This window comes from Rhinoderma darwinii, chromosome 13 (assembly GCF_050947455.1).
Source record: "Rhinoderma darwinii isolate aRhiDar2 chromosome 13, aRhiDar2.hap1, whole genome shotgun sequence".
Lineage (NCBI taxonomy): Eukaryota > Metazoa > Chordata > Amphibia > Anura > Rhinodermatidae > Rhinoderma > Rhinoderma darwinii.
This window is the reverse complement of record NC_134699.1, coordinates 35309095-35381183: the sequence shown is the minus strand read 5'-3', so window position 1 is coordinate 35381183 and position 72089 is coordinate 35309095. Positions and strand designations below refer to the sequence as shown.

The following is a 72089-nucleotide window of genomic DNA, read 5'->3' as shown; positions in this document are numbered from 1 at the left end:
TTCTCTCCTTTCGGGAGAGTTGTAGGCTCTACTTTCGTTTAAAGCCTCACTCCTCAGGTTCTGAGAGCCAGGGGGTGGGTATTATTATGTCCCGGCTCCAGGAAGGGCCCCAAGAGTGGGCCTTCTCCTTGGCTCCTGACCCCCCTGAACTTTCCTCCGTTGATCGTTTCTTTTCTGCTCTCGGACTCATTTATGACGAGACTGACAGGACTGCCTTTGCTGAGAGTCAGCTGGTGACCTTACGTCAGGGTAAGAGACCTATTGAGGAGTATTGTTCTAACTTTAGGAAGTGGTGCGTAGCTTCTCAATGGAATGACCCTGCCTTAAGGTGCCAGTTTAGGTTGGGTCTGTCGAACGCCCTGAAAGACCTGCTAGTTAGCTATCCCTCTTCTGACTCCCTTGACCAGGCTATGGCTTTAGTGGTACGACTTGACCGACGTCTCAGGGAACGACAACTTGAACGTTTTTGTGTTTTCCCCTCTGACTCCCCCATGATGCCTCCCGAGGTCCCGTTGCTTTGCTCTTCCACGGAAGACTCGGAGGTACCCATGCAACTCAGGGCCTCCGTGTCCCCCCAACAACGTAGAGAGTTCCGTAGGAAGAATGGTCTCTGCTTCTATTGTGGGGATGACAAGCTTCAAGTGAACACCTGCCCTAGGCATAAGAATAAAGCAGCCGGAAGACTTCCGCGCCTAAGTGATCATCGGGGAGGTCACTTGGGCGCACAGGTATTTCCCGTAAATATGAAACGTAATAAAATCTTGCTTCCCTTTCAGGTCTCTTTTGGGGGTAGGTCTGCTACCGGCAGTGCCTTCGTGGATTCAGGGTCTTCTACTAATATCATGTCTGTGGAATTTGCCATGTCTCTAGCTATGCCTTTAATTGATTTGCCTAAACCTGTCCCGGTAGTGGGTATCGACTCCACTCCTCTTGCTAATGGTTATTTTACACAGCATACCCCTGTTTTTGAACTCCTTGTTGGCTCCATGCATTTGGAGCAGTGCTCTGTACTGTTGATGCAGGGATTATCGTCCAATTTGGTTTTAGGCCTTCCCTGGTTGCAGTTGCATAATCCCACGTTTGACTGGAATACTGGGGAGCTTACCAAATGGGGTAATGAATGCTTGACGTCATGTTTTTCTGTTAATTCTATTTCTCCCCCTGAGGAGGTGAACACGCTACCTGAGTTTGTTCAGGACTTCGTTGATGTTTTCTCTAAGGAGGCCTCCGAAGTGTTACCTCCTCATAGAGAATACGATTGCGCTATCGAATTGGTACCAGGGGCTAAGCTCCCTAAGGGTAGGATATTTAATCTTGCTTGTCCCGAACGTGAAGCCATGAGAGAGTTTATCCAGGGATGCCTGGCCAAGGGTTACATTCGCCCCTCTACTTCTCCGGTAGGTGCTGGCTTCTTCTTCGTAGGGAAGAAGAATGGTGGTCTTAGGCCATGCATTGACTACCGTAACTTGAATAAGGTCACTGTAAGGAACCAGTATCCCCTTCCTTTGATTCCTGATCTCTTTAATCAGGTTCAGGGGGCCCAATGGTTCTCTAAGTTTGATCTACGGGGGGCGTATAACCTTATCCGCATCAAAGAGGGGGATGAGTGGAAGACTGCGTTTAACACGCCCGAAGGTCATTTCGAATACCTCGTCATGCCCTTTGGGTTGTGTAATGCTCCTGCGGTCTTCCAGAATTTCATAAATGAGATTTTAAGAGATTACCTGGGGGTATTTCTTGTAGTGTACCTTGATGACATACTGGTGTTTTCCAAGGACTGGTCCTCCCACATTGAGCATGTCAGGAAGGTGCTCCAGGTCCTTCGGGAAAACAAACTGTTTGCGAAAACCGAAAAATGTGTGTTTGGGGTACAGGAGATACCATTTTTGGGTCAAATCCTCACTCCTCATGAATTCCGCATGGACCCCGCCAAGTTCCTGGCTGTGGCGGAATGGGTCCAACCTGCCTCCCTGAAGGCGTTACAGTGTTTCTTGGGGTTCGTTAATTATTACAGGAGATTTATTGCTAACTTCTCGGTCATCGCTAAGCCTCTTACGGACCTCACTCGCAAAGGTGCTGATCTCCTCCACTGGCCCCCTGAGGCTGTCCAGGCTTTTGAGGTCCTTAAGAAGTGCTTTATCTCGGCCCTGGTGCTGGTTCAGCCCAACCAAATGGAGCCATTTATCGTGGAAGTTGACGCATCCGAGGTGGGAGTGGGGGCTGTCTTGTCCCAGGGTACCAGGTCCCTCACCCATCTCCGTCCCTGTGCCTACTTCTCCAGGAAGTTTTCGCCCACTGAGAGTAACTATGATATTGGCAACCGCGAACTCTTAGCCATTAAATGGGCATTTGAAGAGTGGCGCCACTTCCTGGAGGGGGCTAGGAACCAGGTAACGGTCCTTACCGACCACAAGAATCTGGTTTTCCTAGAATCTGCCCGGAGGCTAAACCCGAGACAGGCTCGATGGGCGCTATTATTTACCAGATTCAACTTTTTGGTTACCTATAGGGCTGGGTCTAAAAATATTAAGGCCGATGCGCTGTCGCGTAGCTTCATGGCCAGCCCTCCTTCGGAGGAAGATCCTGCTTGTATTTTGCCTCCTGGTATAATCATTTCTTCTATTGATTCTGATTTAGTCTCTGAAATTGCGGCTGATCAAGGTTCAGCTCCCGGGAACCTTCCTGAGGACAAGCTGTTTGTTCCCCTGCAATACCGGCTAAGGGTACTTAGGGAAGATCATGACTCCGCACTATCTGGTCATCCAGGCATCCTGGGTACCAAACACCTCATTGCCAGAAACTATTGGTGGCCTGGGTTGCCTAAAGACGTTAAGGCCTACGTCGCCGCTTGTGAGGTTTGTGCTAGGTCCAAGACTCCCAGGTCCCGACCAGCGGGCTTACTACGTTCTTTGCCCATTCCCCAGAGACCTTGGACCCATATCTCCATGGATTTTATCACCGATTTGCATCCATCTCAAGGCAAGTCGGTGGTGTGGGTGGTAGTAGACCGCTTCAGTAAGATGTGCCACTTTGTGCCCCTCAAGAAACTACCTAATGCCAAGACGTTAGCTACCTTGTTTGTCAAACACATCCTGCGTCTCCATGGGGTCCCTGTCAATATTGTTTCTGACAGAGGGGTACAATTTGTTTCATTGTTTTGGAGAGCCTTCTGTAAAAAGTTGGAGATTGATCTGTCCTTCTCCTCTGCCTTCCATCCTGAAACTAATGGTCAAACTGAGAGGACTAATCAATCTCTAGAACAATATTTAAGGTGTTTTATCTCTGACTGTCAATATGATTGGGTCTCATTCATTCCCCTCGCCGAATTTTCCCTTAATAACCGGGTCAGTAACTCGTCTGGGGTCTCCCCCTTTTTCTGTAATTTTGGGTTTAATCCACGGTTCTCCTCCGTTTCACCTGGTAGTTCCAAGAATCCCGAGGTAGAGGTCGTACATCGGGAACTGTGCACAGTCTGGGCCCAGGTTCAGAAGAACCTAGAGGCATCCCAGAGCATACAAAAAACTCAGGCTGATAGAAGACGTTCTGCTAACCCCTTGTTTATGGTCGGGGATCTGGTGTGGTTATCGTCTAGGAACTTGCGCCTTAAGGTCCCGTCCAAGAAGTTTGCTCCCCGGTTTATTGGGCCGTACAAGGTCATTGAAGTCCTCAATCCTGTCTCCTTCCCAATGGAGTTGCCCCCATCTTTTCGAATACACGACGTGTTTCATGCCTCCCTCCTTAAACGCTGCTCCCCGTCCTTGGCTCCCTCGAGGAAACCTCCTGTTCCCGTTCTCACCCCTGAGGGGGTGGAATTCGAGGTGGCCAAGATTGTGGACAGCAAGATGGTCCAAGGCTCCCTCCAGTACCTGGTCCATTGGAGGGGATACGGGCCTGAGGAGAGGACTTGGGTACCCGCCCGGGATGTTCACGCTGGGGTATTGGTCAGGAGGTTCCACCTTCGTTTCCCCAATAAACCAGGTCCACTTAGAAAGGGTCCGGTGGCCCCTCATAAAAGGGGGGGTACTGTAAAGGATCTGCCAGGCACAGCTTCGGGGTTAACTTCCATAGGTAATCAGTCTTCACCTGAGTCTATGTCTCTGAGTCGGACTCCAGCTTCCACCATTCAGGCTGGCAGGCTTAGGAGTGGGAGAGCCTATCGCAGCCTGGCCAGACTCAGCTAGCTCCCGCCCTCTGTCTATTTATACCTGCCTTTCCTGTTCCTCCTTGCTTGTGATTCTTCCCGTGTGGTTTTCTGGCCCAGCTACAGCTTCTGACTATTTGATCCTGCTCCATACTGACCCTGGCTTACTGACTACTCTCCTGCTCTGCGTTTGGTACCTCGTGCACTCCTGGTTTGACTCGGCTCGTTCACCACTCTTGTTGCTCACGGTGTTGCCGTGGGCAACTGCCCCATTTCCCTTAGCTTTGTGTACCCTTGTCTGTTTGTCTCGTGCACTTACTGAGCGTAGGGACCGCCGCCCAGTTGTACCCCGTCGCCTAGGGCGGGTCGTTGCAAGTAGGCAGGGACAGAGTGGCGGGTAGATTAGGGCTCACTTGTCCGTTTCCCTTCCCCTATCATTACACTATTTCTATTTTTGCAGATGACACCAAACTATGTAGTAATGTTCAGTCCATGGAAGATGTTCATAAATTACAAACTGAGTGTTTAGGCATCCACTTTCAAATGACGTTTAATGTGGATAAATGTAACGTTATTCATCTGGTTACTAATAATCTGCAGTTTTAAAGTACATTCCAGTTTTGTCCTCTTTTTTTTTTGCGACTCGCTGCAGAAACTGTGAAAAAATGCATTGTGTATGTCCTGCCGAAGGACCTGCAGACATAAGGTCAGATGACCTTATGTTTGTAGTTCTTGTTACTGTTGAGAGACCTGCATGTCACATGACCATGTAGGCAGGTCCTAGTACAGCAGCAAGACTCAATAGACAAGATTGTGAGCTACTATGTAAGTATAAGGGGCATGGATTAGTTCAAGGGGTCTGGATTTAGGGGGTCTGGTCTGGGGCCTGTATTTAGGAGTCTGGGGTCTGTATTAGTTTAGGGGGTCAGGTCTGGGGTCTATATTTAGGAGTCTGATCTGATGTCTGCATTTAGGGGGTCTGAATTTATTTAGGGTGCTTGTTCTGTATTTGTTTAGGGGGGCTTGGTCTGGGTACTGAAATAGTTTAGAAGGTCTGGGGTCTGTATGTATTCTAGAATTTGGTCTGGGGTCCGAATTTATTAGTCTGAGTTAAAGGGGTTGTCCGGTCACAGTATTGCGGCTGTGCTGCAGTACTGCAGCTTTGCTCCTATTCAAGTGAATAGGAGCAGAGTTGCAGTTCTGCTGCAAGGCCGCTATGCAGTGTTCGGAGTCTTCTGTTTCCTGTCATGAACACTGCATAACATCCAGTGACTGGAGGCAGCCAGAACAGCTGATTGGTGGGGGTCCCGGTGTCGGACCCCTGACTAATCATATACTGATGACCAATCCTGTATATAGGTCATCAGTATAAAAGAAATCGGTCCCTGCCCGAACAACTTCTTTAAAGAGGCTCTGTCACCAGATTTTGCAACCCCTATCTGCTATTGCAGCAGATCGGCGCTGCAATGTAGATTACAGTAACGTTTTTATTTTTAAAAAACGAGCATTTTTGGCCAGGTTATGGCCATTTTTGTATTTATGCAAATGAGGCTTGCAAAAGTACAACTGGGCGTGTTGAAAAGTAAAAGTACAACTGGGCGTGTATTATGTGCGTACATCGGGGCGTGTTTACTACTTTTACTAGCTGGGCGTTCTGATGAGAAGTATCATCCACTTCTCTTCAGAACGCCCAGCTTCTGGCAGTGCAGTTCTGTGACGTCACTCACAGGTCCTGCATCGTGTCGGCACCAGAGGCTACAGTTGATTCTGCAGCAGCATCAGCGTTTGCAGGTAAGTAGCTACATCGATTTACCTGCAAACACCGATGCTGCTGCAGAATCATCTGTAGCCTCTGGTGCCGATGTGTCCTCGCTCGTCTGACACGATGCAGGACCTGTGAGTGACGTCACAGCGTGATCTCTCGAGAACACGGCTGTGTCTGCACTGCCAGAAGCTGTGCGTTCTGAAGAGAAGTGGATGATACTTCTTGTCAGAACGCCCAGCTAGTAAAAGTAGTAAACACGCCCCGATGTAACACACATAATACACGCCCAGTTGTACTTTTACTTTTCAACACGCCCAGTTGTACTTTTGCAAGCCTCATTTGCATAAATACAAAAATGGTCATAATTTGGCCAAAAATGCTCGTTTTTTAAAAATAAAAACGTTACTGTAATCTACATTGCAGCGCCGATCTGCTGCAATAGCAGATAGGGGTTGCAAAATCTGGTGACAGAGCCTCTTTAATGTATGGGCCTGGGGTCGGAATATGTCTAGGGATCTGGTCTGGGGTATGAAACAATTTAGGGGGTTTGGTGTCTAAATTTTTGTGTTTCTATAGAGGCTGGAAATGGCTGCAGAAGCGCGGGGCAAAGATGTCTCATCGGAACACTCTGCAGTCATCAGGAGAAGTCGTGATAACGGTCTGTGTCAGATGGGGAAGAAAAGAGAACGACTCCCATCAGAGAAGACGTCAATTGTCACTGGATTTAGAGAGTATAGTATCTGTCCCCTCTCCTGACATGTCTGTTATAGGAAATCCTTGTATTCCACATAAATTCTTTGTTTAGTCCAGGACTAATAGACAAAATGCTTTTACCTTTCCCATTGTCAGGAGGATGTGTCCCTACACAGAGTGATGCTGTCACCGATGGTTGGCGACTGTCAGTATCTAGAGACACAGCCCTTTGACAAGGGGAATCGTAACACCAATTTGTCAATGCTCACATAGAAAGGTGGTGTTCACTATAGACATGGCATGGCAGAGCGGCGGTGGAGAAGAGACGCCCAAGTTTTGGGAACAGCCCAGAGTCTATGGTCTACTTAATCCGCCACTGCTCATAGGCTCCCATTGTATAAAAACCGCACACTGCACAGTATACGTTTTATTTACAATCTGCATACAGCCGTGAGAGGGGACATGATAAGAAGAGGGGTGACAAATCTTTAAAATGGGCAGCACGGTGGCTTGGTGGTTAGCACTGTTTCCTTGCACCATCGGGGTCCTGGGTTCAAATCCAACCAAGGACACCATCCGCATGAACTTTACATGTTCTCTCTATGTTTGTGTGGGGTTCCTCCCACACCACCAAAACATACTGATAAGGAAAATTGATTATGAGCCCCAATGGGGACACCTTGCACAGTGCCCCAAAGTGTGGAACCTTGCACAGCACTGCAGAATATGTTGGTGCTATATAGGTAACAGAAATAAATGATAAATAAAATCTGTAGGGAGGGTGAGAATGACAGTGTGATGGGGAAGCATTGATATTATGCAATTCTGAGCAGAGGGGAAATTACTAAAGTCCTCCTAAATAAAGCAATTGCTATGATCAGACCATACAATACTTCTAGTCTCTAGTGACTTGGTTGATCTGCAATTTTGCTGATGGCTTATGACAATCCAGATTTGGATTGCCTGGCAGTAACTGTATCAGGTAAGTCAACCACTGATCACACCCTGCAGGTTCCTCTTGTCTTTTGCTGCTGTCTGTGATGCTGGTGAAGTCTGTCTGCAGTGTCCAGACAGTATATGTGGGCACTGTTCAGTGAGTGGCAAGGACAAAAATACAGGGGAAATTTTAGAATACATCCTGACACATAATTTTTTCGTCTTTAAGGATTTGTTCTATCTACAAAAACAAGGCACTGCCATGGGGGCGGCGTGTGCGCCGTCATATGCAAACCTGTTTCTCTGTCTCTGGGAGAGGCAGGTTTTTCTTGGTGGCGGCGCTCTCGCCGTCTACCATGTGCAGTGCTGGATGACATACATTGATGACGTTTTGTTTATTTGGCAGGGGAGAGAAATGCAACTTACAGATTTCATGCAAGGTCTAAATATTAACGACTTTGACATAAAATTGATCTATGTGTTTGATAAGCACAATGTAATGATGGGGGTAGGGAAACGGACAAGTGAGCCCTAATCTACCCGCCACTCTGTCCCTGCCTACTTGCAACGACCCGCCCTAGGCGACGGGGTACAACTGGGCGGCGGTCCCTACGCTCAGTAAGTGCACGAGACAAACAGACAAGGGTACACAAAGCTAAGGGAAATGGGGCAGTTGCCCACGGCAACACCGTGAGCAACAAGAGTGGTGAACGAGCCGAGTCAAACCAGGAGTGCACGAGGTACCAAACGCAGAGCAGTGACGGATTCAGCTGTGACCGCAAAGCTGTATCTCGAAAAGCAAACATTGTTTTTAAAGTAAAACACAATTCAAAACTTGTTTCAAATTTAAGAAAACATAGTTTGATGGAAAAAAATTACTTCAAAGGTTTACATAGCCTTTAAAAGGATTTTTTTGGCCATAATTCAGTAGACTGCTATGATATTCATTCCTGAAAATAAAGAGACCTGATGATTAGTGGTGAATGGGATCAATCAGGATTCATTACACAATGGATACATGACAGTCATGGCTCCATTATTAAGGATAGCTATGGCGATACTGTGAACTGAAACTTCAATTTATGCTGTATGTCCCAAATTTGCCCCCAGTTCCCAGAGCTCATGTGCAATGTGGTCATACGATGACATGTCACTGAAGCCGTATTGTTACATAAAATAAAAAAATAATAATTACTATCACTAGACAAAATTTCTTAATTTGTACCCTAGACCTAACTGAAGTCATGGGTAAGAGGGGTGCTATAGGTGAATTGCTGTCTGGTTGATTCTTTCCCTGGGTATCGCATTGACCAGACTGTTACATTAGCAGACCAGGTGGAAGAACATGGTGTTGAAAAACAGAAGAATAATTTCCATGGTAAGTGTATTGCAGAGCTTTATTTTTTTACTTTTACAGGTTAAACTTTTTAACAAATGTTTGGATCCTGGAAATCATTTTAACCTACTGGCAACATGTTCCATTTATTATTACAACCAGGCTTATTGTGCCCCCTTCTGTCTATGAGTAGAAATTACAGCCAGAAAAATACGCTGCCTCTTTGTAACACATTATATTTGACATTGTTAGAATGTGAACGGAGTAATATCTTTCACATCAGTCAATGAATTCATTAATTTTCATTTTCCTAATGCCATGGTTTTCTCATCTGAAAAATATAATTCAATTTATGCATTCATGTAATATTTGGTGAGACAAGCAATGTTAGAAAGGAGCTGATCACAATGGTCCGTCTCCCACCACTTCAAGGATCCCGGGCCTTATCTGGCCAGACATTGTGAGGGTATGTTCACACGTAGTGACCAAAAACGTCTGAAAATACGGAGCTGTTTTCAGGCGAAAACAGCTCCTGATTTTCAGACGTTTTTGTAGCAACTCGCGTTTTTCACGGCCGTTTTTGGAGCTGTTTTTCAATGGAGTCAATGAAAAACGCCTCCAAAAATGTCCCAAGAAGTGTCCTGCAGTTCTTTTGACGAACCATCATTTTCCGTGTCGTATTTTGACAGCGACGCGTAAAATAAAGGCTCGTGGGAACAGAACATTGTAAATCCCATTGCAAGCAATAGGCAGACATTTGTAGGCGTAATGGAGCCATTTTTTCAGGCGTAATTAGAGGCGTAAAATGCCCGAATTACGCCTGAAAACACTGCATGTGAACATACCCTTACTATGTAATACATTGATGGCTCGAGACTGTCAGATTGGGAGCTGCTCTTACAGAGTGGATCTCCGTTCTGGCTCATACCGAGGGCTCCCAAATGAGACAGATACCAATGGCGCACTGCCGTTTTATTTTATTTTGATTTTGCTATTATCTATAAGAATAGATTTGCAATGATGTCAATTATATCTAATAGATAACGGCTGGCATCACTTACCACGCCTTGCTCCCAGAACCTCTTCAGTTCCAGGCCCTCATCAGCTCTGGGCTCTGCCGCATTGGGTCCTGGTGCCGGCCAGCTGAGGAAGACTAGAAGCTGAAGAGGACCTGGAAGTAAGGAACAGTAAGTAAATAGATTGGTCTGGTCTGGGGTCTAAATATTTAAAAAGCATTTTTTAGTTCTGGTCTAGGGTTTGAATTTTGGGGTTTGGTCTCGGGTCTGAGTCAATTTAGGACTCTGGTTTGAGGTCTGGATTAACTTTGGAGTCTGGTGTCTGGATAAATATTGTCGTTTGGTCTGAGGTCTGAATTCATAAAAGGGTCTGGTCTGAAATTTGGATTTATTTAAAGAGGCTCTGTCACCAGATTTTGCAACCCCTATCTGCTATTGCAGCAGATAGGCGCTGCAATGTAGATTACAGTAACGTTTTTATTTTTTAAAAACGAGCATTTTTGGCTAAGTTATGACCATTTTCGTATTTATGCAAATGAGGCTTGCAAAAGTACAACTGGGCGTGTTGAAAAGTAAAAGTACAACTGGGCGTGTATTATGTGCGTACATCGGGGAGTGTTTACTACTTTTACTAGCTGGGCGTTCTGATGAGAAGTATCATCCACTTCTCTTCAGAACGCCCAGCTTCTGGCAGTGCAGATCTGTGACGTCACTCACAGGTCCTGCATCGTGTCGGCACCAGAGGCTACAGTTGATTCTGCAGCAGCATCAGCGTTTGCAGGTAAGTAGCTACATCGATTTACCTGCAAACACCGATGCTGCTGCAGAATCATCTGTAGCCTCTGGTGCCGATGTGTCCTCGCTCGTCTGACACGATGCAGGACCTGTGAGTGACGTCACAGCGTGATCTCTCGAGAACACGGCTGTGTCTGCACTGCCAGAAGCTGTGCGTTCTGAAGAGAAGTGGATGATACTTCTTGTCAGAACGCCCAGCTAGTAAAAGTAGTAAACACGCCCCGATGTAACACACATAATACACGCCCAGTTGTACTTTTACTTTTCAACACGCCCAGTTGTACTTTTGCAAGCCTCATTTGCATAAATACAAAAATGGTCATAATTTGGCCAAAAATGCTCGTTTTTTAAAAATAAAAACGTTACTGTAATCTACATTGCAGCGCCGATCTGCTGCAATAGCAGATAGGGGTTGCAAAATCTGGTGACAGAGCCTCTTTAATGTATGGGCCTGGGGTCGGAATATGTCTAGGGATCTGGTCTGGGGTATGAAACAATTTAGGGGGTTTGGTGTCTAAATTTTTGTGTTTCTATAGAGGCTGGAAATGGCTGCAGAAGCGCGGGGCAAAGATGTCTCATCGGAACACTCTGCAGTCATCAGGAGAAGTCGTGATAACGGTCTGTGTCAGATGGGGAAGAAAAGAGAACGACTCCCATCAGAGAAGACGTCAATTGTCACTGGATTTAGAGAGTATAGTATCTGTCCCCTCTCCTGACATGTCTGTTATAGGAAATCCTTGTATTCCACATAAATTCTTTGTTTAGTCCAGGACTAATAGACAAAATGCTTTTACCTTTCCCATTGTCAGGAGGATGTGTCCCTACACAGAGTGATGCTGTCACCGATGGTTGGCGACTGTCAGTATCTAGAGACACAGCCCTTTGACAAGGGGAATCGTAACACCAATTTGTCAATGCTCACATAGAAAGGTGGTGTTCACTATAGACATGGCATGGCAGAGCGGCGGTGGAGAAGAGACGCCCAAGTTTTGGGAACAGCCCAGAGTCTATGGTCTACTTAATCCGCCACTGCTCATAGGCTCCCATTGTATAAAAACCGCACACTGCACAGTATACGTTTTATTTACAATCTGCATACAGCCGTGAGAGGGGACATGATAAGAAGAGGGGTGACAAATCTTTAAAATGGGCAGCACGGTGGCTTGGTGGTTAGCACTGTTTCCTTGCACCATCGGGGTCCTGGGTTCAAATCCAACCAAGGACACCATCCGCATGAACTTTACATGTTCTCTCTATGTTTGTGTGGGGTTCCTCCCACACCACCAAAACATACTGATAAGGAAAATTGATTATGAGCCCCAATGGGGACACCTTGCACAGTGCCCCAAAGTGTGGAACCTTGCACAGCACTGCAGAATATGTTGGTGCTATATAGGTAACAGAAATAAATGATAAATAAAATCTGTAGGGAGGGTGAGAATGACAGTGTGATGGGGAAGCATTGATATTATGCAATTCTGAGCAGAGGGGAAATTACTAAAGTCCTCCTAAATAAAGCAATTGCTATGATCAGACCATACAATACTTCTAGTCTCTAGTGACTTGGTTGATCTGCAATTTTGCTGATGGCTTATGACAATCCAGATTTGGATTGCCTGGCAGTAACTGTATCAGGTAAGTCAACCACTGATCACACCCTGCAGGTTCCTCTTGTCTTTTGCTGCTGTCTTTTGCTGCTGTCTGTGATGCTGGTGAAGTCTGTCTGCAGTGTCCAGACAGTATATGTGGGCACTGTTCAGTGAGTGGCAAGGACAAAAATACAGGGGAAATTTTAGAATACATCCTGACACATAATTTTTTCGTCTTTAAGGATTTATTCTATCTACAAAAACAAGGCACTGCCATGGGGGCGGCGTGTGCGCCGTCATATGCAAACCTGTTTCTCTGTCTCTGGGAGAGGCAGGTTTTTCTTGGTGGCGGCGCTCTCGCCGTCTACCATGTGCAGTGCTGGATGACATACATTGATGACGTTTTGTTTATTTGGCAGGGGAGAGAAATGCAACTTACAGATTTCATGCAAGGTCTAAATATTAACGACTTTGACATAAAATTGATCTATGTGTTTGATAAGCACAATGTAATGATGGGGGTAGGGAAATGGACAAGTGAGCCCTAATCTACCCGCCACTCTGTCCCTGCCTACTTGCAACGACCCGCCCTAGGCGACGGGGTACAACTGGGCGGCGGTCCCTACGCTCAGTAAGTGCACGAGACAAACAGACAAGGGTACACAAAGCTAAGGGAAATGGGGCAGTTGCCCACGGCAACACCGTGAGCAACAAGAGTGGTGAACGAGCCGAGTCAAACCAGGAGTGCACGAGGTACCAAACGCAGAGCAGTGACGGATTCAGCTGTGACCGCAAAGCTGTATCTCGAAAAGCAAACATTGTTTTTAAAGTAAAACACAATTCAAAACTTGTTTCAAATTTAAGAAAACATAGTTTGATGGAAAAAAATTACTTCAAAGGTTTACATAGCCTTTAAAAGGATTTTTTTGGCCATAATTCAGTAGACTGCTATGATATTCATTCCTGAAAATAAAGAGACCTGATGATTAGTGGTGAATGGGATCAATCAGGATTCATTACACAATGGATACATGACAGTCATGGCTCCATTATTAAGGATAGCTATGGCGATACTGTGAACTGAAACTTCAATTTATGCTGTATGTCCCAAATTTGCCCCCAGTTCCCAGAGCTCATGTGCAATGTGGTCATACGATGACATGTCACTGAAGCCGTATTGTTACATAAAATAAAAAAATAATAATTACTATCACTAGACAAAATTTCTTAATTTGTACCCTAGACCTAACTGAAGTCATGGGTAAGAGGGGTGCTATAGGTGAATTGCTGTCTGGTTGATTCTTTCCCTGGGTATCGCATTGACCAGACTGTTACATTAGCAGACCAGGTGGAAGAACATGGTGTTGAAAAACAGAAGAATAATTTCCATGGTAAGTGTATTGCAGAGCTTTATTTTTTTACTTTTACAGGTTAAACTTTTTAACAAATGTTTGGATCCTGGAAATCATTTTAACCTACTGGCAACATGTTCCATTTATTATTACAACCAGGCTTATTGTGCCCCCTTCTGTCTATGAGTAGAAATTACAGCCAGAAAAATACGCTGCCTCTTTGTAACACATTATATTTGACATTGTTAGAATGTGAACGGAGTAATATCTTTCACATCAGTCAATGAATTCATTAATTTTCATTTTCCTAATGCCATGGTTTTCTCATCTGAAAAATATAATTCAATTTATGCATTCATGTAATATTTGGTGAGACAAGCAATGTTAGAAAGGAGCTGATCACAATGGTCCGTCTCCCACCACTTCAAGGATCCCGGGCCTTATCTGGCCAGACATTGTGAGGGTATGTTCACACGTAGTGACCAAAAACGTCTGAAAATACGGAGCTGTTTTCAGGCGAAAACAGCTCCTGATTTTCAGACGTTTTTGTAGCAACTCGCGTTTTTCACGGCCGTTTTTGGAGCTGTTTTTCAATGGAGTCAATGAAAAACGCCTCCAAAAATGTCCCAAGAAGTGTCCTGCAGTTCTTTTGACGAACCATCATTTTCCGTGTCGTATTTTGACAGCGACGCGTAAAATAAAGGCTCGTGGGAACAGAACATTGTAAATCCCATTGCAAGCAATAGGCAGACATTTGTAGGCGTAATGGAGCCATTTTTTCAGGCGTAATTAGAGGCGTAAAATGCCCGAATTACGCCTGAAAACACTGCGTGTGAACATACCCTTACTATGTAATACATTGATGGCTCGAGACTGTCAGATTGGGAGCTGCTCTTACAGAGTGGATCTCCGTTCTGGCTCATACCGAGGGCTCCCAAATGAGACAGATACCAATGGCGCACTGCCGTTTTATTTTATTTTGATTTTGCTATTATCTATAAGAATAGATTTGCAATGATGTCAATTATATCTAATAGATAACGGCTGGCATCACTTACCACGCCTTGCTCCCAGAACCTCTTCAGTTCCAGGCCCTCATCAGCTCTGGGCTCTGCCGCATTGGGTCCTGGTGCCGGCCAGCTGAGGAAGACTAGAAGCTGAAGAGGACCTGGAAGTAAGGAACAGTAAGTAAATAGATTGGTCTGGTCTGGGGTCTAAATATTTAAAAAGCATTTTTTAGTTCTGGTCTAGGGTTTGAATTTTGGGGTTTGGTCTCGGGTCTGAGTCAATTTAGGACTCTGGTTTGAGGTCTGGATTAACTTTGGAGTCTGGTGTCTGGATAAATATTGTCGTTTGGTCTGAGGTCTGAATTCATAAAAGGGTCTGGTCTGAAATTTGGATTTATTTAAAGAGGCTCTGTCACCAGATTTTGCAACCCCTATCTGCTATTGCAGCAGATAGGCGCTGCAATGTAGATTACAGTAACGTTTTTATTTTTAAAAAACGAGCATTTTTGGCTAAGTTATGACCATTTTCGTATTTATGCAAATGAGGCTTGCAAAAGTACAACTGGGCGTGTTGAAAAGTAAAAGTACAACTGGGCGTGTATTATGTGCGTACATCGGGGAGTGTTTACTACTTTTAATAGCTGGGCGTTCTGAAGAGAAGTATCATCCACTTCTCTTCAGAACGCCCAGCTTCTGGCAGTGCAGATCTGTGACGTCACTCACAGGTCCTGCATCGTGTCGGCACCAGAGGCTACAGATGATTCTGCAGCAGCATCGGTGTTTGCAGGTAAGTCGATGTAGCTACTTACCTGCAAACGCCCAGTTGTACTTTTGCAAGCCTCATTTGCATAAATACGAAAATGGTCATAACTTGGCCAAAAATGCTCGTTTTTTAAAAATAAAAACGTTACTGTTTTCTACATTGCAGCGCCTATCTGCTGCAATAGCAGATAGGGGTTGCAAAATCTGGTGACAGAGCCTCTTTAAAGGTCCGGTCTGAAGATTAAGGGCTTGTCTACACACACAACGGAATTGCTGCAGAAAATTTCTGCAGCAATTCCGTTGAAAGTCAAAGGCTTTCCACAGTGGCAAAAATGCACCATTTCCTGCGTTTTTTACGGCAGAAAATGGTGCGTAAATTGCTGCGTTTTTCCTCTGACATCTCCTCTGAAAAACGTAGCAATTCTGCACAATTTCTGTAGCAGGAATTTACATGCTGCGGTCCGAAAAATACGCACGTATTGCAATGTATAGCATGAGTGAACCATGGATTGCATGTTTAAATTCCCTAGAGTGACTAAAAAATAAAGTAGAAAATGTTTAATAAAATTTTACAAATTCTGCAAAAATTTTAAATAACTAAAAGTTGAAAAAAAACACCTTTTTACCAAACCATTTTTCACAAAAAATGATTTAAGAAATAAAAAAAGTAAACATTGGTATTGCCGCAACCATAAAAAAGTCACAAGTACCCCAACATGGTACCAATAAAAACAACAGCTCACCCGCAAAAAAAAGCCCTCACACAGCTCGACTGAAAAAGTTATGACTCTCAGAATGTGGCAAAACAATTTTTTTTTTTGTCAGAAACTGTTTATTCTTTGTAAAAGTAGCAAAATATAAAACATTTAAATAAAAAAAAACTTTATCAATTTCGTTTCGCCATAATCCGATTAACCTGCAGATTAAAGTTAACGTGACATTTTTATCACATGGTGAACGCCGTAAAAACAAAACCCAAAAAACAATGGATAAATCACTGTGTTTCTTATCCCATTCCACCTCACAAATATTTTTTTCCGTTTCCCAGTACATTATATGGTACATTAAATGGTGCTATTAAAAGCTACAACTTGTTCTGCAAAAAAAAAAAAAACAACTCTAATACAGCTATGTCGACGGAAAAATAAAAAAGTTATGGCTCTTAGAATGAGATGACGGAAAAAATGTAAATTGGCTGAGACTCCAAGGGGTTAAAACAAAAGTAAAATAAAAGAGTTGAAAATGAATTGCCATGTCATACACTGAATATAAAGTCTCGGAGTATGCGAGTCACAGGACTAGGGTCATCTTCTGTGATCTTCATCTGTCTCACATTTTCACCATATCTCCTCATATGTTCAGCTGTCAGCATGGGCCAGTTGGAGATGCTCATCCTGCTGAGAGGTACATTGACACCTACTTGTTTTTCATTACATACCTACCAAGAGCAGACCAATGTATACTACTGGTTGTTGTATTTTTACGTTTTGTTAGGAGATAAATATATATCTTGCATAATATATTATTGTTTAACTAATATAAGAGTTAATACACATTGGCTTGCCTTTATTTGACTTGGAATTTAAATACTTTTTGCTTTTTAAATCCTCACTAAGCCGTTGTAATGTTGTTAAAGGAAACCTCTTATTTCCAATTGTTATTATTTATTTGAATATCTTTCAGGCTCCGTAATCGATAATTTATTAGCCTTGCTATTTGCTCAGGCCAGCTATACTCATAGGCTTTGCATAAAGTATACAATAAGAGAAGAAAAATCATGGAAGAGATGCAATAAAATCAACATAAAACAATAGCAGCCAACTTATTGCCTCTCCGATAGTTGGCAACCCTCTTGGATAGTCCAGTAGTGTTCCCAACAGGTGGAAGCTTTCTTGACTTCAGGCAGAGCAAGCATGCCTCCTACAAAAAAAAAAAACAAAGAGGAAATTGTCGACAGGATAAGCTACCGCCAAACAAGTTAATAGTACCCATCGGGGTAAGCTGGCTGGCAGTATTTATTAGGGCAATCTGGTACTGTTATGAGGGCACCCAGGTAGCATACAGCTCAACCGTCCCGCATTCAGAAGGACAGTCCCGGATTCAGGCCAGTACCCAATGCTGAAGCAGGGAACCATCAGCTCCATGATTCAGCATTAGTTCAGAGCAGAGGGAGTTCCTCCGCTCGACAAGGACTCCCAGGGAACAGCTCTACTTTAAGCACTGTGCTCGGGGAAGCCCTTGATGTCACTGTTCTTATATGGATGGTGACGTCAGTGGCTCGTCCAGGAGCGGAATCCCCTGCCAGAACGTTGTCAGGGGGGATCCCCTCTGCTTACCGAGGACTCCCCGGGCACAACGCTACTTTAAGCGCTGTGCCCGGGGAAGCCCGTGACATCACTGTCCATATATGGACAGTGATTTTAGGGGCACCTCCTGGAGGGGAAAGCCCAGTCACAGTGTCATCAACGCACTGACAGGGGATTCCATTCCAGGAGTAGCCCCTGACCTCACTGTCCATATATGGATAGTGATGTCAGGGGTTTCCTCTAATAGAGGAATGCCCAGCCTATGCTCTGGCTGGGGATTCTGCTCCTAGAGGGAGTCTCATTGGCGTTACTTACAGGGGTAGTAGCGCTATCTTCAAGGATTGTGTATCACTATCTACATGGGAACTGTGGCACTATATAGGGGCACTATCTACAGGGGACACTGTGGCGCTATCTATATGGGCACTGTGTGTGGCACTATCTACATGAGCACTATCTATGTTGGCACTGTGGCACTTTATATGTGGGCACTTACACTAGGGGCAGCTAAGGGGGCATAATACTGTATGGGGCAGCTATGGGGGCATTATACTGTATGTGGCAGCTAAGGGGCATTATACTGGATGGTGGCAGCTAAGAGGGCATTACACTGTATGGGGGCAGCTATGGGGGCATTATATGTATATGGGAAGTTGTGGGGGCATTACATTCTATGGTAGCAGCTAAGGGAGCATTATACTGTATGGGCAGCTATGGGGGCATTATGCTGTATGGTGGCAGCTATGGGGCATTATGCTGTATGGGGAAATTTGTTTGGGCATTATACTGCATGGGAGCATCTGTGTGATACTTGATACTTGCACTGTGCTGTGGTCTATACTTGAGGGCACGATGCTGAAGTTGGTTTCTTATTCGTCCAGTTTCTTATTCAGAGCTGAAGTTGGTTTCTTATTCAGCAGTTTCTTATTAGCGTTTTCAGTATTTTTGTTTTTTTATGAACATATCAAAGTGAAAACTTATGTTAATAATAAAATATGTTGCACTACACTGCCCAGAAGTGAAAACACTTTAAAACAGCCTAAAAACAAAAAGAGCTGGCACAAAGATGGACATCAAAGTGGGCAATGCAAAGTGTGATTTACAGGGTTAAATTGCTTTGGGCCACTGATCTCACTCTGTCAACATACAGAGACGGATGCCCCACATCAAAATCAGTTGAGATCAGCCTGGCCCGAACAGGTTCTGGGCATGAAAGCTGGCATCAAAGTGGGTAGACAGACATGTTTTCCAAATTTTAATAAGTAACGGGTATTTTTAAAGAGTTAAATGACATTGGGCCACAAAACTCACACTGCCAACATACAGAGAGAAATGCCCCGCATCAAAATAAGTCGAGATCAGCCTGGCCCGAGCAGGTTCTGGGCATGAAAGCTGGCATCAAAGTGGGTAGACGGACACTTTTTCCAAATTTGAATAAGTATCTGGTATTTTTAAAGGGTTAAATGACTTTGGGCCACACAATTCACACTGCCAACATACAGAGAGAAATGACACGCATAAAAATCAGTTCAGATTAGCCTGGCTCGAACAGGTTCTGGGCAGAAAAGCTGGCATCAAAGTGGGCAAATTGACACTTTTTTCCAGATTTGAATAAGTAACTGAAGTTTTTAAAGGGTTAAATGACTTTAGGCCACTGATCTAACACTGACAACATACAGAGAGGGATGCCCCGCATCGAAATCAGTCAAGATCAGCCTGGCTCGAACAGTTTCTGGCCATAAAAGCTGGCATCAAAATCGGTATATAGACATTTTTTACAGATTTGAATAAGTAACTGGTGTTTTTAAAGGGTTAAATGAATTTGGGCCACTCATTTCACACTGCCAACATACATAGAAGAATGTCCGTCATAAAAATCAGTCGAGATCAGCCTGGTTCAAACAGGTTCTGGGCATGAAAGCTGGCAGCAAAGTGGGTAAATTGACAATTTTTTCAGATTTGAACAAGTAACTGATGTATTTAAAGGGTTAAATAACATTGAGCCACTGATCTCACACTGCCAACATACAGAGAGGAATGTCCCACATCAAAATCAGTTGAGATCAGCCTGACCCGAACAGGTTCTGGGCATGAAAGTTGGCATCAAAATGGGTAGATGGACACTTTTTCCAGATTTGAATAAGTAACTGGTGTTTTTAAAGGGTTAAATGACTTTGGGCCACTGATCTCAAACGGCCAACCTACAGAGAGGGATGCCCCGCATCAAAATCAGTTGAGATCAGCCTGGCCTGAACAGGTACTGGGCGTGAAAGCTGGCATCAAAGTGGGTAGATGGACACTTTTTCCAGATTTGAATAAGTAACTGGATCCGAGGAAAGATAGGACATGTTCTATCTTTCCTCAGATCACTGGCACTGATTAGGAGTGGAAGTTCTATGACGGACTTGCTGAGCACCTGAGTCCAGGTGAAGGAGTAAGATATGCAACTCCAGAAATATTCCAAAGTGTTCTAAAACCTGGATGAATAGTTTTTGTTTGGCAAAATGACAGTCTGGTTGTTGGCGACTAAATATTTTGTTTCAACAACATTAAAAAAGATAACAAAACAGATCAGAACTTGCGCTTCTGTGATTTATGTGATCCCACCTAAACTACGCATTGGGGGAGGTTCAGTACTCAAAATGCCTCAGAGTGCTATAGTGGCTTTGCAAAGCATGCGTTGGGCTATGAGTCTCTCCCTGGTCTGTATCTTTGTGCACTATGCCTGTAAGCCTTTTTACATGGCTAACTTTTTTGCAATGTAACATTCATGTCAATAGTAAGATGCAGCCATTATTTCATGAATTAACTGCATCACTATGCACTTTGGCTTTCTGTGATATGTAAGATTGTACTCCAGGAGGGTTCCTCTTTATTTTCTGTTTTTTACAGCCTTGTTTTATATGCTTATTCTGTTATCCCAATGAAGTTTGTTTTTATTTTTTTATATACTTTTGTCACGAAGGGTCTGTGGACCCACTGGGCCGTACCGCCTTGGCGGTAAGGCAGCTGGCCAACAGAGAGCAGGTGAGAGTCTATAGTTCTATAGGTACCTGTGGCTGCTCAGAAAGCAGCAGGGCAGGCTCGGCTGGGACTAGGAAGCAGGCGGACGTCAGGCGAGGTGAAGCAGGTCAAATGTGGATGCTGCACGGCACGACTTTGCTCAGTGCTAGACCAGGAAGGTATGGAATGCCAGGAACAGGAACTGGAACAGGTACAGGGACTGGAACAGGGACTGGAATGGGTAACACATTAGGAGGCCGTCACATAGACAAACTAGGGAACACAACAACGCTCAGGCATCGAACTAGGGGGCTGGACTCCTCTTATAGTCCAGGGTACTCACGGGTCAAAGTTCAACCACAATGTCCGGTGCGCCCGCTACCCCTTTAAGAGCGGGCACAAGCGCGCACGCGCACCATATGGGATCCAGCTGACATGAGTGGACGCGAGCACTGGCGTCTCCTGAATAGGAGGCTGGGGCCAGCGCTTGCCGACTCGTGGCTGCGGCTGTCAGGAGAGGAACGGAGCTGACAGCCCGCAGCCATGGACATTACAACTGTGCTGTATTGCATTTATCTAGTAGTTTATTATATTAGACTAGACAGTGAAAACATTTATAATCCAGCATCAGCCACTGTGATAAATCTGCATCAGTAAAGACTGTCTGGTCTGAGTTTATGCTGTCTAATTATAAAACAACTTTTCATGAATGGATAGTACTGGTGAATATAAGGAACTTTGTAATATATATTATTAATAAATATGCTACTTTCTCCATTTATCGTGCTGCTTTGCTCTTTCCTGCTTTTAAAATGTTAATCTATAGAGAGGGGAGGGGGTGTAGGAGGAGGAGGTTGCTGAAAGAGACACACATAGTGCAGTTGCTGAGCTCTCTGCTACTACACAGCATGTAAGATAGCCCTCCTAGCACTACTATGCCAGATAAGATAAGACTCTACCATTGTTCAGAGTGAGGCAATAAATCAATTAGTGGCCTCCTCCTCCCCTCTCCATAGACTTCTGTGTGTGAGGCTAGAGACTGATTACTTAGTGATAAGAGGCTAAGTGATGGGAAAGACAGAAAAACAGCTTCATAAGTAGAGAAGGAATCCTAACATATATGACAGAGTTTTTTTATATTCACCTGTACTATTCATTTATGAACATTTGTTCTAGAACAGTTACGCTTTAAATTAGTAAAGTGTAACTAAACATTTGACAAACTTCTGACATTTCATAGTGACATTTCAGAAGTTTTGATTGGTGGAGGTCCGAGCTCTGAGACCCTCATCAATCGCTCATGGGAGCGCTCAGCCTCTTCGTGTCTGTTCGGCTTTTTCATGGAAAGCTGATGTATCGGAGTACTGGCCCATAGACTTTCTATTGAGTCCATACACCGATACATTGATTTCCTGAAAAAGCCGAACAGACACAAAGTGGCTAAGCGCTCAGAAGAGCGCTTCTGCCGCTTCGTTTTAGCGATGGATGGGGTTTTCAGTGCTCGGACCCACACCAATGAAAACTTCTGACATGTCACTATGACATGTCAGACGTTTGTCAAATGTTTTTCCCAGTGTTCCTCAACATGATTTTTTACATCAAACACTATGACGTTAACATCAGTGTGTGCTAGGCCCAATTGACTTCTGGGTTTGCGGTTCAGTCCTCGTCACAGGTAAAATAATGCTGTGTACATCATTATCTGTACAATAATTGGGGTTGGAAGTTTTGACGGAGCCTCTGACCTAATTGTTACCTGAGTCTTACCTATTCATAACTAAAAGTTTGTTCTCATGTGTATTGGACACTCATTGGAGTGGATCTGTCACCAGTTCTAAGAACCCAAATGCCATATCTATGACATCACCCTTAGCATTTTCGTGTTTGTTTTGTCTAAATCGTTGAGCCGTTCAGAGACATAAGCCCTATTAGTTATATGCAAATTAGGCTATACTAGCCATGGAAGTGGCCAGGAACGGTGTTTCTGTGTATTGAGAATATTGCTACCATGCCGATGGCTAGTATAGCCCAACAACAAAATGCCAGAATATCAGATTAGATATGGCATTTAGGTACATAGAGCTGGTGACAGATTCTCTTTAACCCCTTACCGCTCCTGGACGTACTATTAGGTCATGGTAACTATAGCGTTCGCGCTCCATGACCTAATAGTACGTCTCGGGAGTAACGGCCGTTTCGGCCGTCCTCCCGACACATACAGGAGCTGTGACAGCTGCTGTCTTGTTCAGCAGCTGTCACAGCTCCTACAGCGGGGACCGATCGCTGTGTCCCCGCTGATTAACCCCTTAAAAGCAGCGTTCTATAGAGATTGCGGCTTTTTAGGGGTTAAGCTGCCATCGCCGGCCTGCTACACGATAGCGGCCGGCGATGGTGACTATGGCAACCGGACACCAAACAATGGCGTCTGGCTATGCCATAGACGGAAGCCTTGTGAGTCCTGACGTTGTCAGGACCCACTAGGCTTGCTGTCAGTGAGTAGCTGTCAGCTCTTATACACTGCACTACGCATGTAGTGAAGTGTATTAGAATAGCGATCAGGGCCTCCTGCCCTCAAGTCCCCTAGTGGGACAAAGTAATACAGTAAAAAAGATGTGTAAAAATAAGAAAATAAAAGTTTTAAAAGTATTAAAAGTAAAAATCCCCCCTTTTCCCTTATCAGTCATTTATTATTAATAAAAATATATAAACAAACAAATAAACTATACATAATTGGTATCGCCGCGTCCGTAACGACCTGAACTACAAAATTATTTCATTATTTATCCCGCACGGTGAACGCCGTAAAAGAAAATAATAATAAACCGTACCACAATCACAATTGTTTGGTCACTTCACCTCACAAAAAATTGAATAAAAAGAGATCAAAAAGTCGCATGTACCGAAAAATGGTACTGATGGAAACTACAGTTCGTTACGCAAAAAATAAGTCCTCACACGGCTTTATTGATTGAAAAATAAAAAAATTCTGGCTCTTAGAATAAGGTAACACAAAAAGTGAATGATTTTGACATAAAAAAAAACTATAAACATCTGGTATCGCCGTAATCGTATCACCCCGCAGAATAAAGTGAATATGTCATTTATAGCACACGGTGCACGCTGTAAAAAAAATAGAATAAAAAAACAATAGTAGAATTGCTGTTTTTTAGTCACCACGCCACCTAAAAATAGAATAAAAACTGATCAAAAAGCCGCATGCATCCCAAGAAAACTACAATGGATTCCTCAAGGGGTCTAGTTTCCAAATTGGGGTCACTTTTGGGGGGTTTCCAATGTTTTGGCACCACAAGACCTCTTCAAACTGGACATGGTGCCTAATAAAAAAGAGGCCTCAAAATCCACTAGGTGCTGCTTTGCTTCGGAGGCCGGTGTTTCAGTCCATTACCGCACTAGGGCCACATGTGGGCTATTTCTCAAAACTGCAGAATCTGGGCAATAAATATTAAGTTGCGTTTCTGTGATAAATCCTTTTGTGTTGTAAAAAAAATGGAATAAAGAGGATTTTCTGACAAAAAAAAAAATTTAAACTTCATCTCTACTTTGCTCTAAATTTCTGTGAAACACCTAAAGGGTTCATAAACTTTCTAAATGCTGTTGTGAATACTTTGTGGGGTCTAGTTTCTAAAATGGGGTGTTTGATAGGGGTTTCTAATATATGGGCCCCTCAAAGCAACTTTAGAACTGAACTGGAACCTAAAAAAATAAATAAATGACGCAATACTTCGCTTCTTACATTATACTGATAATGAGCCGTGCCCACCCCGAGATGACCCCAGTTTTGACCGTTTGTATAAACGGAGACCCCTATTAGACCGTTTCAGTGCCCGGTTTTCCCAAGCATACACCCCCGAGAAGTGTATTTCTATTGATGAGTCCCTGGTACATTTTAAAGGGAGGGTTCGATTCCGCGAGTACCTGCCGGGTTAGAGGGCAAGGTATGGCGTGAAGATGTCTAAGCTGTGCGAGAGTGCATCAGGGTATACCTACAGGTTTAGGATATATGAAGGAAAGGCCACCCCCAAACCAGACTGCATCCTGGACTACAATAGGTACATGGGAGGGATGGACTTGTCAGATCAAATCCTGAAGCCCCACAGCGCCATGCGGTGTGGTATAAGAAGCTGGCCGGGCACATCATACCGATGGCTTTGTACAATGCGTACATGCTACGTCGATGTGCAGGCCAGACGGGAACTTTCCTGGAATTTCAAGAGGTGATTATCAAGAACCTAATCTTTAGGGACCAAGAAGGGGGGGCACCCAGTACTACTGGAAGCGAGGCCACACGCATCGTACCAGGGCGGCAACACTTTCCAGGAGAAGTTCCCCAAACTGGCAAGAAGGGAAAAAGTCAAAAGAGGTGCAAAGTCTGCTATAAGAGGGCGATAAGGGATGACACAATATATCAATGTGACACGTGTCCCGAATAACCAGAGCTCTGTATGAAAGAGTGTTTTAAAATTTATCATACATCCCTTGGTTTATAATTGACCCCAATTTTACTTACCCTGATGCACTCCGCACAGCTTATCCCCTCTCGTCTTTCCCCACTGAGCCCTGCTGTGTGCCCAGGCAGCTGATAACAGCCACATGTAGGGTATTGCCATACCCGGGAGAACCCACATTACAGTTTATGGGGTGTAGGTCTCCGGTCAAAATACTCACTACACCTCTAGATGAATGCCTTAAGGATGTAGTTTTTAAAACGGGGTCACTTCTTGCGGGTTTCAACTGTACTGGTACCTCAGGGGCTTCTGCATACATGACTTCGCACTAGAAAATCCCCAGTAGGCCAAATGGTGGTCCTTTCCTTCTGAGCCCTCCCATGGGCCCAAACGGCAGTTTTTCACCACAAATGGGGTGTTGCGGCACTCAGAACAAATTGCGCAACAGAATGGGGTATTTTGTTTCTTGTGAAAATAAGAAATTTTCAGCCAAAACTACATATTATTTGAAAAAAATAATTTTGTTTTCATTCCCAGCCCAATTCAAATAAGTTCTGTGAAAAAACTATGGGCTCAAAATGGTCACAACACCCATAAATGAATTTCTTGAGGGGTGTAGTTTCCAAAATGGGGACACTTCTGGTGGGTTTCCATTGCTTTGATACCTCTGGGGCTCTGCAAATGTGACATGGCACCCGAAAACCAATCCAGCAAAATCTGGACTCCAATGAACAAATAGCGCTCCTTTGCTTCTGAGCCCTCCCATGGGCCCAAACAGCAGTTTATCACCACAAATGGGGTATTGCCGCACTGAGGACAAATTGGGCAACAAAATGGAGTATTTTATTTCTTGTGAAAATAAGAATTTTTGAGCTAAAATTACATATTATTGGAAAAAATATATATTTTTTTCATTCCCAGCCCAATTCAAATAAGTTCTGTGAAGAAACAATGGGGTCTAAATGGTCACATTACCCATAAATGAATTCCTTGAGGGTTGTAGTTTCCAAAATGGGGTAACTTCTGGTGGGTTTCCATTGCTTTGATACCTCTGGGGCTCTGCAAATGTGACATGGCACCCGAAAACCAAACCAGCAAAATCTGCACTCCAAAGAACAAACAGCGCTCCTTCTCTTCTGAGGCCTCCTATGAGCCCAAACTGCAGTTTATCACCACAAATGGGGTATTGCTGCACTCAGGAGAAATTGGGCAACAAAATGGAGTATTTTGTTCCCTGTGAAAATAAGAAATTTTGATCACAAATTACATTTTATTGGAAAAAAATGAAATTTTTTTCATTTCACAGCCCAATTCAAATACGAGCTGTGAAAAAACTGTGCGGACAAAATGGTAACAACAACCATAAATGAATTCCTTGAGGGGTGTAGTCTCCAAAATGGGGTCACTATTGGGGGATTCCTACTGTTTTGGCACCTCAACACCTATTCAAACCTGGCATGCTGCCTAAAATATATTCGAATAAAAAAAGAGGACTCAAAATGCACTAGGTGCTTCTTTGCTTCTAGGGCTTGTGTTTTATTCCAATAGAGCAGTAGAGCCACATGTGGGACATTTCTAAAAACTGCAGAATCTGGACAATACATATTTAGTAGTGTTTCTCTGGTAAAACCTTCTGTGTTACAGAAAAAAAAATGAATAAAATTGAAATTCAGCAAGAAAAATGAAATTTGCCAATTTCACCTCCACTTTGCTTTAATTCCTGTGAAATGCCTGAAGGGTTAAAAAACTTTCTATATGCTGTTTTGAATACTTTGAGGGGTCTAGTTTTTAAAATGGGGTGTTTTATCAGGGTTTCTAATACATAGGCCCCTCAAAGCCACTTCAGAACTCAAGAGGTACCTTAAAAAAAAGGGTTTTGAAATTTTCTTAAAAATATGAGAAATTGCTGTTTATGTTCTAAGCCTTGTAACGTCCAAGAAAAATAAAAGAATGTTCAAAAAACGATGCCAATCCAAAGTAGACATATGGGAAATGTGAACTAGTAACTATTTTGGGTGGTATAACCGTCTGTTTTACAAGCAGATGCATTTAAATTCTGAAAAATGCTATTTTTTCAAAAGTTTCTCTAAATTTTGCAATTTTTCACCAATAAACACTGAATATATCGACCAAATTTTACCACGAACATGAAGCCCAATATGTCACGAAAAAACAATCTCAGAATCGCTTGGGTAGGTTTAATCATTCCGAAGTTATTACCACATAAAGTGAAATATGTCAGATTTGAAAAATGGGCTCTGAGGCTTAAAGAGGCTCTGTCACCACATTTTGCAGTCCCTATCTGCTATTGCAGCAGATGGGCGCTGCAATGTAGATTACAGTAACGTGTTTATTTTTCAAAAACGAGCATTTTTGGCCAAGTTATGACCATTTTTGTAGTTATGCAAATGAGGCTTGCAAAAGTCCAAGTGGGTGTGTTTAAAAGTAAAAGTCCAAGTGGGCGTGTATTATGTGCGTACATCGGGGCGTTTTTAATACTTTTACTAGCTGGGCGCTCTGACAAGAAGTATCATCCACTTCTCTTCAGAACGCCCAACTTCTGGCAGTGCACATCTGTGACGTCACTCACAGGTCCTGCATCGTGTCGGACACATCGGCACCAGAGGCTTCAGTTGATTCTGCAGCAGCATCGGCGTTAGCAGGTAAGTCGATTTAGCTACTTACCTGCAAACGCTGATGCTGCTGCAGAATCAACTGTAGCCTCTGGTGCCGATGTGTCCTCGCTCGTCTGACACGATGCAGGACCTGTGAGTGACGTCACAGCATGATCAGGCAGAAGCTGGGCGTTCTGAAGAGAAGTGGATGATACTTCTCATCAGAACGCCCAGCTAGTAAAAGTATTAAAAACGCCCGATGTACGCACATAATACACGCCCACTTGGACTTTTACTTTTAAACACACCCACTTGGACTTTTGCAAGCCTCATTTGCATAAATACAAAAATGGTCATAACTTGGCCAAAAATGCTCGTTTTTGAAAAATAAACACGTTACTGTAATCTACATTGCAGCGCCTATCTGCTGCAATAGCAGATAGGGGTTGCAAAATCTGGTGACAGAGCCTCTTTAAGGCCAAAACTAGGCTGCGTCCTTAAAGGAACAGTGTCATCGCAAATTATTTTTTTATATGTTAAAGATGTTAGTGCTTTATTAAAAACGTTTATATTCATTTGTGTGTTTGTGTTTTACTTTTTCTTATTTTTACACTTTTTCTTCCCTATGGGGGCTGCCATTTTTTGTTCCATTTCTGTGTGTGTCGATTAACGACACATACAGACATGGAATACGGCAGCCACAGTCCCATAGGGACTGCGAACGGCTCCCGTCCCATTGACTGCAGTGTACGGCGTCTGTGTGGGAACTGCGCATGCGCCGCTCCCACACAGTCCTATTCGAAATTGGCGCCGTCCGGCGCCATTTTCCTGTGGACCGGAAGTCGCGGCCGGACAGTAATATTACTACTTCCGGTCGCGGCTTCCGGATTTGTGCACTTGCACCAGCGGCAGCAAACGGAGCGGACGGGCCGGAGGGAGCCGCGGCGGCAGGAGCAGGTAAGAGATTTCAATGTATGTTCGTGTTTGTGTGTGTTTACTACTGTATGTAAACCTACTACACTGTGGGTTAGCTCAAAAAATGGCGACACACAGTGTAGGAGGTTACACCGTTCAAACCTCTCGTTTATCCCGGCACTAGCCAGGATAAAGGAGGGGGGGATGCTGAGAGCTCACTAGAGCGAGGGCTTTTAACCCAATGTTGCAATGCTGCAATTTTGGGAACAGCTCCATCTAGTGACCAAAAATGGGTAGTATTATAAATTAGAAATAATTTATAATATTTCCTGGACTCGTGCAAAAAAATTAAAAAAATTTGAACAATGTTTAATCACCCACACACTAAATGTTTAATTTAAAAAAAAACATGTTTTTCTGGCAACACATTCCCTTTAAGGGGTTAAAGAGGCTCTGTCACCAGATTCTCAAATCCCTATCTCCTATTGCATGTGATCGGCGCTGCAATGTAGATGACAGTAACGTGTTTTGGTTTTTTGTTTAACTTTCATTTTTGGCCAAGTTATGAGCAATTTTATATATATATATATATATATATATATATATATGCAAATGAGCTTTGAAATGGACAACTGTGCGTGTTTTTTTTCGTATGTCCAACTGGGCGTGTATTGTGTTTTTAACTGGGCGTGTTTACTTGTTTTACTAACTGGGCGTTGTGAATATGAAGTGTATGATGCTGACGAATCAGTGACCAATCAGCATCATGCACTCCTCTCCATTCATTTACACAGCACATAGTGTTCTTACTAGAACGATGTGCAGCCACATACACAAGTGTCCTGATAATGAATACACATGACCTCCAGCCTGGACGTCATGTGTATTCAGAATCCTGACACTTCTGAATCCCTGTGTCACCCGATCGGCGCCCCCGCAAACAAATCGCGGGTCGCCGTCGGTTTCCATGACAGCCGGGGGCCTAACAAAGACCTCCAGGTCTGTCTTCAGCAAATGCCTGTTAGGCGATGCCGGAGGCATGACCTAACATGTTGCCTGTCAGTTTTACACTGACAGGCAATAATGCTTTGGTATACTAAGTATACCAAAGCATTATATATGCGATCAACAGATCGCATAGTGATGTCCCCTGGTGGGACTTAAAAAAAAAAATGTCAATCAGTTAAAGAGGCTCTGTCACCAGATTTTGCAACCCCTATCTGCTATTGCATGTGATCGGCGCTGCAATGTAGAGAACAGTAACGTTTTTATTTTAAAAAAACGAGCATTTTTGGCCAAGTTATGACCATTTTTGTAGTTATGCAAATGAGGCTTGCAAAAGTCCAAGTGGGTGTGTTTAAAAGTACAAGTCCAAGTGGGTGTGTATTATGTGCGTACATCGGGGCGTTTTTAATACTTTCACTAGCTGGGCGCTCTGATGAGAAGTAACATCCTCTTCTCTTCAGAACGCCCAGCTTGTGACAGTGCAGATCTGTGACGTCACTCACAGGTCCTGCATCGTGACGGCCACATCGGCACCAGAGGCTACAGTTGATTCTGCAGCAGCATCAGCGTTTGCAGGTAAGTCGATCTTACCTGCAAACGCTGATGCTGCTGCAGAATCAACTGTAGCCTCTGCTGCCGATGTGGCCGTCACGATGCAGGACCTGTGAGTGACGTCACAGATCTGCACTGTCACAAGCTGGGCGTTCTGAAGAGAAGAGGATGTTACTTCTCATCAGAGCGCCCAGCTAGTGAAAGTATTAAAAACGCCCCGATGTACGCACATAATACACACCCACTTGGACTTGTACTTTTAAACACACCCACTTGGACTTTTGCAAGCCTCATTTGCATAATTACAAAAATGGTCATAACTTGGCCAAAAATGCTCGTTTTTTAAAAATAAAAACGTTACTGTAATCTACATTGCAGCGCCTATCTGCTGCAATAGCAGATAGGGGTTGCAAAATCTGGTGACAGAGCCTCTTTAAATAAAGTTTGGGAAAAAAAATAAATAAATGACAGTCAAAATCAAATAAAACTTTTTTTTGCCCAAAAAGTGGTTTTATTTAGTAAAAGTGTCAATACAAATCACACATACACATATATGGTATCCCCGTGATCGTAACAACTTGACCAATAAAATGAACACATTAATTAAACCGCCGGATGAACGGCGTCCAAAAAAAACGCAAAAAACAACGGCAAAATTCTCTCTTTTCTCCCATTCCCTCCATAAAAAATAAAATAAAAGTTAATCTATAAGTCCTATATATCCCAAAATAGTACTAATGAAAACTACACATTGGCCGCAAAAATCAAGCCCACATACAGCCACATCGACGGAAAAAGAAAAAAATGACGGCTCTTGGAATGCGGCGATGCAAAAACAAGTAATTTTTTTCTAAAAGGCTTTTTATTGTGCAAACGTAGGAAAACATATAAAACCTTTACATATTTGGTATCCCCGTAATCGTGCCGACCCATAGAATAAAGATAACATGTTATTTACGCTGCATAGTAAACGGCGTAAATTTATAACGTGAAAATTAATGCTTGAATAGCTGCTTATTTTCAATTCTCTCCTAAAATAAAGTTAATAAAAGTTAATCAATATATTATAAGCATCTAAAAATGGTACAATTACAAAATACAACTCGTCCCGCAAAAAACAAGCCCTTATACGGCTATGTTGACGGAATAAAAAAAAAGTTATGACTCTTGGAATGCAACCGTGAAAAAACTAAAAATAATCCTTGGTCATTAACGTGCAAAATGGCCCGGTCATTAAGGGGTTAACATAAGTTTTTACTTTAATATGTTCATAAAATAATAAAAATACTGAAAACGCGAATAAGAAACTGCTGAATAAGATACCAACTTCAGTTCTGAATAAGAAACTGGACGAATAAGAAACCAACTTCAGCATCGTCTAGAGGGAAGTGTTTGGCAATACAATAAATGTATTCATAATCTTCCTTCAGTTCAGTGTTTCTTAAAAGTTGGTAACGATGTGATAAACTTGACACATAGACTGAGAGAAATAATGAGCTACAACATAGTCACAAAAAACTACATTTCCCAGGCTGCCTCGCGGTGGCTCATGCTTATTACATACTACTTGTCGCTGTTGGAATGACGTCGAGGTAGCCATTGCGCGTGCGCACAGGCGTGTGAGTCCCTGAAGCTGATGTAAGAGCGGAGACCGGGTGAAGTGGATATACTGTAAAGCACCGTACCGTGTATAGCCTGCTCATCTTTATACCACAGCCGAGGAAGTACCGAGAGTCGACGCCATCATGTCCGGGGACGAGGTGAGAACAGGCGGAAACACGAGGGCGCAGGACACGTGCGTTGCCGGTTGAGGAAGGGGAGGCCTGAGCCTCGCGGCATGGCATATAGTTTGCCGGCTGGCTGTGCGCTCCCCTCTTCCGGCAGGTGGATGATGCTTATACAGGACGGGGTTGTGTAACGGGGTCTCTTGGAGGTGTTGAGGCCGCCCAGTCGCCTGGTGTATAATACGTGGGGTTCCTCCTGTACTATCCTCCTCCGGTCTTTATATTTAACACTTGAGGTGCTGGTCTAATTTCTATCCCCATCTAATGCCATGGATAGTAATTGATCCTATTGGAAACTGTCCTGTATGAATGAGAACAGATCATTAAAGCTTTTTCCGATAATCATTGTTTATCACCTATCCACATGATATGTGATATCTGATCGGTGGGGGCCCGACTGCTGGGAACCCCACCGATCATGAGAACGGGCTTACCATGCTGCCCTGTAGGAATAGAGCAGTACTGCGCATGTTCCACCACCGCTCCATTCACTTTCTATGGCACTGCTGGAAGAGTGCGCGGTTCAGTTCCAAGGCAACGACACCATGCCGCAAGCTACTTCATAAGGAGCATGCAGGAGGGGCTTGTCGTGGCCACTTTCTGGTTTAGTGCATGACATCACACTTTTCTGCTGTATTTTCTAGTCCTATTGCTCCAGATAAGTCAGCCCTGATTATTTTGGCCCTGTTCACATTACTTTTTTTGTTTACATTTAGGAAAGCTCCTGACGTACACTCTGAACCTGTCCATAGCGCTCCGTCCTCAGACCTTTGTCCTCTCGGCCTGTCTGTCCGTTATGTTAGTTTACCACAAAAATGTTTTATGCGTTTAACGGAAGCTTTTTTTTTTTTTTTACTTGACTGCTTGATGGAATTTGCTCTGCTATTCTATTCTGTGGAGTCCAGAAAAAAGTATATGCCGTCCGTCACATGCATCTGTCAATAGCTTAGTTTGACATATCCATTAAACGGATACCATTCTGGGTCAGAATGAATACCTAACAGTGGCACTAGTCACCCATAGGCTTTAATAGAATCTGTTTCATGGATACGTCATGAAAAGGGTCAGGGGAGTTCATGACGTATCCGTTAAACAGGTTCCATTATAGCCAATGGGTGACTGATGCCATTGTTAGACATCTGTCACAGCCTCCATTTAACATATGGGTCAGGAGCTTTTTCCAGTTTATACGTCAAACATAGGCCAGAAAATCCCAATAACCAGTGAATTAAGATGTATCGTCACTTCTGGAAATGTTTTGGCATATGTGTTAAACTGTTGGCAAAAAGATTGTTTGTATGGCATCTGTGTTCTTTTCATTCCCCATACGTGTATAAGAATCTGCTGTACATCATACGTGTTCTCTCAATATAGAGGAGATAAGACGTCACCACTTAAAGGGGTTGTCCACTTTTGAAAAACAATACAGCAATACCTATTAAATATTTATTAATGTATTTTTTAAATATACTTAGTCTCAAAGTTGCAGATGTCTTCTAATTCCGTCTAGTGTCACGTGACTCCGCCACTGCTTTTCTGTTCCGCTGACGTTTCGCTCTGTCTTCTTCAATCCTGACTTCCGGGCGAGCTCCTCTTCCGGTCTTCTTGCTTCTTCTCTTCCGAATGATGTTGTCTTCTCCTTGCGCCTACGCATGCGCAATAACCTACAATATTTTGGGCATGCGCATTGAAAGCAATTTGATATTGCATTAACAGTAAGTTCATTGCGCCTGTGTTCGTGGCATCCTAAGACAACTCAGTACACGTCCCGTTGTTTCTTTGATTACACCTTAATGTGAGCACTATTTTATTTTCATTCATGTAACCCCTCAGTGCCCGCGCGCCACCCAAAGATGGTATCCACAGTAATAATGGCACTGAGGGATAACCTAAATGAAAATAAAATCGTGCTCGCATTGACGTAATTTGAGAGAATGGGGCAGGTATTGAGGCTGTAGACCAATAGTTTGCCTCGAACACAGGTACAATAAACAGACTTTTAGGCTATGTTCACACGGAGTATTTTGGGGGAGGAATATCTGCCTCAAAATTCCGTTTGGAACTTTGAGGCAGATATTCCTCTCCCTGCACGCCGATTTTCGCGGCAATTATCGCGCCGTTTTTCGCCCGCTGACATTGAGCGCCGCGTGCATAAAACAGCGAGAAATACACTTTCTCCTGCCTCCTATTGAAGTCAATGGGAGGTCAGAGGCGGAAGCGCCCGAAGATAGGGCATGTCGCTTCTTTTTCCCGCGAGGCAGTTTTACTGCTCGCGGGAAAAAGACGCCGACGCCTCCCATTGAAATCAATGGGAGGCGTTCTCGTGCCGTTTCTGCCGAGTTTTGCGACGCGGTTTCCGCGTCAAAAAACTCGGCAAAATACCCCGTGTGAACATAGCCTTAATGCGACTTGTGAAATGAGATTTCTTGCGTTGCACATATGCAAAATATTGTAAACAAACCACAATATAAACATTACAGCGTAAAGCTGATTTAAATGTATAAAGTTGTTTAAACTATAGTCAGGGGACAATAAAATCACAAGGCAGCAGCATTGCAATGATTTAAACAAAAAAAAAAATAGTGGAAGCCTCTGAGTTCTAAGGAAACAAAGTACTGAATGGGTTAAAATCCATCCGGTTATAATTAATTTATAGGGGCATTCCCATCTGATAATGTTATTGCTATGATATGCCATATCATTTTGATCGGTAGCGGTCCAACCACTCGGACCCCTACCACTCCCATTAACAAAGGGTCCGAAGTCCCTTTGGCTTAGTCCCTCCCTGTACATCGGCACTCCTGGTCACCCACTGTGCAAGGAAATGGAACACTGCCCCATTCAAGTGAAGAGAAAATCTGTGATGAAGCAGCAGTGCCTTCTCATTCTGAAGATCCGTGGGGGCCCGGCAGTCAGGCCCCTCCTCATCAGTAAATTATGGCATATCCAAGTGATAAGCTGTCACTTAAAGAGGCTCTGTCACCAGATTTTGCAACCCCTATCTGCTATTGCAGCAGATCGGCGCTGCAATGTAGATTACAGTAACGTTTTTATTTTTTAAAAACGAGCATTTTTGGCCAAGTTATGACCATTTTTATATTTATGCAAATGAGACTTGCAAAAGTCCAAGTGGGCGTGTTTAAAGTAAAAGTCCAAGTGGGCGTGTATTATGTGCGTACATCGGGGCGTTTTTACTACTTTTACTAGCTGGGCGTTCTGACGAGAAGTATCATCCACTTCTCTTCAGAACACCCAGCTTCTGGCAGTGCAGACACAGCCGTGTTCTCGAGAGATCACGCTGTGTCGTCACTCACAGGTCCTGCATCGTGTCGGCCACATCGGCACCAGAGGCTACAGTTGATTCTGCAGCAGCATCAGAGTTTGCAGGTAAGTAGCTACATCGACTTACCTGCAAACGCCAATGCTGCTGCAGAATCAACTGTAGCCTCTGGTGCCGATGTGTCCTCGCTCGTCTGACACGATGCAGGACCTGTGAGTGACGTCACAGCGTGATCTCTCGAGAACACGGCTGTGTCTGCACTGCCAGAAGCTGGGCGTTCTGAAGAGAAGTGGATGATACTTCTCGTCAGAACGCCCAGCTAGTAAAAGTAGTAAAAACGCCCCGATGTACACACATAATACACGCCCACTTGGACTTTTACTTTAAACACGCCCACTTGGACTTTTGCAAGCCTCATTTGCATAAATATAAAAATGGTCATAACTTGGCCAAAAATGCTCGTTTTTTTTAAATAAAAACGTTACTGTAATCTACATTGCAGCGCCGATCTGCTGCAATAGCAGATAGGGGTTGCAAAATCTGGTGACAGAGCCTCTTTAATATAGTGGATGTCCTAAATTTAACTAACCAATTAACCCACAAATTGTTGTGTAACCAACTCAATGTATAACTCCTACAAATATCCTTCCACTTTGGAATGGTCACAAAAACAGTCCCTGTTCAGTTTTTTTTGCAGGCAGAAACAAATCTAAGGCCCTGTTCACACAGAGTTTTTTTGACGAGTTTTTTGACGTGGAAACCGCACCAAAAAACTCCTCAAAAACCGCCCGAAAATGCCTCCCATTGATTTCAATGGGAGTTGGACGAGTTTTTTTACTGCGAGTAAAAAAACTGCGTCGCGGTAAAAAGAAGCGTCATGACCCATCTTGAGGCGGTTTCCGCCTCCAAAACCCCATTTCAATCAGTCAGAAAGAGGAAAAAAAAACCTTGACGAGTGTTTTGATGAGTTTTTGTCAAACCACTGCAAAAACCTACTGGAGCAGTTTTTGCAGGAGGAATTTTCCTCCTGCAAAAAACTCAGTGTGAACACAGCCTAATACCAGGACCATGGGCAAAAAAACGCTCAAACAAGCGCCGCAGGTTTTTTCTCCCCCCCCCCCCCCCCTCCCATTGATTTTAATGGAAGGTCAGAGGTGGAAACTGGGTCAAGAAAGGACCGCCTCTGCCTCCTATTGAAATCAATGGGGGGGGGGGGGTTCAGAAAAACTCAACAGGGCCTAGTGAAAAACTTTTTTTTGGCCATTTCCTATGAAAGTTTTTTTCTTTTGCAGGTATTCTATCCGCACAGTTTGACTACCGCTTCCCCCAGTGACAATATAGTAGAAGTGGAAGTCTGAAGATCATGGTGACGTCTGTTGCCATGACTACCGCAATGACCGCACTTTTAGCTGCTAGCTCAATCCTGCAGGAGAAAAGATGTCAGAGCTAAACATCAGAACTGACATCATATCCAAAGTCACTGTGCGCTTGGTGACCAGTGCCCGATAAATTCCTATTCACTCACATTTACGCCAGCAATATAATAATTCTTTACCTTTATTTACCTTCCCCAATGTACTTCACTATGACTTTGAAGCTGTATGACAATTTAAAGTTCTGTTCACATTTGCGCTGGATTTGACAGAAGAGCTATTTTTCCCATTGAAATGACGGACACGACGACGGAACCTTGACGGACCCCATTGTCCATCATGGCTTCTGTTGTAAATGGAAGCCACAACCCAGATGTGAACAGAGTCTAAGGCTACATTCACACGAGCGTATCAGATTCACGAGCGTGAAAAACTGGTCCGTGTGTGTTGTATTATGCGTCAGTGTGCTTTGCGAGTGGCATGCGTTATTCACGCACTCGCAAAGCACATACATTTTTTGAAATTATTTTCAATTGAATTGAAGCGCAAATCACGCACCACACACGGATGTTCATCGGTGTGCGGTGTGTGGTTTTCATGCACCTATTGACTTCAATCGGCGGGTAGGTGCGTGAATACGCGCCAATATAGGACATGCAGTGAGTTTCATGCAATGGACTCTCGCTGCGTGAGAATTCCTGCATGTGTGAACGGCCCCTTTGAAATCAATGGGTCCATGTGCTGCGTGTGATTTCCATGCGTTATTCACGTTGGTCTTAATGAGCTCTTAGTAATGGGAACAGTCATCGTTTTTCTGGTCTCGATGTGTTTGATCGGTCACGTCCACCTTTTACTTTATTGTGCTGCAGATTTTGTTTGCATACGTATAGGTGTGTGGCCGCTGGGTTATACCGTGTATTGTGGAACTTGTTTTTGTGCTTTGTGTTCTATACATATTGAAATTTAGAGAAGGGAATACTTTATGCCATGTTCTTTATTTGCTTGGATTTTGGCCTTCACTGCACAATATTAACCCCTTAACGCACCATGACGTAACTGTACGTCAAGGTGAGCAGTAAGTTTGCGCACCTTGACGTACAGTTACGTCAGTGCTTTGACAGTTAACCGCCGCGCGGCGCTACACCGCAGCGGCGGTTAACTGTGCAGGGTGTCTGCCCTGCATTCCCCGTTGCCGATCAGCGGCCCATCGCCGCTGATATCGGCCGTTAACCCCTTAATTTCGGCGCTCGATTTTGAACGTCACAATTAAGGTGTTTAGCGCCGATCGGCAGCCCCCACGTGAAATCACGGGGGCTGGCGATCGTACCCATGGCAACCGGACGCCAGATAATTGCTTCCGGGTTGCCATGTACAGAAGCCTATGAGGACCACCCCGAGGGTGGTCGTCGTAGGCTTCCTGTCAGAGTGACTGTGACGTCACACTGACAGTTGGAATGCATTATACTACGTGTGTAGTGTAATGTATTCCAGCAGCGATCAGAGCTGCAAGTCTAAGTGTCCCCTAGTGGGACAAGTGAAAAAAGTAAAAAAAGAATAAAAATGTTTTAAAAAAAATGTAAAAATAAAAGTTATAAGTGATATAATAGGAAAAAAAAGCAGTTCTTGTTTATAAGTCTTTTATTATAGGAAAAAGAATACGTAAAAAAAATGTACACACATTTGGTATCACCGCGTTCGTAACGACCCCAACTATAAAACTATAATATTATTTTTCCCGCACGGTGAACACCGCAAAAAAAATAAACGAAAAATAATGCCAGAATCACTATTTTTTTCTTCACCACCCCTCACAAAGTATGTAATAAAAAGTGATCAAAAAGTCGCATGTACGCCAAAATAGTACCGATACAAACTACAACCCGTCCCGCAAAAAACAAGCCATTACAGAAGCTTTTTTGACTGAAAAATAAAAAAGTTATGGCTCTCAGAATACAGTGACACAAAAAATAATTTATTTTCTAAATAAGTGATTTTATTGCGCAAACGCTGCAAAACATAAAAAAAACCTATATACATATGGTATCGCCGTAACCGTACCGACCCGCAGAATAAAATATAATGGTCATTTATAGCCCAGGGTAAACGCCGTAAAAAATAAATAAAAATCATTGTCAGAATTGATGGTTTTTGGTCACCTGGCTTGCTGAAAAATGGAATAAAAAGTGATCAACAAAATCGCATGTACCCCAAAATGGTACCAATGAAAATTACAGATTGTCCCGCAACAAATAAGCCCTCACGCAGCTCCGGTGGTGAAAAAATAAAAAAAGTTCCGGCTCTCAGATTATGGCGATGCAAAATGTGCAGAGCGTTCCAAAAGCGGATAGGATCGGGTGCAATTTATAAGTGCGACACTGGCCACATATCTGTGGATTATTTATTTACCGCATTATTATACCCTCTTATTATGCCCCGGATGTACTCTGCCCAGCCTACATTTGCCCCCACATTATAAACTGAAATACCAGCAAAACGCCAGAGCTACTACCAAGCAAAATCTGCGCTCCAAATGGCGTCTCTCCCTTCTGAACCCTACAGCGTGCCCAAACAGCAGTTTACGTCCACCGATATGGCATCGCCATACCCGGGAGAACCCTGTTAATGTTATGTGGTATTTGTGGCACAAACTGGGCACAACATATAGTGCACTAAAATGACACATCAGTGGAAAATTTTAATTTTCACTCTGTACCATCCGCTGCGCATTAAACCCTTCGCGCACCATGACTTAATAGCATGTCGTGGTGTGGGGGGTGATATATGGAGCATCTCACGCGCTGAGCCCGCGCCATACGCTGCAGGTGTCAGCTGTGTATTACAGCTGATACCCGGGACTAACGGACAGAAACCGTGATCGCGCTGTTACAGGAGCCTGTAAAAATCACAATATACTGCAATACATTAGTATTGCAGTGTATTCTACCAGTGATCTAATGATTGCTGGTTCAAGTCTTCTAGGGGGACTAATAAAACATGTAAAAACAAAAAGTAAATAGTTATTAGTGGAAAAAATGAAATAAATATTTAAAGTCCAAAAAGAAACCCTTTTCAAATTTTTTTCTCTAAAGTAATGTAAAAAAAATACACAAAATTGGTATCGCTGCGTCCGTAAACGTCCAAGCTATTACAATATACCATTATTGAACTCGCACGGTGAACGCCGTGAAAAATAAAGAATTTTAAACAGCAAAATCGCAGTTTTTTGGTCACCCTGGCTCTACCAAAAAATTTAATAAAAAGTCTTATGTACCAAAAAATGGTACCAATAAAAACTATTGGTCGTCCTGCAAAAAATATGCCCTCACACCGCTCTATTGACGGAAAAATAAAAAAGTTGTGGCTCTCGGAAAGCGGGGAGGAAAAACGAAAAAGCAAAACATGAATATGTTCGTAAAGGGTTAATTACTTTCTAATGAAAGAACATTTATGACCACATGTGGGGTATTGCCGTACTCGGGAGAAATTGCTTTACAAATGTTGGGGTGCATTTTCTCCGTTATCCTTTGTGAAATTGAAAAAATTCAACATTTTAGTGGAAATAATGTTGATATTAATTTCACGGCCTAATTCTAATAAATTCTGCAAAAGACGTGTGGGGCCTAAATGTTCACTATACCCCTAGATAGATTCCTTAAAGGCATGGTGTTGCCCTAAAAACATGTATTTTTTTTAAAAATTAAACATTTAGTGTGTGGGTGATTAAACATTGTTCAAATTTTTATTTTTTTTTTTGGCACGAGCCATGTAATATTATAAATTATTTCTAATTTATAATACTACCCATTTTTGGCCACTAGATGGGGCTGTTCCCAAAATTGCAGCATTGCAACATTGGGTTAAAAGCCCTCGCTCTAGTGAGCTCTCAGCATCCCCCCCTCCTTTATCCTGGCTAGTGCCGGGATAAACGAGGGGTTTGAAAGGTTTAACCTGCTACACTGCGTGTCGCCATTTTTTGAGGTAACCCACAGTGTAGTAGGTTTACATATAGTAGTAAACACACACAAACACTAACATACATTGAAATCTCTTACCTGCTCCTGCCGCCGCGGCTCCCTCTGGCCCGTCCGCTCCGTTTGCTGCCGCTGTTCCATGTGCACAAGTCCGGAAGCCGCGACCGGAAGTAGTAATATTACAGTCCGGCCGCGACTTCCGGTCCACAGGAAAATGGCGCCGGACGGCGCCAATTTCGAATAGGACTGTGTGGGAGCGGCGCATGCGCAGTTCCCACACAGACGCCGTACACGGCAGTCAATGGGACGGGAGCCGTTCGCAGTCCCTATGGGACTGTGGCTGCCGTACTCCATGTCTGTGTGTGTCGTTAATCGACACACACAGAAATGGAACAAAAAATGGCAGCCCCCATAGGGAAGAAAAAGTGTAAAAATAAGAAAAAGTAAAACACAAACACACAAATGAATAAAAACGTTTTTATTAAAGCACTAACATCTTTAACATATAAAAAAAATTATTTGCCATGACACTGTTCCTTTAAGTGGTGTAGTTTCCCAAATGGGGTTACTTTTGGGGGGCTTCCACTGTTTTGGTCTCTCAGGGGCTTTGCAAATTTGACATGACACCCAAAAACTATTCCAGCTAAATTTGTGCTCCAAAAGCCAAATGGTGCCCCTTCCCTTCTAAGCCCCGGTGTGAGTCCAAACAGCAGTTTATTACCACATATGGGGTATTTACGTAATCAGAAGAAATTGTTTTACAAATGTTGGGGCGCTTTTTCTCCTTTATTCCTTGTAAAAATTAAAAATGGCTACCTTTTTTCAGAAAAAAAAGTTGATTTTTACCTTTACAGACTAATTCCAATGAATTTAGCAAAACAACTGTGGGGTCAAAATGCTAACTTTACCCCTAGAAAAATTCCTTGAGGGGTGTAGCTTCCAAAATGGGGTCACTTTTGGGGGGTTTCCGCTGTTTTCATCCCTCCAGTGCATTGCAAACGCGACACGGCACTGAAAACTATTCCAGCTAAATCAGAAATCCAAAATCCAAATGGTGCTCCTTCTCTTCTGAGGCCTGCTGTGGGTCCAAACAGCAATTTATTACCACATATGGGGTATTGCTATAATCGGAAGAAATTGCTTTACATATGTTGGTGTGTTTTTTCTACTTTATTCCTTGTAAAAATTTAACATTTCTACGTTTTTTCACAAAAAAAGTAGATTTTCATCTTCACATACTAATTCAAATAAATTTAGCAAAAAAACTGAGTTCAAAATGCTAACTATACCCCTAGATAAATTCCCTGAGGGGTGTAGTTTCCAAAATGGGGTCACTTTTTGGGGGTCTTTATAGTTTTGGTACCACAAGACCTCTTCAAACCTGACATGGTACCTAAAATATATTCTAAAAAAAGGAGGCCCCAAAATCCACTAGGTGCTCCTTTGCTTCTGAGGCCTGTGTTTCAGTCCATTATCATACTAGAGCCACATGTGGGATATTTCTAAAAACTGCAGAATCTGGGTAATAAATATTGAGTTGCATTTCTTGGGTAAAACCTTCAGTGGTACAGAAAAAATGTATTACAAATGAATTTTCAAAGAAAAAAAATGAAATTTGTAAATTTCACCTCTACTTTGCTTTAATTCCTGTGAAAAGCCTAAAGGGTTAAAACACTTTCTGAATGCTGGTTTGAATACTTTGATGGGTGCAGTTTTCAAAATGGGGTGACTTCTGGGGACTTTCTAATATATAAGGCCCTCAAAGTCACTTCAGAACTGAACTGGTCCCTGAAAAAATAGCCTTTTGAAATTTTCTTGAAAATGTGAGAAATTGCTGCTAAAGTGCTAAGCCTTGTAACGTCCTAGAAAAATAAAAGAATGTTCAAAAAACGACGCAAACATAAAGTAGACATATGGGAAATATAAACTAGTAAGTATTTTGTGTGGTATTACTATCTGTTTTACAAGCAGATACATTTAAATTTAGAAAAATGCTAATTTTTGCTAATTTTCTCTAAATCTTGGCTAATTTTCTCTAAATCTTGGCGTCTCTTACAAATAAATATTGAATTTAATGACGAAATTTTTCCAGTATCATAAAGTACAACATGTCACGAGAAAACAATCTTAGAATCGCTTGGATAGGCAAAAGCATTCTGGAGTTATTACCACTTAAAGTGACACATGTCAGATTTGCAAAAATGGGGCTGGTCCTGAAGGCCAAAACAGGCTTAGACACTAAGGCCTCATTCACACGACAGGGTCCGAGTGCCGGCCGGGAAAATCGGCCGTTTTTGGCCGATTTTCCCCGGCCGGTTTGCATCCGATTTGCATCCGTTCCGTTCCGGGCCGAGTTGCCGTTTTTACCGGCCGATTTGGACCCGATTTGCATCCGTTTTTTTCCCTGTCCGTTTTAAAATCGGATGAATTTCATTTAAATTTGTTGCCACACACAGCCCTTTGTAGATAATGCTACAGCCCCCCTGGTAGGTAATGCCACCCAGCCCCCTGTTGGTTATGCCACCCAGCCCCCTGTTGGTTATGCCACCCAGCCCCCTGTTGGTGATGCCACCCAGCCCCCTGTTGGTGATGCCACCCAGCCCCCTGTTGGTGATGCCACCCAGCCCCCTGTTGGTGATGCCACCCAGCCCCCTGTAGGTGATGCCACCCACCAGCCCCCTGTAGGTGATGCCACCCACCAGCCCCCTGTAGGTGATGCCACCCACCAGCCCCCTGTAGGTGATGCCACCCACCAGCCCCCTGTAGGTGATGCCACCCACCAGCCCCCTGTAGGTGATGCCACCCACCAGCCCCCTGTAGGTGATGCCACCCACCAGCCCCCTGTAGGTGATGCCACCCACCAGCCCCCTGTAGGTGATGCCACCCACCAGCCCCCTGTAGGTGATGCCACCCACCAGCCCCCTGTAGGTGATGCCACCCACCAGCCCCCTGTAGGTGATGCCACCCACCAGCCCCCTGTAGGTGATGCCACCCACCAGCCCCCTGTAGGTGATGCCACCCACCAGCCCCCTGTAGGTGATGCCACCCACCAGCCCCCTGTAGGTGATGCCACCCACCAGCCCCCTGTAGGTGATGCCACCCACCAGCCCCCTGTAGGTGATGCCACCCACCAGCCCCCTGTAGGTGATGCCACCCACCAGCCCCCTGTAGGTGATGCCACCCACCAGCCCCCTGTAGGTGATGCCACCCACCAGCCCCCTGTAGGTGATGCCACCCACCAGCCCCCTGTAGGTGATGCCACCCACCAGCCCCCTGTAGGTGATGCCACCCACCAGCCCCCTGTAGGTGATGCCACCCACCAGCCCCCTGTAGGTGATGCCACCCACCAGCCCCCTGTAGGTGATGCCACCCACCAGCCCCCTGTAGGTGATGCCACCCACCAGCCCCCTGTAGGTGATGCCACCCACCAGCCCCCTGTAGGTGATGCCACCCACCAGCCCCCTGTAGGTGATGCCACCCACCAGCCCCCTGTAGGTGATGCCACCCACCAGCCCCCTGTAGGTGATGCCACCCACCAGCCCCCTGTAGGTGATGCCACCCACCAGCCCCCTGTAGGTGATGCCACCCACCAGCCCCCTGTAGGTGATGCCACCCACCAGCCCCCTGTAGGTGATGCCACCCACCAGCCCCCTGTAGGTGATGCCACCCACCAGCCCCCTGTAGGTGATGCCACCCACCAGCCCCCTGTAGGTGATGCCACCCACCAGCCCCCTGTAGGTGATGCCACCCACCTGCCCCCTGTAGGTGATGCCACCCACCTGCCCCCTGTAGGTGATGCCACCCACCTGCCCCCTGTAGGTGATGCCACCCACCTGCCCCCTGTAGGTGATGCCACCCACCTGCCCCCTGTAGGTGATGCCACCCACCTGCCCCCTGTAGGTGATGCCACCCACCTGCCCCCTGTAGGTGATGCCACCCACCTGCCCCCTGTAGGTGATGCCACCCACCTGCCCCCTGTAGGTGATGCCACCCACCTGCCCCCTGTAGGTGATGCCACCCACCTGCCCCCTGTAGGTGATGCCACCCACCTGCCCCCTGTAGGTGATGCCACCCACCTGCCCCCTGTAGGTGATGCCACCCACCTGCCCCCTGTAGGTGATGCCACCCACCTGCCCCCTGTAGGTGATGCCACCCACCTGCCCCCTGTAGGTGATGCCACCCACCTGCCCCCTGTAGGTGATGCCACCCACCTGCCCCCTGTAGGTGATGCCACCCACCTGCCCCCTGTAGGTGATGCCACCCACCTGCCCCCTGTAGGTGATGCCACCCACCTGCCCCCTGTAGGTGATGCCACCCACCTGCCCCCTGTAGGTGATGCCACCCACCTGCCCCCTGTAGGTGATGCCACCCACCTGCCCCCTGTAGGTGATGCCACCCACCTGCCCCCTGTAGGTGATGCCACCCACCTGCCCCCTGTAGGTGATGCCACCCACCTGCCCCCTGTAGGTGATGCCACCCACCTGCCCCCTGTAGGTGATGCCACCCACCTGCCCCCTGTAGGTGATGCCACCCACCTGCCCCCTGTAGGTGATGCCACCCACCTGCCCCCTGTAGGTGATGCCACCCACCTGCCCCCTGTAGGTGATGCCACCCACCTGCCCCCTGTAGGTGATGCCACCCACCTGCCCCCTGTAGGTGATGCCACCCACCTGCCCCCTGTAGGTGATGCCACCCACCTGCCCCCTGTAGGTGATGCCACCCACCTGCCCCCTGTAGGTGATGCCACCCACCTGCCCCCTGTAGGTGATGCCACCCACCTGCCCCCTGTAGGTGATGCCACCCACCTGCCCCCTGTAGGTGATGCCACCCACCTGCCCCCTGTAGGTGATGCCACCCACCTGCCCCCTGTAGGTGATGCCACCCACCTGCCCCCTGTAGGTGATGCCACCCACCTGCCCCCTGTAGGTGATGCCACCCACCTGCCCCCTGTAGGTGATGCCACCCACCTGCCCCCTGTAGGTGATGCCACCCACCTGCCCCCTGTAGGTGATGCCACCCACCTGCCCCCTGTAGGTGATGCCACCCACCTGCCCCCTGTAGGTGATGCCACCCACCTGCCCCCTGTAGGTGATGCCACCCACCTGCCCCCTGTAGGTGATGCCACCCACCTGCCCCCTGTAGGTGATGCCACCCACCTGCCCCCTGTAGGTGATGCCACCCACCTGCCCCCTGTAGGTGATGCCACCCACCTGCCCCCTGTAGGTGATGCCACCCACCTGCCCCCTGTAGGTGATGCCACCCACCTGCCCCCTGTAGGTGATGCCACCCACCTGCCCCCTGTAGGTGATGCCACCCACCTGCCCCCTGTAGGTGATGCCACCCACCTGCCCCCTGTAGGTGATGCCACCCACCTGCCCCCTGTAGGTGATGCCACCCACCTGCCCCCTGTAGGTGATGCCACCCACCTGCCCCCTGTAGGTGATGCCACCCACCTGCCCCCTGTAGGTGATGCCACCCACCTGCCCCCTGTAGGTGATGCCACCCACCTGCCCCCTGTAGGTGATGCCACCCACCTGCCCCCTGTAGGTGATGCCACCCACCTGCCCCCTGTAGGTGATGCCACCCACCTGCCCCCTGTAGGTGATGCCACCCACCTGCCCCCTGTAGGTGATGCCACCCACCTGCCCCCTGTAGGTGATGCCACCCACCTGCCCCCTGTAGGTGATGCCACCCACCTGCCCCCTGTAGGTGATGCCACCCACCTGCCCCCTGTAGGTGATGCCACCCACCTGCCCCCTGTAGGTGATGCCACCCACCTGCCCCCTGTAGGTGATGCCACCCACCTGCCCCCTGTAGGTGATGCCACCCACCTGCCCCCTGTAGGTGATGCCACCCACCTGCCCCCTGTAGGTGATGCCACCCACCTGCCCCCTGTAGGTGATGCCACCCACCTGCCCCCTGTAGGTGATGCCACCCACCTGCCCCCTGTAGGTGATGCCACCCACCTGCCCCCTGTAGGTGATGCCACCCACCTGCCCCCTGTAGGTGATGCCACCCACCTGCCCCCTGTAGGTGATGCCACCCACCTGCCCCCTGTAGGTGATGCCACCCACCTGCCCCCTGTAGGTGATGCCACCCACCTGCCCCCTGTAGGTGATGCCACCCACCTGCCCCCTGTAGGTGATGCCACCCACCTGCCCCCTGTAGGTGATGCCACCCACCTGCCCCCTGTAGGTGATGCCACCCACCTGCCCCCTGTAGGTGATGCCACCCACCTGCCCCCTGTAGGTGATGCCACCCACCTGCCCCCTGTAGGTGATGCCACCCACCTGCCCCCTGTAGGTGATGCCACCCACCTGCCCCCTGTAGGTGATGCCACCCACCTGCCCCCTGTAGGTGATGCCACCCACCTGCCCCCTGTAGGTGATGCCACCCACCTGCCCCCTGTAGGTGATGCCACCCACCTGCCCCCTGTAGGTGATGCCACCCACCTGCCCCCTGTAGGTGATGCCACCCACCTGCCCCCTGTAGGTGATGCCACCCACCTGCCCCCTGTAGGTGATGCCACCCACCTGCCCCCTGTAGGTGATGCCACCCACCTGCCCCCTGTAGGTGATGCCACCCACCTGCCCCCTGTAGGTGATGCCACCCACCTGCCCCCTGTAGGTGATGCCACCCACCTGCCCCCTGTAGGTGATGCCACCCACCTGCCCCCTGTAGGTGATGCCACCCACCTGCCCCCTGTAGGTGATGCCACCCACCTGCCCCCTGTAGGTGATGCCACCCACCTGCCCCCTGTAGGTGATGCCACCCACCTGCCCCCTGTAGGTGATGCCACCCACCTGCCCCCTGTAGGTGATGCCACCCACCTGCCCCCTGTAGGTGATGCCACCCACCTGCCCCCTGTAGGTGATGCCACCCACCTGCCCCCTGTAGGTGATGCCACCCACCTGCCCCCTGTAGGTGATGCCACCCACCTGCCCCCTGTAGGTGATGCCACCCACCTGCCCCCTGTAGGTGATGCCACCCACCTGCCCCCTGTAGGTGATGCCACCCACCTGCCCCCTGTAGGTGATGCCACCCACCTGCCCCCTGTAGGTGATGCCACCCACCTGCCCCCTGTAGGTGATGCCACCCACCTGCCCCCTGTAGGTGATGCCACCCACCTGCCCCCTGTAGGTGATGCCACCCACCTGCCCCCTGTAGGTGATGCCACCCACCTGCCCCCTGTAGGTGATGCCACCCACCTGCCCCCTGTAGGTGATGCCACCCACCTGCCCCCTGTAGGTGATGCCACCCACCTGCCCCCTGTAGGTGATGCCACCCACCTGCCCCCTGTAGGTGATGCCACCCACCTGCCCCCTGTAGGTGATGCCACCCACCTGCCCCCTGTAGGTGATGCCACCCACCTGCCCCCTGTAGGTGATGCCACCCACCTGCCCCCTGTAGGTGATGCCACCCACCTGCCCCCTGTAGGTGATGCCACCCACCTGCCCCCTGTAGGTGATGCCACCCACCTGCCCCCTGTAGGTGATGCCACCCACCTGCCCCCTGTAGGTGATGCCACCCACCTGCCCCCTGTAGGTGATGCCACCCACCTGCCCCCTGTAGGTGATGCCACCCACCTGCCCCCTGTAGGTGATGCCACCCACCTGCCCCCTGTAGGTGATGCCACCCACCTGCCCCCTGTAGGTGATGCCACCCACCTGCCCCCTGTAGGTGATGCCACCCACCTGCCCCCTGTAGGTGATGCCACCCACCTGCCCCCTGTAGGTGATGCCACCCACCTGCCCCCTGTAGGTGATGCCACCCACCTGCCCCCTGTAGGTGATGCCACCCACCTGCCCCCTGTAGGTGATGCCATCCCCCCTGCCCCCTGTAGGTGACGGCCATCCCCCCTGCCCCCTGTAGGTGACGGCCCATCCCCCCTGCCCCCTGTAGGTGACGGCCCATCCCCCCTGCCCCCTGTAGGTGACGGCCCATCCCCCCTGCCCCCTGTAGGTGACGGCCCATCCCCCCTGCCCCCTGTAGGTGACGGCCCATCCCCCCTGCCCCCTGTAGGTGACGGCCCATCCCCCCTGCCCCCTGTAGGTGACGGCCCATCCCCCCTGCCCCCTGTAGGTGACGGCCCATCCCCCCTGCCCCCTGTAGGTGACGGCCCATCCCCCCTGCCCCCTGTAGGTGACGGCCCATCCCCCCTGCCCCCTGTAGGTGACGGCCCATCCCCCCTGCCCCCTGTAGGTGACGGCCCATCCCCCCTGCCCCCTGTAGGTGACGGCCCATCCCCCCTGCCCCCTGTAGGTGACGGCCCATCCCCCCTGCCCCCTGTAGGTGACGGCCCATCCCCCCTGCCCCCTGTAGGTGACGGCCCATCCCCCCTGCCCCCTGTAGGTGACGGCCCATCCCCCCCGCCCCCTGTAGGTGACGGCCCATCCCCCCCGCCCCCTGTAGGTGACGGCCCATCCCCCCCGCCCCCTGTAGGTGACGCCCATCCCCCCCGCCCCCTGTAGGTGACGCCCATCCCCCCCGCCCCCTGTAGGTGACGCCCATCCCCCCCGCCCCCTGTAGGTGACGCCCATCCCCCCCGCCCCCTGTAGGTGACGCCCATCCCCCCCGCCCCCTGTAGGTGACGCCCATCCCCCCCGCCCCCTGTAGGTGACGCCCATCCCCCCCGCCCCCTGTAGGTGACGCCCATCCCCCCCGCCCCCTGTAGGTGACGCCCATCCCCCCCGCCCCCTGTAGGTGACGCCCATCCCCCCCGCCCCCTGTAGGTGACGCCCATCCCCCCCGCCCCCTGTAGGTGACGCCCATCCCCCCCCCCTTCCAGGAGAAGTCACTGACTTCTCCTGAAGAGGAATTCCCTGCCACAGGTCGGGAATTCCGCTTCAGAAGTGAGTGACGTCGCTGTGTCCATATATGGACAGTGTAGTCACTGACTTCTCCTGTAGCGGAATCCCCGGCCATAGAGTCGGGGATTCCGCTGCAGAAGTGCGTGACTTCGCTGTGTCCATATATGGACAGTGTAGTCACGCACTTCTCCTGTAGCGGCATCCCCGGCCATAGAGTCGGGGATTCCGCTGCAGAAGTGCGTGACTTCTCTGTGTCCATATATGGACAGTGTAGTCACTCACTTCTCCTGTAGCGGCATCCCCGGCCATAGAGTCGGGGATTCCGCTGCAGAAGTGCGTGACTTCGCTGTGTCCATATATGGACAGTGTAGTCACTCACTTCTCCTGTAGCGGCATCCCCGGCCATAGAGTCGGGGATTCCGCTGCAGAAGTGCGTGACTTCGCTGTGTCCATATATGGACAGTGTAGTCACGCACTTCTCCTGTAGCGGAATCCCCAATCCCCGGCCGGGGATTGGGGATTCCGACTCCTACAGCGAGCAATAAAAGACCCTCCTCCTCCTCCTCACATGCACTCTGCACTGTGAGGAGGAGAGAGAGTGCGCGAGCGACGGTAGACCCGGCCATCACTCGGGACACATTCCGGTGATGGCCGGGTATTACCCGGCCCCATAGACTTCTATGGGAGCCGGGCGGCCGGGCACCCGGCCGAAAACAGAGCATGTTCTATTTTTTGACGGCCGGTTTTCCCGGCCGTCAAAAAATCGGTCGTATGAATAGCCCCATTAGGGGTCTATTATTCCTAATGCAGCCGGGTGCCGGCCGATTTATGAACGGCCGGCACCCGGCCGGGAAACCCTGTCGTGTGAATCCCGCCTAAGGGGTTAAAAGAACGCTATCATCACAAACGGCCTTATGTTCTATTGTTTGTTTGTTTTTTGCAGTATTTAAAATTTGACATTGTCAAAAAATTGTTTTCAAAGTGTAGCTAAACGTTCGACATGACATAGTGACATGTCAGAAGTTTGGATTGGTGGGGGTCCGAGCACTGAGACACCCCCCCCCCCCCCCACCCACAAGTCGAACGAAGCAGCTGAAGTGCTCTTGTGAGCGATCAGCCGCTTCGTGTCTGTTCGGCTTTTTCCGGAAATAAATGTATCGGAGTACGGATTCTATGAGCCCGTACTCCGATACATCGGCTTTCCGGAAAAAGCAGTGGTTGAGCACTCACATGAGCACTTCATCTGCTTCGTTCTAGAGATTGGTGGGGGTCTCCGTGCTCGGACCCCCACCAATCCAAACTTCTGACATGTCACTATGACATGTCAGAAGTTTGTCATACGTTTAGCTGCACTTTAATGATGCAGTTTCACTTGTGCTGACATCTGGTGGGTAACCGCTGCACTGCACGCTGGCCCATAGAACAGCCTAAAGAGAAACTGAATGTTATGACTTCATTATCACTACAAGATGAGGGATAAAGCTGGGGCTCCATGGAGACATTTGTCATCTGCAATCCATGGTAAAATTGCAGCTTCACTTTGGCTCGCTCATGTTGTATTTTTTATTTTTTTTTGCAAGGTCGTTTGCAACTTTCTTTCTTGCAAATAACTTGTGAGTCTGCCATGGAGTCCTAGCCAAAACAACACAATGACAGGTCAACTGCACTGCCTCTGATGTGGAGGGGGGAAAAGACAGCAGACGCAGGGCAGAGTGATGGGGTAAAGCTGGGCATCAGTTGAAGTCTTTATTGACTTGACTGTAAAGCATCCCTCTCTGGCTGTGAAGTAAGGTGGGGGTGGAGTATTCACAGCATAGTTCAAAATAGTGACTTACGTTTATCAATGTGTTTATGGTGGTTTTTAAATTCATATTGGAAAGAGTTCTAAGATTGCACAAGTTCTTTCTCTTTACTCTTCAGTTTTAACGTTACCTGAAATGTGGTCTCATATGAGGCATGACTTTATAAATGGCGCATATTTATGGTGCAGCTCTGATAAGAGCTGGCATAGAAAGAATTTTTTTTCCTGTCAAATTTTAATGTTTTGTGCAAATCTTATTAACTACATTATTCACTTTTGGCGGAACATACACTAATCGTTAAAGAGGATCTATCACCAGTTTATTATTTCCCTAACTAATCTAATAGGCGCTTTGCTGCTGATAACCACAGAGTGATTTGTTTTTTTTGAAAAAATTATTTGCAAAGTTATGAGCATTTTTCTAAATATGCTAATGTGTCTCTAATAGCCAAATAGGAGGTGACTCTTTCTTGTCACTCTGGGCGGTGTAATGTTTTCTGTAGGACGCTGTCCAATCAGCATACAGCTTCTCCCCCTTCCCTGCCCAGCAACACAGTGTGATCTTATAGTATACAGCTTCCATTCCAGACTGTGTATTCAACTGGCGATTTCTCAGGTTGTCACAGCTAGAACTGGGATCCTGGTGTCATATGAAAGATTATAATATTATTCATATGCCATAATAACCACTGTGCTATTTGAAGTGATCCTGCTTCGCCCCGGCCTCCCCCTCTCTCAGGGCTCATTCAGACGAACATGAATAACATCTGTGTGCTGCGCATGGGCAGCACACGCTGAAAAAGAAACGCGGCAAAAAACGAGTGTGGTTCAAAACAACGGTAAAAAAAACGGAGCTGATTTTTCTAGCCAGAATTTTTTTGGCTGCAAAAAACTGTCTGAACAGGGCCTTTAGTTCTGAGAACCTCCAAAAAGAAACCTACATGCCAGTGAATAATATTAGCAGATCTCGCAGTAAGACTACCTGTGAGATTACTACTATAGGTTTAACAACCCTTTAAAACGAGGGGGGCACAATATTTTGGTCACAATATTAATCTTAATTGTGGGAAAACCCTTTTAAACATTTATCACCTATCCACGGAGTAGGTGATACATTTATGATTTCTAAATCGCTGGTCCCCACCATTTTTCCTCTTCACTGCATGGTCGCAGTGAGGAGAATTTTGAATGGCAGTTGCGCATGGCGCTGCTTCTCTATACTGAGTCTATGGGACTGACTGGAATAGCCACGCGATGTACTTGATTGTTTCCGTCGGCACCATAGCCATTGAATGGAGCGGGCAATGAGGAGGAACGGGGATCAGGACACTCGTTCTAGAGATAAGTGGTGGGACCCCCAGTGATAATACATTTATCACCTATCTTGTCAATAGGTGATAAATGTTAATTGTGGGACAACCCCTTTAAAATTTTCCATTTTCTCTAAAAAAAAAAAATATATAGATTTTTTTTTTTTCCTCTAGTTCTTGCACTGTCCCCGATCCCTCTCCTAGTAAAAAAAAAAAAAAATATTCTGAGCACACTTGCGAATGAATTAAACCTAATATGGCCTTCTAACAAGCTACGCTAAGGCCCCATGCACACGAACATGCTTTTGCGGCCGCAATTCCCCCGATAATCGACGGGAGAATTGCGGCCCCATTCATTCCTATGGGGCCAAGCACACGACCGTGGTTTCCATGTGCACAGCCCGGGATTTGCGTGACTGGCCGATTCGAAAATCACGGCCGTGTGCATGAGGCCTAACTTATCAGACCAGATGCCCCTAAGGTTAGGTTCACACTGCATTTTTTTTGCTGCTTGATTCTGAGGTTTCTTTCTTCAATGGGAATCAGTGCCGTAGTTTACACCGTGCAGATCTTCCAGCTTTAAACTAAATCAGTGGTGCTGAAAAGAGAAGAAAAAAAGCCAGATCACCTATCTTGGCGCAGCTTCCGCACCGCATGTTTCCACTGAAAACAATAGGAAGCTTAAAAAAAACAAAACCGTGCCAAGTATCATGGCCGCCGCTTTTGGCTTTGAAAAGCGGCAATAAAGCATCCCAAACAGGTTGCACTTTAAAATCTGTATCCAAAATCCGCTTGGAAAACAGGCTGATATTGGAGGCCGAATCAGGCCACCATTTTTTTCAGCCTCCCCTATGTACGGTCTGATTATGTTTGGCTCAGAGAAAAAAAAAATCCTGCTTCCCCAATAACAACCATAGGTGATAGTCTGGCATCTCTGACCTAGATGAAGTTGTCTATATATCCTGGTGACCCAAATCCAATGTCTGTACAAATTACTTCAGAATTCCGGAACCGGTTAGATCACCATAGAAGCCAAGTAGAATTTTTATTGCTCTGTGTTGAGTTGTACGAGCCATAAGTACTAATAGGAAGAGACCTAAAAAGTAGACCGCAGCAAATTTCTCAGACTGGACATACAATTGAGGCTACACTTCTGATACAGTCTGTCTTGACCGCACGCGCTTTATGGTTATTATGGTGTTTTATAGTTGTATTATATGTGGGTTTTTCATCCGTGTTAACATAGAAAGTTTTCTAAGCATTTTGTATATAAAAATGACAAATCCATTCATCTTTTTTGTGTAATGTTTCTTTAGATGATTTTCGATCCTACCATGAGCAGGAAGAAAAAGAAGAAGAAGAAGCCCTTCATGTTGGATGAGGAAGGGGGTGAGCAGCAGGTAGAGGAGATGCAGGATCCTGAAACTAAAGAGGTGGAACCAGAACCTGTGGAAGATGGGGAAATGGACCTGGATGAAGAGTCTTTTAAGAAAAAAGGTACGGTGTCTGCTGAATAATTGTGTGTGTGTGTGGGGGGGGGGGGGGTGTATACCCGCTAAATATATGCACATTCTTTCGACATATATTTGGCTAATAGAAGTCTATGGGCATGTAATTAGTGTATATTTGTCAGCAAGTACTCCTGATAAATACTTATATTGTCTGTCTGTATCCACACACACACACACACACACACACTTAATGGCAGCTTTGTACATTGTGTGAACTTTTTATTGTTAAAACAAAAACAACAATTTGCAGTTACATGGTGAGCTACTCTGATTATGTCATTCAGGAGCTACAGAAACAGCGTAGCTCACCATGCTACGCTGTTACCGTTACTCCCATTCACTTCTATCGGAGTTACGGAAACCGTGTAGCTCAGCGAGCTCGGCTGTTACTGCGCTCCCGACCAACTTGTCAGAAAGTGACCAGACTGCTATGGGAGCAGGACTAGGTAGGATGGGGGGAGGGGTTAGAGGGCCTCATTCTAAAGATAGGTGTGGGACCCGCGTCTTTCGGATATTTATGGTGTATTCTGTGGATATGACATAAATGGGAAAACCCCTTTTACACAACAGGAAGTTTTTGCCCTGTGTTACCAAGCACTTATAATGAATTAACTTGATTATAATTTTCCTGTCGTAGATGCACCAGATGATCTGGATGACTTAAACTTTCTCAATCAGAAGAAGAAGAAAAAGAAAACCAAAAAATTTGACCTGGATGAAGCAGAGGAGGCTGTTAAGGTATATAGAAGGATTACTGGATAAATTTAAAGGGTTTTCCCCAAAAAAACGAAGTCATTAAAAATCTAATCCGTAATTATCTGGCCACAGAGGGGGCTTTCACTTTGGGTTGTCATAACTTCCATTTACACTTGACTTTCCCTGACTTTCATGACGTCTAGTTGACACGTTACCAGTCCTTTTTGGTCATCCATGTTATAATATAGATGGTAGTCGATAGTCTACCCATGGTTTCTGACCTATTAAGGTGGCTGCTCTAAAGAACTCTTCAGAATAAAACAGCCTGATGTTTACATTGCAGAATCTAAAGATAGAGGTGGATGTTCAAGAAGCTTCAGAGTCCCAAGAAGATGACTTGGAGTTCATGTTGACAAAGAAGAAGAAAAAGAAAAATGTTAAGTTCCCAGAGGACGATGACTCAAATGATAAAGATGAAGGTATGTGTGTAGGTGTTACCTGATCAAAAAAATATTTGTGTGGTTTATGAAAATCTTGTTTGGGGACACACGTTCACAGTTGTCTTTCCTGCCTTCCTTACATGGTTTATGACCCTTCTGTCCCTACTTAGCAGCCTTTGAAGAAGAAGACAATAAGAAAGATGATGGAATTTCCTTTAGTTCTCAACATGGACCTGCATGGGCTGGCACTGAAAGGGACTACACATATGATGAGGTGAGTCCTCGATCAATGTGGTGTTTAGGTGATATTATTTCAAAAGAGCCCCTGAACCTGTGTTGGATATTTTGTATACGCTGAGCTTCTCTTCAGAGGTGTTATGTACATACATGTGTGATATTATTTCTGGTATTTCTCAGAACTAGAGATATGAACAACAATAGTGATCATGGGGGCAGATATGTGTGTGCCCTTTTCTGCTGTTAGCGCATGCTACCAGTGATCCTCTTAAAAACTTCTTAGGTTTGTACCTCAGTGTGTAAATTTATGTTTCTAATCTAGAACTAAAAACACTAGAGCTCTGTGCTGTTTGTTGGCTTCATTAACCCCTTAATGACCAGCCTATTTTAGACCTTAATGACCAAGCTATTTTTTACGTTTTTCAATCGTCGCATTCCAAGAGCTATAACTCTTTTTTTATTTTTGCGTCGACATAGCTGTATAAGGTCTTGTTTTTTGCGGGACAAGTTGTACTTTTTAATAGCACCATTTTGAGGTACATATTATTTATTGATTAACTTTTTTTTGGGGGGGGGAATAGAAAAAAATCTGACATTTCGCCACTCTTTTTTGCGTCCTAAATCTACGCCGTTTACCGTGTGGTATAAATAACACAATAACTTTATTCAGCGGGTTGTTACGATTGCAACGATACCAAATTTTGTATAGTTTTTGTATGTTTTACTACTTTTACACAGTAAAAACGCTTTTTTTTCTAAATTATTTGTTTTTGTGTCTCCATGTTTGAAGAGCCGTAACGTTTTTATTTTTTCGCCGATGCGGTTGTATGAGGGCTTTTTTTTTGCGGGACTACTTGTAGTTTTTATTGGTACCATTTTGGAGTAGATGCGACTTTTTGATCACTTTTTAATCATATTTTTTTAAAGTCAGGATTCACAGAAAACAGCAATTTTTCTGTCGTTTTTTTATTTCATTTTTTACGGCGTTCACCGTGCAGGTTAAATAATGTAATAGATTTATAGTCGGGGTCGTTATGGACGCGGCGATACCAAATATGTGTAACTTTTTTACTTTTATTTAGTTTTTTTAATACTAATGCCGTTTGTAAGGGGAAAAAGTGGGTTTTTCATTTTATATTTTTTTCACTTTTTTTTATTAACTTTTTATGAAACTTTTTTTTTAACTTTTTTACTAGTCCCACTAGGGGACTTTAATATGCGATTCTGCGATCGCTATTATAATACACTGCAATACTTCTGTATTGCAGTGTATTATGCCTGTCCGTTTAAAACGGACAGGCATCTGCTAGGTCATGCCTGCGGCATGATCTAGCAGGCATTCATTACAGGCAGACCTGGGGGCCTTTATTAGGCCCCCGGCTGCCATTGGAGACACTGACACTCGGCGATCGTATCGCCGTGTGTCGGTGGGGGAGAGAGGGAGCTCCCTCTCTCCAAAACCACTCAGATGCGGTGCTCGCTATTAAACGGGTGAGATCGATACTAATATCGATCTCACACGGCAGAGCAGGGATGCCCCCAGCCCTCAGCTGCCTCTGGCAGCTGAGAGCAGGGAGATTTGACAGCTCCCTGCTCTGTTTACTTATTCCGATGCCGCGATGTAAAAAGTCTATGGCATCGGAATAAGGCCCGTTAGTGACCGACGTAGAAACACGATGGGCCGGTCACTAACTGGTTAATGCACTTGTAGGCTGCACTCCATTTATTTTAGAATGCAGCAGAGTAGGAGACGACATGAATGCAGTCCTTTACTTCCTCCCTACTGAGATAAAACAACTTCAATATCTTACACAAATGGAATTACAATCGGTTTGTGTGTGTTGGCTTTTAGACAGTGACCGGTGTCTGGATGCTACTCCATCTGTTACATGGCCGACAGCGATCACTTCTGGTTATCGAATTAGGAAGAAAGATGGGTCTGAAGCGCAAACCGCTAAATAGCAAATGTAGATTATATCGATTTGTGTTCTCCTTGAGTATCTGAATATACGTATTGACATTAGTACCTTTATTGACTTTGAGAATCCCATTTCTTTCAGCTTCTTAACAGAGTTTTTAACATCATGCGAGAGAAAAATCCAGACATGGTAGCCGGAGAAAAAAGAAAATTTGTCATGAAGCCGCCACAAGTCGTCCGAGTAGGCACAAAGAAAACCTCGTTTGTGAACTTTACAGATATTTGCAAACTGTGAGTGTGACATTTGAATGAGTACATTGCCTTTAAATAATTATTTTTTTTTTTTAGTAATCTAATTTTAAATAACCTTGTTTAATTCTACGCATGCTTGACTATTTTTAGATTACATCGTCAGCCGAAACATCTACTGGCTTTCTTATTAGCTGAATTGGGTACAAGGTATGTCTAAAAGGTGCACACGCCATTTCTCCAACCATGGTCTACATAGATAGTGCTGTAGGATGTATGTGCCTGATGTCCCATTTGCTGCTGCAGCCAATAAGTTTTAAAGAGGTCCTATTCGCTCTTCCAACGTGTCTGCATTCCCAATAATATAACCATTCAGAAGTTTTCTGTGTTGTGCTGTTCATCTGTTATTCCTCCTGGAAATCTATAATTAGTTTGACAACTTGGTGTTACTGTTCCGTTGTCAATGGGGTGTGCCCCTACAGAGCCTGACCATGTCCAAGCAGTGCTGATGTTGGACTGACTGTGTAGGGGACACATCCTATTAGCAAGTGGACAGTTGTTAATGTATTCAGGAAGAATAAAATGAAATGAACAATGCAGAGTTCTAAGAAAATGCTCCAGAATTGCTATTTCATGGGGAATACAAGTATTTACTAAACGAGGGATGTCAGGAGACCTTGCAGTTCCTCTTTTAAGAAACACAAGGCCTAGAAATAAATAAGAGGAGAAAAACAAACAGTGGTATACTGTACACGCAGTCTGCGAGACTTTCTAAAAAAAAAAAAAAGTCAATCTCCTCAACTTCGAAACAACCAACAAATCAAAGTTTTCATGGGTCAGAACTGATCATTTTAGTAACATGCACATAATCCTCTTTTCTGGTCATATCATTAACAGTAATCTGTAGTTGTATAGGCACCTCAAGAATAGTTGGCAAAGTACCGTAGGCATGAAATCCACTTGTCAAATGACAGGCATGATTTAACTGGTTCCCGACCGCTGGCTGTGTTTTTACGGCCAGCGGTCAGGGTCCTTAAAACCCGAGACTTTTTACGGCTTTGGGTTTAACTGCTGCCCGAGTGATCGGGCAGCTGAATGTCGGGTCTTCGGCTGTCAGTGACTGCCGTGGACCCTGAGGAGAGGATAGAAGCAGCTTTCGCTGCTTCTGTCTTCTCTGATGACTTGTACACAGCGCACAATGAATGCTGTGTATAGGAAAAGAGACCGCAGCAGCGGCGCCGTCTCTCTTCCTCCCGGTGATCATGTGACTGGTCACATGATCGCCGGGTGCCGTTACTGCCAGACTGCGGCTGGGTCTTACTAGACCCAGCACAGCCCTATTAGTGACAATCGTCACTATGAGAGGGCTGATTTCCCCTGTAACCGGGGCTGCTGTGCAGCTCCAGTTAGGCTATGTTCACACGGAGTATTTTGGGGGAGGAATATCTGCCTCAAAATTCCGTTTGGAACTTTGAGGCAGATTTTCCTCTCCCTGCACGCCGATTTTGAGCGCCGCGGGCATAAAACAGCGCGAAATATGCTTTCTCTGCCTCCCATTGAAGTCAATGGGAGGTCAGAGGCGGAAGCGCCCGAAGATAGGGCATGTCGCTTCTTTTTCCCGCGAGGCAGTTTTACTGCTCGTGGGAAAAAGACGCTGACGCCTCCCATTGGAATCAATGGGAGGCGTTCTCGGGCCGTTTTTGCCGAGTTTTGCGACGCGGTCTCCGCGTCAAAAAACTCTGCAAAATACTCCGTGTGAACATAGCCTAACAGTGGAAAAGCATGCTGTAAAAAGAAAGAAAAAAATATAAAGTTCCCCAAAGGTCTTTTTTTGACCTTTTGAGGGACAGACCATAGTAATAAAAAAATAGTAAAGTGCAAAAAATAAATAAATAAATACACATAAAATACCCATGCCAAAAAAAAAAACGTGACCCAATTACCCTAATATAGTCATGTAACATATTAAAATTTATGGTAGACCATCACGACCACAAATAAAAGGTCTATTTTAGGGTAAAACTGTTATTACCCAAAAAAATTGCTGAAACGTAAAAAAGCTTATTTTTTTTACTATTATTTTCAAACTTTAAGAATAAAAATTCTGAAATGGCAAAAAGGATGTGTATAAACGATAAAAAAAAGAAACCTGCATTGTCTACGGAAAAAAACAACTAAAAAATCACGTCGTTAGCCCAACAAATAAAGTTATAGCCATTTAACGAACACGTGCAAAAAAAGGGCTAAACTGTGTCTGGTCCTGAAGGCTCAAAATAGCCCGGTCCTGAACTGGTTAAGTGACTCGTTTTCTGAAGCCGTGCATTCTTCTCTTTCCTACAGTGGCTCTATAGATGGTAACAACCAACTAGTCATCAAGGGTCGATTCCAGCAAAAACAGATAGAGAACGTCTTGAGAAGATACATTAGTAAGTGCTTTTTCTCAGTAATTGACGAGTGCGATTTATACAATATGATGAAGAATAATATCTTACAGTCCTAAAAAGCTGAGGCTTGACACAGAAAAAGATTGCAAATTACTTTGATGTAACCTAAAAAAGGTCTTCTGACCATTGAGGTTTTTTTTTTAATGCCGATAGATTTTAAAGGGGTTTTCTGGTCCTTAAAAACATTCTAAATGGTCTAAATACTGTGTCTTAAGCCTCTAACAATGTGTTGTGTCAAGGAGATTGCTCAGAAAGCCGGTCCAACGTGCAGTCATGTGACCGTACCTCAACTGTTTATTTCCTGCTTCTGTGACGTTCCGTAATCTGGATATGGGATATTCAGCACTTTACCAGAAGTACGGAACATCACGTCGTATGCCGCTCGTCTTCTCTTTCTCCCCCCTCCTCGTTGCTGAACATGGCACAAATGGGGAATTCTCTCCATTAACTGCTCCCTGACGTCCTGGAGTGGACGTGTATTGAAAGCAGGGTTGCAAACAGAGCGTGTGATCTCTGTGAGGGCAGGTAGAAATGACGGCAGTACCTTGCAATAGAAGGACCGACACATCTAAATATGTCCTGTACGTTTGAATTGACAGCTGGAATGTTCAGTCAGTAAGCTATAGCACTACGTCATCATTATGTAGGGCTTATTGTGTAATGCAAATGTTATAAAGGGATCATCAAGCGGTGGGGTTTAGGCTGAAGCTATAGTAGGCGGGGAAGAAGCACCGTACAAGTGGGGAAAACTGCAAGTCCGGACACGTAGGGTAGGTGAACGGGGTTTTCAGAAATTCATGCACATGCTGCAGAAACAATACCATTCAGCGGTGTGGAATAGATTTTCAATTGTTGACATTTCTGCACCAAATCTGCCGTGTGTGAACATACCCTAATAAGGAGCAGTGCGTATCCTCAGCCTGCTTTTTCCTGCCCATCCATTTCTCAGCTGCCGTATGCCATTTACTTGATACATTGGGAGTGAGTTAGACACCCATTCTCCTGATAAGTCATACATGTCCATGGTCAAAATACCCCTCAAAGCTAAATGACACAGCGTTTTGAAGCGGTTATTTTTTTATACATTTTTTTTTTTTTTGTAATAGTCGAAACTAGAAACCGCAGCGTTTGATTTAGACGTTTGCTAGATCTATCATTTACATATGCAGCTTTTAATGATGCCCAATTCTTGTTTTACAGAGGAGTACGTGACTTGTCATACCTGTCGGTCGCCAGATACCATCCTGCAGAAGGACACCAGGTTATATTTCCTGCAGTGTGAAACCTGCCATTCTCGCTGTTCTGTGGCTAGCATCAAAACTGGATTCCAGGCTGTCACAGGCAAGAGAGCACAGCTCCGCGCCAAAGCCAACTAGCCGACCTGTCCACCTGGTTGGATTTTACAAGTGCTGTTTATGGATCCCGGGGTACATCCTGCCAGTCAGGGAGTGGTAACCCTTTATATTGTAAAGAATGATGTGAGACTGGGCAAGAAAATATTGGCATAATTTTTTTTGTTCTTACGCAAGGAATTGCTAAAATTCATCAGTGACGCTGATCATTCAATAATCGTATCACTTGCAGAAAATGTTTTACCAGCTGTCTTGAGGAAAAAGGGGAAGAATGTGCATTTTTAACCAGACTTCTGTAAAATGCAAAAGTACATTAAAGTAATTATAACATTCACAGAACAATCACACTTTATCTATTTGTGTTCTTTAATTTTTGTGTTTCTTCAGCTAACGAAATAAAGTCCATAGATTTATCTGAAGAAAGAGATAAGCGTTCTATTTTTAGATCGAGTAGGTCCTCATTAACGTGTACCCCGTTCATATTACAGATCAGTGATATTGCAGAATTTACTCGGGGAGCAGCAATTTTCTGGTTGTTTTACCCACAAGATGTCTCTGTGGATAAGTCTAGTTTACAACATTGACAACTGCACATTCCCCCCAACTTTTTTTTACACCTTTTATAGCCTGATTTTAGTTTTCTTCTTTTTTCCCAAACAAGTTATGAACACATATTTAGGGCCTATTCAGATAAGCGTTGATCACGTCCATGTGCTTTCCAAGTGTAGAATGTGTACAGCACACGGACTGTACACTGATACAGAAAAGTCAAGGGACCAATTCACATGTCCCATTTTCCTTTTTCCCCCGATGAAACACTCACACGTTTTACAACTGACGTCGGAATAAGACCTTGGTGTATGTTCAGTTTTACTTCTAGAATGAATCTACATAATAGGGTAGCTTTTCACGTATATAGCATTATCGTATACTGAGTTACAGCATGTGACTTTCTTCAGAGATGCATTTACAATTGTGCAGGCTTTAGGGCTGGAATACTTAATACATTCGTTGCTGTCTATTGCTAAACCAAGATTAGTGCAACCATAGAAGGGCCTGTATAACACATGATCACTTCTGTCATCAGGAATTTACCTGCTTTATGGAATTTATAGCTTGTTTTTTGGGTGTGTATGTCGGGCCCGAGTTCACTAAGGGTGCACCTCTAATGAAGAAGTCACGGTCTGGCACCCTTCAAAAATCACAGCACATTGGCACATTCATCTCTAAATATTTTAAGCACCTTTTTAGTCAATCCGTTAGGAATTCTTTTTTTTTTAGTGACAAAAATAGTTCTTGCCCCAAAGGAGCTTTTATTTTATGTGAAGCACAGGGTACTGTGGCTCTGAAAACAATATGGTGTCAATGGGGGTGAGTATTTGTGAAACGCCACGCACAGAAACTAGATTACCAAGTTAAACACTACAATTTCATGAGGGTGAAGGCCAGATTGTATGTTGGCCAAGAGGTTATACCCAAGTTAATTACAGAGTAGTCTTCCAAGGTGGAGCCGCGATGCTTATTTATATCTTGTTTACTATGTTCATTACATAGGAGGTCCATTAAATGTTTTTCAGTGAGCTTGTTTTTATTCTACACTCTCGCTAATAAATTTACATCTTTACAATCGTTTTTAAGGCTGGGTTCATGTTTTTCTGCACCCCCAAAAAATATGCCATGTGTGAACATGGCCTGAGGCTGCAGATAAGATACAATTTTTAAAGAGAACATGTGACCCTTTTTAAAATAAGAACATTAGTATTAGTGTACAGTGATACGTGATACAGTTTTACTAATAGTTACACCCGCTAGAGTTCCAAACGGGGCAGAAAATAAAGCACTTCCTTGCTCTGTAGTCTTAGGGTATGTTCACACGCAGAGTTATCAGGCGTTTTTCGGGGCATAGTTGCCTCTAAATACGCCTGGAAAATCGCTAGCTAAACGTCTACAAACATCTACCCATTGAATTCAATGGGAAAAACGTCATTTAGTTCAGAAGGCGCATTTTTTTACGCCGCTGTTTTTTTTTTTTTTTTTTTTTTTAAATGGCGTGTGTAAAAACGCCCCGTAAAAAGGAGTTTCACTTTTTGAGCTCAATGGAAAAACAACTCCAAAAACACCTCAAAACGTTTTTCAACTACAAAAATGGTGGCTCATTTGAAAGCTCTTTTCAATACAAAAACTGCTGCAAACGATTATGAGATAGGATTTTTTTTTTCACTGAGATATTTAATGTTAAAGTTATCATCATTATCGGCTACCGCCGGTGTTAGCATTACCCAAAAAGTACCGCATGGGTAAAATCCTAAATGGGTGTGTGTATGTGTGAGCTTGGGAATGTCACATCAAGGTGACTTTAAATTACGTACCACCTGTACTGCGATAATTTTTATTCTAGTGTGCCCCTGTTTAGGCATTTGCATGCTGCAAGGACCGGGGCAGGTGGTACCATGCGCAAAAAACGAATTGGTTTTCTGCAGCAATTAGTGGAGAAGCGCATGGTAAAGGGGGACTCCTGTGCTTCTGCATCTGAAGAATTGCTGGCGGTCAAGTACACTGATCGCAAAGATGTGTATGTGCTAGGCACGATTCATACCGCAGGAACAGTGGCAGTGAGGGAAAGGGGGGCAACATCAGACAAGCACAAACCAGTGAGCGTGTCCGAATATAACAAGTACATTGGGGGGTGGATTTAAGCAACCAGGTTTTACAGCCCTATTTAGTGAACCGCAAAACAAAAACCTGGTACAAAAAGTGGCCATTTATCTGCTACAGGTGGCCATCCACAACTCATTTGTGCTCTATAAAAAAAAAAGACAGGCAGAGACACATACCTGGAATTCCAGGAGAACATTATTGAAGGCCTCATAATTGATGTTTAGGACACCAGAGAATGTCCCCAGTCTGAGGATGTCAAACGACTGACGAAGACATTTTACCACTCGCATTCCCCCAACACCAACTAGAAGCAACCCCCAGAAAAAGTGCCGCGTCTGCAGAAAAGACGGGCACCGCAAAGATTCCCGATATTTTTGTCCCTCGCAGCCAGGCCTGCACATTGACCCATGTTTTAAAAAAATACCACACTGTTCTGAATTATTAGATTTTAGTTAATTAGTTGAAAATATATTTGCACTACATCATATTTTTTCAAAGATTATTACTCCATGGGTGAGGGAGGGAATGGGTGGGAGGAGGATGTCATGTTTGCTTATTTTCTAAAGTTCATCTGCTGGAGAGCTCCATTTGCACAAACCTGCAATTTTTTATTTTAGGAAACACCAATAAAATCATTCCCATTATACCCCTAGATGAATATTTTGGGATGTCGGCTTCAAGAGCAGATATATTGAAAGTGTTATAGAAACTCTGCTGCGTTTTGTAAAACCAGCTTTGAAAAAAGGCTATTTGTGAAATAAGCTTCTTCTATCGTCCGCCCTCCTACATCTCCATGTGATAAATAAGGCCACATATTTGGTATCCCCATGCACAGAAGAAGTGGCAGAATGTGAAAGGAGATTAATTTTGTCCGTGGTCTATACTGTGTGTGAAAAATGCTGGTATAAACTGATGCAATTGCTAAATTCTTGAATTTTTTTCCAATTTTGCCCACTTTAGAGAAAAAAATAAAAATTATGTATATTGACAAATGCTATTAAAACAAAGCCCTATCTGTCCTTTAAAAAGAGTGTAAAATTCAAACATGAACTTTATTCACCTGCTGAGTTATAGTCATCTAAATAAGCGCAAAATTGTGACATTTTCTCTGGTCATTTAGCTGTAAAACAGCCTAGTCCTTAACTGGTTAAAGAACACAGTCCATGATCGGTACGGCTTCATTTATACCTCAATATGTGTTCTGGCTGACGTGTGTGATTCCCGGCCATGAAGAAGAAAACAATGTAGCTCGCTAAACTATGCTGTTTCCGTAACTCACATAGTAGTAAATGGCAGTTATGGAAACAGCGTAGCATCTAGAGATAGGTGTGTGACCTGCATCTATCTGACATTATTGGCATATCCTGTGGATATGCCATAAATGTCCCTGATGTTTCCCATGTACACTGATTGAATTTTATTTATTTTTTTATAATAAAAATGTCTAAGGTGTATCTGAACCTCAGCCAAACGTCTTGTGTCCTACCCTGCCTACTACCACATTTCTCTGGTGTGAGACCACGGAAGTTTTGCATAAAACATAAGTATAGTAGAGGTGCGGGGTTCAAACATAGCTTCACTATACATCGCACTATATGGGTGGATTTGGTAAACCTCAGCATGTGGACCGTGCCATGTGGTGCTACTAGTATTTGTATGGTAAAATAAGTGTACTTATTGTTACTCCTTTTTTTTTTTTTTGTATGGAAATGTTTTCGAGGTTTCTTTGAAATCATGTTTGAAGTTGTCGCATGAAGTTGGCCTAGTGATCAGCTGATTGGTGAAGATCCGGTTTCAGAAAACCACGGCGATAAGAGACAGCTGCAGAAGAGACGTAGTGTTGGGGTGAATTCGCATGCAGCAGGTTTTGTTGCAGGAAATTCTGCGACATAATAATCTGCTTCATTTATCTGGATGTGCCAGAAACAGCCCCTTTCAGATGAATGGAATTTAGGGTATGTTCACACGATAGCAGGCATTTACGGCTGAAATGACAGATTGTTTTCAGAAGAAAACAGCTGCGTCGTTTCAGCCGTAAATGCTGCTCCTCGTAATATACGAGGCGTCTCTGACGCTCGTATATCTTGAGCTGCTCTTCATTGAGTTCAATGAAGAACGGCTCAAATTACGTTGCAAAGAAGTGCCCTGCACTTCTTTGCCGAGGCAGTCAATTTACGCGTTGTCGTTTGACAGCTGTCAAACGACGACGCGTAAATTACAGGTTGTCTGCACAATACGTCGGCAAACCCATTCAAATGAATGGGCAGATGTTTGCCGACGTATTGTAGCCCTATTTTCAGGCGTAAAACGAGGCATAATACGCCTCGTTTACGCCTGAAAATAGGTCGTGTGAACCCAGCCTAACTTTCATGTTGCAGAAATTCCTGCAACAAAATTTGCTGCGTTAAAATCCACCATTACATGTCAGCCGTTTAAATAAATGGTCTACCACGTAATACATGGACCAGCCGGGAACCCTTCCTCTTTGCGGTCTATATGCCCTAATGGAGTGGAACTGCACTTTTCAGGAGACATCCACCTTTTAAAAGCTGATGGGTACGGGCTGCTAGCCTCCTAAGGCTGGGCCTGGACACAGGCACTTTTTTTTGTAGTGAGCAATAAATCGCTGTCCATAGGAATGCAATAGACTAGGGCTACACACGGCGTACATCTCTCACTACAAAAAAAATAAATCCCTAGCCTAATGTATTCCTATGGACAGCGATTTATTGCTCACGACAAAAAAAAAAAGTATAAGTCTAGCCACAGCCTAAATACCGTCTCTTGTAAACTGTACAATGTCCAGTTGGAAAAATATTCTGCATATCAAACAGATTTTTCAATTTATTGCGATGCAGAAGTTTTCCAGAGCGTATTTTTACGCTGCGGAAATACTAGGCAAATACGCCACGTGTTACTGCACCCTAAGGCCAGATACACATGAGCGTGTTCGGTCTGTGATATACAGACCGTATGTCGGCAGTATACGATGCCAGGAGTCCCTGCCTCCCCGCGGAACTATTGTCCTGTACTGAAAACACGATTACGGTACAGGAGAGTTTTCCCGCAGCGAGGCAGGGACTCCTACTGCCATAGATAACTATGATGCTAGGAGCCCGGCTCCCTGCAGTGTGTTCAGTCTGGGAAATACTGCCGACATACGGTCTGTATATCACGGACCGAACACGCTTGTGTGAATCCGGCCTAAGGCTGAGTTCACATTGTACGTTTTGTTGCATTTTTGAAATGCAGGAAAGAATGCATTGTTTAATTGTTTTGGCTGAAAGCCTACGACTAGTACGTTAAAAACGAGATTGCAGCTGAAGCAATTTGCATGCGTTTTTCAGATGCGTTTTTATTTCCAGCATTTAAAAAATGCACAATGTTGGCCCAGTGTGCATGTAATCGCTGCTTCAGGTCAAGTCCTGAACGAAACGAGGCTTCCCCTCAGCTCAAGTCCTGCCAGGGTGGGCTTTTCTTTAGATATTGTTTAGGCGGCCTCACATACAGATGTGTTCCCAGAGAAAGCAGCAAATTCTGTGGACTTTTACCACAGAATTGCACCAAATCTCTCCTAGATTACTACAAATGGTTAGTAAGTAAATAGGAATGGAAGGCCAGGGTGTCCTTAGCAACAGGGACACATGGGGTCATGTCGCCTGTGGATTTAGTTTTTCCTATTTAATCATAAATGGTCTCCCCCCTCTATAGGGGGGGAGTTGGTACTTACCTTTTTGAGTTCACTTGAAGGTCAGCTGTGTTCGTCAGCAGGTTCTGGAATGTGTTGGGAACATCTGGAAGGATGTCGTGGATCCAGCTGATTGGCCAGTGGTGTTTTGGCGGGAATCTACAGTCTCTATTTATTCCAGTGCTGGAACGTCCGCTGGGTCTTTTGGAAGAAGCAGCATTGAACAGCGGCCATTATGGAGGATCTTCTGAGACAACTTATTGCCAGAGCAGAGACAAGTGGCGGTGAGGAGTGGCTGAGAAGGTGTTTGCACGTCGTTCCGGATGGCACTGCTCAAGAGGACGCACCAGCCTATGATGCGGTCGTTGGCGCAGAGGAAGTCGTCATCCAGCAAGTGCCAGAAGAAGAGGAAGAGAGAGACGCCAGACCGATGAAGCGGTCTGGGAGGATTTATTCCCCACTTCCCAGCAGTAGCGGAGGGAAGAAATTTGGGAGCAGGAGGAATGTCGCCAGGATCAACTGGTCAGCAGAGGACCAAAACAAGGCTGTCGCAGCACCGCAATGAAGCCTCTGAGGATGGTGAGATGAGCGGTAACCAGTGTGAGTCGCTGCTTACCGGCAATGCTTGTAATGTTCCACAAATAGACATGGCTGTGCTGAATACTTTTCTGTCAGCCATGTCTGATTTATTTAAAAAAAATCCCCTAATACTAGTAGTATTGGAGAAGCCTGGTCTGCCAATAAGAATATTAGTCAGGCCTGTTATTGCCCCTTCTGCAAGTACCCCAGTTTTGGAGAAGGGTGTTGGGGTTTCACAAGTTTGTATTAAGGAAGCGTTAACTTGTGAATTATCACCTTTAGGTTACCACTTATCACAAAGTATTAAAGAAAAAATATTGCGTAATGAATATGTAGAGATTCTGTCATTACTGCCATCAGCTAAAGAGTTTATTAAAGATGATAGGAAATCTGAGGAAAAAGAGGATGATAAGAAGAAGACCATTCCCAAATCCTTTAATAATTGGCTGCAAGGTTTTTGTATATTTGCGGCTGTTTTAAACGAGAAATCACTCGTGAATTCTGCCGGTCTTTTTCAACATATTGACATAGTCCTGGAAGCTTACAGGAAATTTGGGGGTATGTCATGGTTCACTTATGATGAATTATTCAGGCAGAAGTTAGCAGTTCATCCCGGTGTTAAATGGGGTGTTAAAGATGTTGGCCTGTGGCTGAACCTCATGTTGCCACAGAGGTCTTCTACTTCAATGAATACTAAGGGTATGTTCACACGCCCTATTTACGGACGTAATGCGGGCGTTTTACGCCTTGAATTATGTCTGAAAATACGGCTCCAAACCGCCGGCAAACATCTGCCCATTGAAATCAATGGGGTTACGATGTTCTGTGCACACAGGCTTTTTTTTTTACGCGCTGCTGTAAAAGAAGTGCATGTCCCTTCTTGAGACGTAATTGGAGCCGTTTTTCATTGACTCCATTGAAAAACAGCTCCAATTACGTCCGTAATTGAGGCCGCGAAAAACGCGAGTATGAGCAATTATGTCTGAAATTCAGGAGCTGTTTTCGCCTGAAAACAGCTCCGTAATTTCAGGCGTATTGGACGCTGCCGTGTGAACATACCCTAATACTTTTCGTAAAGGTATCTGTTTCGCCTTTAATGAAGGACAATGTAAGTGGCTTAATAGCTGTAGATACCGCCGCGAGTGTTCATTCTGTGGTGGGACACATGCTATGGTTAGATGCTGTAAGAAATAAAACCAATCTAATGTGCAGCAACCCAATGCGAAAGAGTTCGGGTATGTTCACACGCTTAACAAAAAACGTCTGAAAATATGGAGCTGATTTCAGAGAAAACAGCCTCTGATTTTCAGGTGTTTTTGAAGCTGAAAATGAAATTTGGAGCGTCTTTTGAGGCTTATTTTCAGACGTTTTTTGAGGCGGTTTTCATAGTGTTCAATGGAAAATCAGCTCCAAAAAATGCCTCAAGAAGGGACATGCACTTCTTTTTATGGAGCGTCTTTTTACGCTCCGTTTTTTTAAACAGAGACGTAAAAAGACGCACCGTATGAATTAAATGCTGTTTTTCCCATTGATTTCAATGGGCAGATGTTTGTAGAAGTTCAACTTCCGTTTTTTCAGTTGTTTTTCGAGGTGTAAACGCCCCAAAATACGCCTGAAAGCACTGCATGTGAACATACCCTCCTTATCAAAAAGCGTTGACGTCAGTGAAGCGGTCAAGAATGCTTCCCTGGCTAGAAATATACCCAGACAAAGTGAAAGCGGAGCTCATTAAATCGGGCTTTAGTAGTGGGTTTTATGTGCCAGAGTTCACAGGTGTTGGTTGCAATTGGGTTAACAATCTGAAGTCAGTTGATTTACATAAAGAAGTTGTTGAAGGTAGGATGGCTGGCCCTTTTAGTTCTCCTTTTTTAAATTTTAGGCTGTCCCCCTTAGGGATTCTTTCTAAAAAAAAAAAAGAACCCAACACTTATTGCTTAATGCATCATTTATCGTATCCGAATAAATTGTCATTGAATGATGACATTGACAAGTCAAACAGGATCCTTTATTTACAGCATCAGATAGCACAGATTTGACACGCTTTCCATAGGTAGACACAATAGAGTTTTTACACACAAGTATATACTGTAGATCAGTGTGATCCTATCCTTCTCCACCTGAGTTTGGTGATCACCATCAGCATTTATTATTATTACTATGCACTCACTTCCAACGTCACAATAAAGACCCAGATTTTAACAGTACATTTATCTGTATTGAAATAAGGTATTTAAAAAAAGTTAGAAAACATTTTTATCTTTATCTGTAATTACATCCCTTCTATTTACATACAGCAGCAGCTCATTTCTGCCCACGTGTAAATAAGTGACACTGTGTGACTTCCACTAGACCAGTGACCAGTGCAAAATGAAGAGATCACGCCAGGAGCCAAAATGCAACCGATATGGGAAAGTGCAGGGCAATACTATGTGTGTGAGAGGAACAGAGCGTGTGTGTTGTGTGTGTATATTATATATTCCTGCTTGACATTGTTGCTTATCCCTTTTGTGTTTTTGTTGCTTTTCAGGCTGTTATTTTTCCAATTTACTCAGGAGGGTTCCATGATTTGCTACTAGATTTTATTAGCTTTAGGCCATGTTGCCAGGGTGTATTTGACGTCCATTTTGGCACGCTGAATGCGTCAAAATATACGTTAAAAACACACTTTTAATGCTCTCAATTGACTTTAATGGGAATATACGCTGTTAGCACTACAGCACGTTTTTTATGATGGCGTAATTAAATTACGCGCTGCACAAAAAAGGCGTCATGTCAATTCTCGTCGCTTTTCCCATTGAAGTCAATAGGAAGCTTTAAAACGCTGGCAATAAACTGTTTTGCGAACTTTTGCAAGCGGAATTGCGAAGGGAAAAAAAAGGGTGTATATTTTTTTCCTACAAAATAGGCCGTGTTATTTGTTCAACTGTTTAACCGTCCGTATTGCGGATGTAAGCCCACCTTCAATTGTATTGAATCAAACCATAGATATTTAGATACAGCACCATAGATATTTATGTTCCTATATGTTCGGTTCTGAGGAACCACAGTGTTTCATCCAGAATATGAATAGACTAGGCGAGGATAGGTCCTGAATATGGAGCTAGAGTTATTCTATGGCGCTATTCCTACATCTATATTTTTTCACAGTCTGATTTCTACACACATTTCATATTTTTTTAATATGCAGCACTGTCCACTAAGTACCATCAGGCTGTATTCTCTGCATACAAGTCAACGGAGCATGAAAAATAAAAAAAAAATACGTCAGGCCTCATGCACTCTATTGTATTATGGCTCCATACAACCTTCTACGAAGACGTATTTGTCACCCATAGAAGTCTAAGGGGCCTTATTTTACCTCTGCATGCCTTGGTTTCAAAATTGGAGACAATATGGATGAAAAACATATAAGGCTGGGTTCACACGACCTATTTTCAGACGTATACGAGGCGTTTTTTGCCTCGTTTTACGTCTGAAAATACGTCTCAAATACGTTGTCAAACATCTGCCCTTTACTTTCTATGGGTATAACGTTGTATTGTTCCCACGACGCGTAATTTTACGCGTCGTACGGCAATTACGACGCGTAAAATTACGCCTCGTAAAAAGAAGTGCAGGACACTTCTTTGGACGTTTTTGGAGCTGTTTTCTCATAGACTCCAATGAAAACAGCTCCAAAAACGGACGTAGAAAACGCAGCGAAAAACGCTGCGAAAAATGCGAGTTGCTCAAAA

At 45.0% G+C, this 72089-nt stretch overlaps 2 protein-coding genes across 6 annotated transcripts in view; one reads left to right on the top strand and one right to left on the bottom strand.

Moving 5' to 3' along the window:
- The first annotated feature begins 31838 nt into the window (after positions 1-31838).
- EIF2S2 (eukaryotic translation initiation factor 2 subunit beta) lies at positions 31839-61772 on the top strand. Of its 3 annotated transcripts, none has more exons than XM_075846909.1 (9): positions 31839-32014; positions 53900-54080; positions 54732-54832; positions 55134-55269; positions 55404-55504; positions 57528-57676; positions 57788-57844; positions 59975-60060; positions 61279-61772. In XM_075846909.1, the coding sequence occupies exons 1-9, from the start codon at positions 32000-32002 to the stop codon at positions 61452-61454; spliced, it is 1002 nt and encodes a 333-aa protein (XP_075703024.1). In that variant the 5' UTR covers positions 31839-31999; the 3' UTR covers positions 61455-61772. The 3 variants fall into 3 exon arrangements, with proteins under 3 accessions (XP_075703024.1, XP_075703023.1, XP_075703025.1); XM_075846908.1 differs by having other exon boundaries at positions 55401-55504; XM_075846910.1 differs by lacking the exon at positions 31839-32014 and adding an exon at positions 32122-32274 and having other exon boundaries at positions 55401-55504.
- Positions 61773-70350: 8578 nt separating this feature from the next.
- RALY (RALY heterogeneous nuclear ribonucleoprotein) overlaps positions 70351-72089 on the bottom strand; it is a 156311-nt gene continuing 154572 nt past the window's right edge. For all 3 annotated transcript variants that reach the window (XM_075846580.1, XM_075846581.1, XM_075846582.1), the window contains one exon: positions 70351-72089. This exon is cut by the window's right edge and continues 4899 nt beyond it. The gene's annotated coding sequence lies outside the window, so the exon portion shown is untranslated.

Bases quoted from the DNA above. Each gene is read 5' to 3' on its own strand.
- EIF2S2 (XM_075846908.1), top strand. The intron at 57,845-59,974 runs GTATGTCTAAAA...TCTTTCCTACAG, and splicing joins TTAGCTGAATTGGGTACAAG to TGGCTCTATAGATGGTAACA. The intron at 60,061-61,278 runs GTAAGTGCTTTT...CTTGTTTTACAG, and splicing joins CGTCTTGAGAAGATACATTA to AGGAGTACGTGACTTGTCAT.